The sequence below is a fragment of the Pinus tabuliformis genome, chromosome 7, assembly GCF_031772625.1.
Source record: "Pinus tabuliformis cultivar Carrire ecotype Pingquan chromosome 7, CPIR1, whole genome shotgun sequence".
NCBI lineage: Eukaryota > Viridiplantae > Streptophyta > Pinopsida > Pinales > Pinaceae > Pinus > Pinus tabuliformis.
Window position 1 is genome coordinate 2,000,021,600 of NC_142293.1, and position 72,089 is coordinate 2,000,093,688.

Below are 72,089 nucleotides of genomic sequence, written 5' to 3' on the forward strand. Positions count from 1 at the left end.
TTTCAATCCATATGCTCAGATGCTTCTGCCAAAACATCCAGCCTTCTTCTCTTTCTTCTTGCTGCCAAAATTGTCCTTGGTTTTCTGACTAAACACCTGAATTTCAAATTGATCAAGGCCCTGCTCAGCTTCTTACATTTTCTCTTCAATTTTCTGTTCTTCTTCTGCCAGAGTCCTAAGTGAAGCATGGTATTGTCATGGACAATTTTGTCCACCTTGCTTTGTTCTTTCAATGCTTTGTTTTCTTGTTTAATATGCCGGTTCAGGACTTCTAGCTCAAACACCTCCTGTTTTAAAGATTTGACCTGTTCATCAAGGGGCAATATAGTGCTTGGACCTGCAACTGATTGCTCCAAGGTCTCTAAGTAGTTATAGGCTTCTTGCTGGGTGGAATCAACCTCAGGTGTTTTTCTCGGCCTGAACTCAAATTCTGATAAAGGAGGACTGTTTTCTCTTTCCTGTTGAAAAGGACTCTCCTCACGTGGAGGACTTGCCTCTATAACTTGCTGAGCTGGACCTTTTTCAGGTGTTCCTAAGTCAATGAAATGTGATTGTTTAGTCACACTCGTTTTTCCTTTAAGTCTACTGCTTCTTCTCACTTGTGCACTAGTGCTCTTTTGCTGGGCACTTTGTTTTTCTTTTTGTTTCTTCTTTGAGAGGGCAGCAGCTTGAAGTTGTGCTAGTCTATCAGCCAAGGTTTGAGAGTCTTCTTCTACTGAAGGTTCAGGTGATGGATGTGATTCTTGAACAATTGTTTTCCCTTTATCCTTTTTCTGCTTCTTAGTTCTGGCTCCCTCCTCTTCTTCTTGAGAAATTTCTTGGGTTTCTACTATAGGAGGATCTTGGGCTGCAACATCTCTTTCTCTTCTCCTACTTCTTTTTGGGATTCTAGGGGAGCTGCTAGAGGCTTCAGTTACCTCTTGAAAATGGCTTCTGATTAGAAACTTTTCCCATGTATCCTTGTTATTTTTCAACTGCTCTTCAATCAAAATTCTAAGGAGCCCGTGATAATACAAGTGGGGTTCAATATGTCCTACATGCTTTTGGACAGTGGAACTCATTTTCTTTAGGCTTGCTAACAGAAAGTAGGGTAAGTTGAGGGCATGGCCTTCCATGAAATTCATCATAATTCTTGCATGGTACATATACATAGTGCCAAAGCGGCCCTCACATGTGATAAAATTTTGAACAAGCAATAACAATGCAGTCCATTCTTCCTTAATTACATGCACAGGAATCCCTTTAGTGAATATTGAAGTGTCCATACCTGGGTTCTTAAGCATGTTTTTCCATTCCTGATCTTCCACTCCTCTGTTCTTGAACCATCGTTCTCCTTGCTGAGGTAAATCAGTTGCTGTGGCTATGGTGGTCTCTGTTATTGTGAACTTCAGGTCCCCTACTTCCACGGTATTTCCATTGAAGGACCGGGCAAATGCCTTCGTTACCTCTTTATTATACCCTTTGAATTTTTGAATAAACTTTAACCATTTTGCTTTCTGTAGTGCCTCCTTCGTCTGTGGATACCCTTCTAAATATTTCGGACCCTCAGGTTCTGCTCTAAGCAGCTTCCCCATCTTTGGCTCTCAACTTCGGCTGAAGCTTTGACAGTGTATGGATGCTCAAGGAGGATGCTCTCGGGAAAAATGGGTGGATTACGGCTGTAAGTGGAGTAGCCGTAACGCAATGCAAGGTGTAGTGCAGAACTGTAATCGGGGTTTGAACAGAGATGTGGAGTTTGCAGCGGAAACGAGAGTGGAAATGGTGTGAGTACGAGAGAGTAGAAGACAAACACGGGAAATGAGTTCATGCATGCGGTAAATGGAGTGATAAGTAGATGGAATAACGGCCGAATCCTTAAGAGTCGGGTGGCTTGCACACGTCTTCAACGTTGGCTGCGGAAATGATGGTAAGTAGAGCCGTAGTACATTGGGATACGTCACAGAGGTACGGCCAGTAATGGAGGAGCAGCCTCGTCTCAAGTTTTGAATAAATGATGATTAGGGGACCGTTAGAGAGGTATGAGGTGGATTAAGCATTACCGTGGAAGAGGAGTGGGGTGATCTTGCCAAATCATTGCATTTAGTGGCTCTTACCACGATTCAATAACTATGCATAAAACGACATTAAATTGTTGTTTGGAAAAGATTTTGATCATACCTTCATGAGTTTGCCATGTGTTGATTAAGGTTGCTGACCCATTATTGCTTTCTGATCTTGCAGATGCCTCATATCCTTGCTGCCCTTGATGATGATGATACCTCTGACTGTGATTTTTGAAAACAGAGTAATCCTGGTTGTAGAGACAGAGTGTGCTGGCTGTGGAAATCGTTTCGAGCTGCGGAAACTGGTGTTAGCTGCGGAAACGGTTCCCAGCTGCAGAAACTGAGACAACACTCCGTTCACTTCACAAAATAGTTAGAAAAAGAACTAACTGAATGAAATAGTCCTGAGAGGGACTTTTATTGATGGAATGGAGTGAGATGAATGAAATGGAATGAAAATGAAGTGGAATGGAGATGATGGGATGGATGAACTGAAATGGAGAATGAGATGGAAAGAGAGAGAGAGAGATTTTTTTTTTTGGAAAATACAAAGTGTCAGGTGCCCCTGATTTTCACCTTATATTTTCTGCATATGATTGCCAATTCAAGATTGGTTTTCAGGCTTATACGAGAGACTTTTTTCTTCTTCTTTTTTTTTTTTTTCAACTGAAAGAAACAAAGACTAGGCTGATGGAGGAGAAGAATTCTTCTCCACCAGCCTCATTGCAGAATCTTCTTGGAACATTTTAACAAATTCCTCCTTTGAGAGTGGCTTGTGGTAGACTTTCAATCGGTGGCCATTCACAATGAGAGGAGTCTGAAACTCATCAATGGTCTTTACTCGAACTGCTCCATTGCTAAAGACTTCATCAATCTCATATGGTCCAAGCCAATGAGTTTGAAATTTTCCTTTGAAGTCCTTAAACTTGGAATCAAACAATAGTGCCCAATCTCCCTTCTGAAACTTTTTCTCTTTGATGTATCGATCATGCCACTTAGTTCTTTGGTGCTGAACTAGATCAGTCCTTAAAATTGCATCTTGTCTTATCTCATCTAGCTCATTTAGCTGCTCCATTCTGTGTTTTTGGGCTTCTGATAGATTCATCCCCAACTGAACTGCCATCTTGAAGGTCTTGATTTGAAACTCAATGGGGAGCAAGACTTCTTTCCCATAAACAAGTTCATAGGGAGAATGTCCTGTTGTGTTCCTCCATGTAGTTCTATAGGCCCATAAGGCTTCAGGAAGCCTTTCTGCCCAATCTCTTCTATGGAGATGAACAGTTTTGGTGATGATGCTCTCAAGAACTTTATTTGTGGATTCCACTTGACCATTTGCTTGCGGATGGTATGGAGTAGATTTTCTATGCTTAATTTTGTATTCTTCCATCAGCTTCTCCATCAAGTTAGATGTAAATTGGCTTCCCTGATCTGTTACAATTTCTCTTGGGACACCAAAACGAGTAAAAATATCCTCAAAAAGAAATTGAACAACTGAATTTTCAGTGGCAGAAGGCAATGCCTTGGCTTCTACCCATTTAGTAACATAATTAGTGCAAACCAATATATACTTCTTTTGTCTAGATGGTGGATTGATAGGTCCAATGAAATCTAAAGCCCATTTTTCAAAGGGTTCGATGAGTACCTGTGGTTGTAATGGCATTTCATTTGAAAGAGTTGGTCTTCCACCTCTTTGGCAGCTGTCACACCTTCTAACATATTGTTTTGCATCTTTGAAGAGAGAAGGCCAATAATATCCCAAAGAAAGGATTTTATAGGCAGTCCTCTTGTCAGCAAAGTTTCCACCGCACGGTTCATCATGACATGCCTTAAGGATGTCAGGCATTTCATCTTCCCGAACACATCTTCTGATCACACAATCTAGCCCTGTTTTGAACAATTCATTAGAAATCCATGAATACTTTGAACTTTCCTGAATGATTTTCCTTTTCTCATTAGGAAATAAGTGTGGAGGTAGCTTCCCTGTAACCAAATAGTTAGCAATGTCTGCATACCAAGGGGTTTTAGTAGTTATTGCAAACAAATATTCATCTGGAAACTTATCCTCTACAGGAGAATCTTCATTAGTATTTTGGATTCTAGACAAGAAATCAGCTACTGTATTTTGTTTCCCTGGTCTATCTAACACAGTAATATTGAATTCTTGTAAAAGTAAAAGCCATCTTGTAACTCTGCCATTAGTAATAGATTTATTCATGAGATATCTAATTGCAGAATGATCAGTATGGACAAAAGTTTCATAGCCAGTTATATAATGTCTAAACTTGTTGATTGCATGAACAACGGCTAAGAACTCTTTTTCAGTCACAGTATAATTTAACTCAGTGGGAGTCAAATTTTTACTGGTGTAGTAAATGGCATAAGGAATTAAATCCTTTTGACCCAACACAGCTCCTAGAGCTGTATCTGAAGCATCTGTGGAAATATGGAAAGGAAGTTTCCAATTTGGTCCTCTCAAAATGGGTGCTTCAGATATTCTTGTTTTTAAAGTTTCAAATGCAGATTGACAGTCAGGATCCCAATTGAATTCACAGTCTTTTGTAAGCAATTTGAAAAGCGGAGATGCTATCTTAGTGAAGTTTTCAATAAATCTTCTATAATATCTAGTAAATCCAAGAAAACTTCTAACATCTTTCTGACAATTTGGAATAGGTAACTTGGAGATGACTTCAACTTTTGATCTATCAACTTTAATTCCATCTCCTGAAATATGATGTCCTAAAATAATCCCTTCAGTAAACATCATGAAGCATTTTTCATGACTTAATATGAAAGATTTGTTTCTTTACATCTTATAAGGACTTTTTCCAAATTTTCTAATGCTTCTTCAAATGAGTTACCATAAACTGTAAAATCATCCATATAGACCTCTACACAATCATGAATTAGATCAGAAAAGATTCCTAATACTGCCCTTTGAAATGTTGCGGGTGCATTACATAATCCAAAAGGAAGTACTCGGTAAGCAAAAGTCCCCCATGGACAGGTAAATGTGGTTTTGTCCTGATCTTCAGGTGCTACCTGAATCTGATTGTAACCACTAAAACCATCCAGAAATGAGAAATACTTTTTACCTGCTAAAGTATCTAATACTTGATCAATAAAGGGTAAAGGAAAGTGATCCTTCAAAGTTGCTTTGTTTAATTCCCTATAATCAATGCAAACCCTCCATTTACCATTCTTTTTAGGTACTATAACCAAAGGAGAAACCCACCGGCTATCTGAAATGGGGTAAATGAAGTTTACATTAAGTAACTTTTGGAGCTCTTCTTTCACTATTTCCCTAAGGTTTGGATTCATCCTTCTTTGAGGTTGTCTGATTGGTCTACTATTTTCCTCAATATAGATGTGATGAATGCAAGTCTTCGGGTCAATACCTTTCATATCTGTATATTCCCATGCAAATGCAGTAGAATGCTTTTGCAAGACTTTGGTTAGCTCTTCCTGTTGTGATTTTCCCAAGTTTTTGTTGATATTCAGTGTTTTTCCTGGAAAAATCTCAATGGCAGAACTACCAAACTCTTCCATAGAGAAAAGAGACATCTGTCTAGATGATAGACACTCAATGTCAGAATCCAACTGAAATTGTGTGTGGTCATATTCTGAAGATGGTTCAAAATTTTCTAATGTGTTCAGAATTTGACTATCTTCACTAATCTCAGAAATGGTAAAGACAGGTTGTATAGTATCTTCATCATCAACCCACTCATTATCCCCTATTTCTGTAATTGCTTTTGCTGGAGGATACAGATTGAACTTCTTTGTCGAATTACCATTAGAAATATACATATCCCCAGACCTACAACTTATGAAAGCATTAGCTGTGGCTAGCCAAGGTCTTCCTAAAATAAGAGGATGTCCTCCTAGATTACTCTTGGGGGTTAAAATCATGAAATCCACTGGATATTCCCAAGAGTCTAGGGAGACTGGAATTTCTTCTAATACACCATCTGGTTTAATAACTGATCGATCTGCAAGTTGCAATAAAGTAGGTGTAAAAAGAAGATTAGGAAGTTTTAGCTGGTCCATAGTCTGTCTACTCATGATGTTGATAGCAGCCCCTAAATCAATCAAAGTATTTGTTATTTCTACCCCATTGATATGTGTTGTGACAATTGGACTACTGGGATCTACATATTTCTGCATAGTAATTTTCCCATCATGATATCTACAATTTTTCCTACCAGGTGGATCCTTCTTGTATCTCTTGGTTTCCTTCCTGGTCTTTTAAGACTCAACTCCTTTATTGTTTTTTCTAGAATAGGAATCTCTTTAATGGCTTGTAACAAGGGAATCTTGATACAGACATTCTTCAATTCATCTAGAAAATTATAGTCAGGCAACCAAATTTGTTTTTCCACTCCTTTATCAATTTGTAATCTTTCAGGGAAAGGAGGTGTGGATAAGAATGCAGGTTGCTCAACTATGGGAGTTGTGGGGGTTAATTCTTTTTCTTTTTCTTTTTGAGTGTTTGGGTTTTGAAGAGATGCTTCAGAACCCTTATTGGCTTCAAGAGACTCTTCCTAAAAAATGCTTTGCTTTTGATCATTTATAGAAGGTTTATCTAAGACTCTACCTGATCTGAGTTGTACTTCATTGAGAGGAACAATCATATAGGTAGGAAATTCCTGAACTTCCATCATGTAGGCATTTTGAGGGTTTTTATTATTGGGGTTTGGCAATGGCTGAGAAGGAAGTTGATTTGACTTCTGTTGGAATGGAAGCAAGAGTTGAGAATTTGGATTCTGTTGGGAAGGTTGTTGTTGTGGAAATGGCAATGATAGTTGTGGATTTTGATTTGGAAGTTGTGGAGCTTGTTGGCTTTGAAAAGATGGAGGATATTGGTAAAATTGAGAAAATCTCCCATAAGGATTTTGCATACCTTGTACCCATGATTGAAAAGAATTTTGAGGTTGGGACCAAGGTTGTTGCCAAGGATTCCAATCTGGTTGGGGTTGAAAATTCATAGAGTTGTTAAACCCTTGATTTTGTTGCCCCTGCCAAGGTCTCCTTGCAACAAAACAGAGAGATTCGATTGTATTTGGATCTTCTTGAAAGACAGCTTTGAGCTCAGGAATTGAAGGACAATCCTTGGTCTCATGGTTCTCTGAACAGATTACACATGTTTCTACAACTTTTGCATCCAAGGGACATTCCCTTAGAGCATGTTTCTTCCTACACTTTGGGCAAAAGATGGCCAAAGCCTCAGCTTCTGCTTTCTGCTTATTGTGAATCTTAAGGGTGTCTAGTTGCTCACTAAGACTCCCTAAGATATCAGTTTTGAATTCATCAAGCATGTTGCCAATCTCAGCCCTACTTACCGATCCAGTTGCAGATTTATTTGCTCTGATGAGAGAAGGATCTCTAGACCCTTTTTGAGTTTTGGATTTCCCCCTTGAGAGATGGACACATAATTCTGCTATATCAGAAAGTGGAAGTTGAGATACATCTCCTTTTCCCATCATATTCAAAAGATCTATCCATTCATCTCTAATGGCTTTTAGTAAAAGGGCTTTCAAGGTCTCCTCATCCAAGTTACTCATTTTTGCTCTTTTCAGATTATATTGAAATCTTTCAATTAATTCCTCCAAGTTTTCATCTTCTTTTTGCATCATTTTGAATACCTCATCCTTGTGATTGGTGGGCATACAATAGTCCAGGTACCTATCCAAAAATGTCTGTTTCATATCATTCCAAGACCTAATGGATTGAGTGAGTAATCCCATGAACCATTTCAAGGCTGCTCCTTTCAATGTTGAAGGAAACAGTTTGAGTTTTTGAGAGTCATCCAGATAATCATAAGTTCGACACACTACCTCAAACTCAAATAGAAATGTTTCAGGGTCCTCATTCCTAAACCCATGGAAGTTTGGGAGGACAGATGGTGAGATGTTTTTCATTGTGGCTCGGGAGTCCTCATCAACTATAGGAAACCCGAATGAGTTATCCCCATCCCTATTTCCTCCAATGTTACCTCTACCTCCTCCATTGTTTCCTCCTCCTCCTCTACCTCTACCTCTACCAAATCCAGTTGCTCCTTCCTCTGTCATGGTAGTTTCCCTGGAGACTTCAGAGTCTTTTGGTTCTTCTACTAAGGGTGTATGAGAAGGAATTTCTCCCTCTTCTTCAGGTGATTCTACTTCTTCAATTATAATTTGTCTCTCTGGAGAAAGAAGGAAAGGATCTTTCTCTAATTCAGATTCGATGGAAGGTATGGGAGAGTCGACTCCTGCCTCTTGAATTCCAGGAATCCTAGGGCTAGGAGTGTAAGTTGGAGATGATGGAGGTGTCTCTTGTCTATTCCTTGAAGTAGATGGAGTTGTAAAAATCGAACTTTTGGCTCTAGCTAAAAACCTTCCCCTAGAATCTCTTGCCCTATGCATGTCATTTTTTTTTTTTTTCTTCAAGTCGGCCTAATAATTCTCTTTCTGATCTTCCAGGTCACTCTAGGTGCAAGAAGAGAGCATACTCAAGAAACTATTAAGCCAATAACTCTCTCTTTTCTGATCCTCCAGATCACATTAAGTGCAAGAGGAGAGCATACTTTGAGATGTTATCAATTTCCTTCCTTGAAATTTTCTTATTGTTTTTTTTTTAAGAATCTGGCTACCTAATTTCACTTCCCCGGCAACGGCGCCAAAATGTTTGGTCAATTTAGTGATGTCTAAATTGCAACTTTTAAATGTCAACCCGGGGCTCGTAAGCTGATGAAGTGAGGTGTACTATATGTACTTAGATAACCTTTTCTTAATCTTTTGTCGTTTTTATCTTTTTAGTTTGTTTTTGATTTATCTTTCCTAATGTGATGTGATGGAGATGTAATCAAGCGAGTGAATGTGTGTGTTTGTGGCGACTTCTAAATGATTTCTTGAAACTTAAAGAGTATTCTAAAGAAAGCTTGAACAATAACTAAAATGAAATCAAAGCTTTAAAGGAAAGTAAAGGCATCAAATAAAAGACCAATGGCATCGGCCCAGTACCTCTACTGCTGATGAAAATGACATCTACATTAACTCAATTAAAAACAAGAACAACTACTTTAACTCTTCAATTAAATCTTAAGCAATGTAAAATCTAGGTGACAAATCACACCACTTAATTTTCCCTTAATCTTTCTGCCTTCAGCTGGATTGATCATGTAAGAAAGAGTTATGAGCAAGTTAGCAATGTGAGTCTTAAAACAAAATAAACCAAGCTGCACTAAGTGATATTTTGGCTCCACTTAAGTTAGTTGATTATGACAAAAAGAGCCATCAAAAGATGAACAACTTGATAAGCTATGAGCAGAAAATAAAGTGCAAACTAAAGCAATGATACTAATGAAAATAAAAAATAAAGATCAGCAGTCTAGATAAGACGATCATAAATGCCACTAGTTGTAAAAAGAGAAGAAAGAAAACTGTCCCGGGCTCCTAAGAAATCTGCAAAAACACACTGATCAGTCATGAACAAAAGTGCAGAAATGTAAATCAGCATAATTCAAAGTTTATGTACAATAATATACATGTTAAAAGAAAATAAAATGCAGCAATTCAAACTGTACATTAATATACATGAAAATCAAAAAAAGAAATGCAAGAAAATAAAGTAAAGACTACTGTACAGTGGCTGTAGCAGACAGGGGCCCTCCGCCTACTTCAACCAATCCAAAAGATCAGTTACACGCTTAGAAACAGAACGGTCTTCTCATGTATTAACAGCACATATAAAAAATACAGTGGGGAGCTTACAAAATGCTTATAAAAATAGGTCTCAACAGAGTTTACAACTGATGAAAAAGACTAAAAGACTAACTATCCAGCGTTTAGAGACGCTTTATTTATAGCAGAGAAAGCAAACTAACTTAACGCAAACTAGGCTATTCTATCAGCTGTGTAAAAACACGTAATCTGGAACTGTCCTCGGATTTAGGCAACGGTCGTTATGGGCTATCAATCTGCTGTTGGATTCTTGTTTCCCACGGTCCTCGTGGCTGAGGAAGAGGCCAGCTGTTCTTTACGTGCTCCAAACCGAACATGCAGAGCCGTGCCACCGCCAATGACTTCAGTTTGACCGTATTTGCCTCCTCGTTGACCATGGGTTTTGATGACCGGTTTGGATGAGCTGGAAGGACACACACCATGTCCTTGATCCCACAAACTTGCCCATGTGGCTCTTCTACCCGGAGGACACCTGGAACATAGCATTTAAGAAAACAGCTGCAGAATCCGGGGTTGGTTGCGGAAACTGGGATCAGCTGCGGAAACGCAGCATTTTGAACCAAAAATCTAAACCAACAACAGTCATTAGCATAATTAGCAAATCATGTAAAAAGTCCTATAATACAATGATTTGAGCAATTTGATGAAGGAAATGAGTGGACAAAGAAGGAAATGAGTAGGAAAAGGAGGCTGAGAGGATGTGTAAAGAAGTGCAGGCTTGAGGCTCAACAGTCACCTTACTTCATTTTTCCAGACCTCGATAATTTCCTCGCCTTAGTCAGGGACAATCTCATGGTATTTGAGGGTTGCTTCCTTTTCGCCTCCTCTAGTCTTGTTCTCTTACCAACCAAGGAGCCTTGAACTTCTGCTCTCGACCTTCGCCTTGGCCTTCCACTCTCATTTCTTGCCATAGCTCTTATGGGTGCCGTGTCTCTATGATAACCAGACCTTATTTTCTTATTGCTCCCCTTTGTTTCTTCCAAAACCATCACTATTCCTCCCATGTAGCGCCCCTCCTTATCATATAAAGGAAACATCCATAACATCGTATTCCTCCCCATACTTTGGGCACCTTTGTTGATCATTTTTGGCAATTTCCATTTACCAATACTATTGTAGTGCAATTGTGCGAGGATGGGACAATCCTCCCTCTCATTCGCCTCTGCATACAGCCTGTACATGCATATTATAGCCATGGTACTATACCATTACTGCTTCCCACTAAGTTCTGTCCTTCCCCACTTCCGCTACCGTCCATTCTCATAAATGCCACCTCTTGACAGACGATTATGTGATCATGGCTTCCACTTTTTCTCATCAACTACTGTCATGTGCTTCAACCCTTGTTGACACATATATCCTTGATCTTCCCCATTTCCTGCTACTTGTCCACTCATTTTTATCATAAAACATTCCTTTCACCAGGTGGGTTGTTGTCGTCCTCTTGGCCCACCCCGTGTCCTCCATGCTACTCCTCTAACATGGGTAGATCTCTTACCTCCAGCTTCCGGAAATCCGTCTTGAGCTGTCCTTCCACCATCCCATGTCATTTCCATTAAAACTCTAGTGCTCTCGACCTGTTCATTGGCCACTCTGTTTGCCAACGCATTTGTTGAGCATCTGACTAGAATGAATTCTATTATTTTTAGCTTTTCTAGGTGATCCTTAATCCTATGAATAATTTGGCTAAGCCACAATTCCACTCGACTTTGTTCATCGGGGTACCACATTGAAGTTTTCATGCTACCTGAATGGCTAGAGCTGAGTCACCTTCTACTATTACATTTATATTCCTTTCCTGTCGCAACGTTTCCAGTCCTTGTTCTAGAGCCTGGAACTCCGCTTCATTGTTTGTGGCTTGTCTGATGTTAATTAAGTATAACCTTTGTATTTTACTCATCCAATCTCTGAGCACCAGCCTTTCCTGGGTTGCCTTTGGCCACCCTATCGAAGTTCAATTTACAGAAACCTTCAAAGGCACTTGCCACACTATAGTGCCTGTACTAATACAATTTTATTTTGGTTTGAGGATCTTGTCAGCCAGGTAATCGAGGTCAAAAACTCTAAGATTATTTCTTCTTGAAGGGATGGTTGTTCTTCCATCATTTGAAATCGTTTGCTACTAATGGTTTCCTTCATCTGACGTTGAATTTATTCCATCAGTTTTGTTACAGGGATCTTTTTATCTTTGAAGATTTTGCAATTACGCTCCTTCCAGAGTGACCAAAGGATGAACCCGGGATCAAGTTCCAGGTTGAGTTAACCACTTCATTCTTGGTATATTACACATGCCATTTTTAAATTGTGTCTTGAATATTTTCTTTGTTTCTATCAATTTGTTTGTATATAACAACCAACCAGTCCCATAGGGATTCCAAATATATACAAGTTTTCAGTAAAGGCTTAATATTTTCTTCTTCCTACTCACACAAACAACACCGTGATGGACCTACCGTGCCTCTCTTTGTGATATTCTCCCAAGTTAGCACCCTCTTATGCAAAATTAGCCATAAGGTTTTTATTTTTATTTTCGAACAATGTGAATCCTTCCAAAGTTTGCTCCATGATGGGTCATGGATCTCGATATTTTTAGCCTAGAGATAAAACTTGGCTTCCTTGAGGTTGAAATCTCCTCCCTCTTGTTGCTGTAGGAATTTACAGGGTAAGTTCCTCAGAAAGAACACCAAAAGGACACCGCTCACAACCAGATCACAGATCAATACACCAGTATTTTTGACGTGGTTAAAACCATCAAAGAGGGAAACAGTCCACGGCCTGCGCCAACGTGGCTAATACAGGCAATTTATTAATCAAAGAATGAAAATTTACATAAGCTTCTCTCATGCACGGATTACCCGAACAATGACCCTCCATGCGCTTTAAATAGAACTCATGGACCAATCGGGTGTCAAGCCACAGATCAAGTGTCGGTAATACCGAGGAGAGAATGAACCGTCGGATCACTACATATCGTGACCATCGGATTGTAAGTTACAAAATGTACAACGGTAAAGAAACACACTTTACCTAACTCTATACCTAACTCTATACTAGACCAAGTTGAACTTAACTATTTCCTATGTGTCGGAATATCCTAACATCCTCCCTTAAGAACAACTTGGGATAGGATTGAAGGATTTACAAATATGACACAATAGGAGAAGGAAGGAGGCACTAGAGCCTATCCCCCCTTAGTGACAACTTCCTGAACTCCAAGCATATATTGAAGTTTAGTGAACTTCGCCTCTGTGAGAGCCTTTGTGAAGATGTCTGCAACCTGATCATCTGTTGAACAATATTGCACTTCAAGAACATGGTCATGAATGAGCTTTCTGATGAAGTGCATGTGTAGTTCAATGTGTTTACTGCGCTGATGCTGGACTGGATCTTTGCATAGCTGAATGGCACTTTGATTATCACACCAAAGTGTGGTTGGATGCTGCTGCTCAAAGCCAAACTCTGATAGGATCTGACGAAGCCACAAGGCTTCCTTACTAGCTTCCACAGCACCACGATACTCTGCTTCTGCTGACGAAAGAGAAATGGCAGCCTGTTTCTTACAAGCCCATGTAATAGGTCCTGAACCAAGAGTGAAGACATAACCGGCAGTAGACTTCCGATCATCAGGGTCACCAGCCCAATCAGAATCAGTGAAACCAACTAATAGAGGAGCTGCTTTGGCACTGTAATGAATCCCAAACTGTACTGTACCTCGAACATAACGAAGTATTCTTTTGGCTGCTTTCCAATGACTTTCACGGGGGTTTTGCATAAAACGAGCAACAAGGCCAACAGCAAAGGAAAGATCAGGACGAGTATGGGTTAAATACAAGAGTTTTCCTACAAGTTGACGGTATAAGGTAGCATCAACTTCAGGAGAAGTACAAGAGACTGAAAGTTTGACTCCAGACTGAAAGGGAGAAGGGGCTGGCTTACAGTCTTCCATGTGAAAATGACGAAGAATATCACAAGCATACTTGGACTGGGAAAGGGAAATACCCTCCTTTGATTACAAGACTTGAAGACCAAGAAAATAGTGTAAGTGTCCTAAGTCTGTCATTTCAAATTTCTTTTTAAGGCTGGACTTCACATGGTTGATAAGGTTGGGATCACTACCAGTAAGAATAAGATCATCAACATAAAGAACAAGGATGATAAGAGAGTTGCCCACTTTCTTGGTATAGACAGTATTGTCAGAATGACACCTAGAAAAGCCAGATTCTAAAAGAAAGCTATCCATTTTGGCATACCAAGCCCGAGGAGCTTGCTTGAGACCATAAAGGGATTTCTTAAGTCGACAAATAAGGCTGGAGTCTGTTTGTATGAAGCCAATGGGTTGTTCCATATAGATTTCTTCCTACAAGTCCCCATGCAAGAAGGCAGATTTAACATCCATCTGATGGACTTCCCATTTTAAAGAGGCAGCAAGGGAAAGAACAAGGCGGATAGAGTTCATTTTGGCAACAGGGGAGAAGGTTTCAGTGTAGTCAATGCCTTCAACCTGTGAAAATCCCTTAGCAACAAGACGAGCTTTATGTTTATCAACTTTCCCATCTGGTCCATACTTGGTTCTGTAAACCCATTTACATCTAACAAGTTTGCATCCCTTTGGTAGAGGAACAAGATCCCATGTATCATTTGTCAACAATGAATGATATTCTTCATTCATGGCTGCTTCCCAATGTGGATGGCCTGAAGCTTCTGCAAAAGTGTCAGGATCATGATTTACTGGAGCTTGAGCCAGTAAAGAAGAGGCTCTTTCAAACTGAGAACGTGTACGTCGCTGATCTGTAGGATCACCGGCAAGATCACCTGCTGCATCCCGAGTAGCACGGACCCATCTTAGTAAGGATGGAATAAATAAGGTTACCATCTTCTTTCTTAACCTTAACACCTTCCAAGAGATATCTAAGGGTCTTGAATTTGGACAAGAAATCTTCAATGCAAGAAAAATTATTAGGATCCAAAGTAAGCAACTCATTTTCAAGTTGATGGGCTCTAATTTCATTTTTAATCCCAAAAACTTTAGCGATTTTTTCCAATGCTTCATGAAGAGTCTCAAGTTCTGCAATATGGAATCTAAGATCAGGAGAAATAGACATCCCTATCAAACCACGTGCTTGATCTTGTCTATTTTCCCATTTTGCAGCCTTGTCTTCATCTTTTGGTTTCTTCTCTTGGTCTGTGGCTATTCTGTAGAGCCCTTTACTTCTAAGTAAATCTTCCATGTAGGCTACCCATTGGAAGTAGTTAGTGCTGTCAAGAATGACTTGGCATGGGCTTTCCATTAAAAAAAAAAACTGAAGCTGAAGATGCTGAAAGTAAGTGTGCCAATGGATAGATTTCGAAAAATTAGGCTGTTTTAAAAAAAATGGCTCTTAAAAAGGCTTCCGGATGAAGAAGTTATGGCTTTTTGAAAAAAAAATTGTTGAAGTTGCCGGCAAAGTGCGCGAATGTGCGGGAATGAAAAAATCCGCCCCCACAAAATGGAGACTTGAACCCAAGACCTCTACTCTCTTAAAATAGCTTTGAACCAATTGATCTATACAAAAAATTTGAGAGAGAGAGAGAGAGAGAGAGAGAGAGAGAGAGAGGGGGGGGGGCCTTGGTTTGCGTGCTTGCCTTGAGAAAGCTCTTTTTCCCTACAAAACACAAAACACAAAACCCAACACGAATATGCAAAGAAAAACGAACCTTGCGGCTCGAAGTTAGCTTTAGCCAAAAAACTAGATATTTTAAAAAAATGAACCTTGCGGCTCAAAGTTAGCTTTACCCGAAAAACTAAATATTTTTCTCAATGTTTCTGATTTTCCGAGATCACACTAAGGTGCAGGGAAAAGAGCATACGCATGAGAAAAATCCTTCCTTTCTGTTTCTGATTTGCCCAGATTGCACAGAGTCGCAGGGTAAAGAGCATACACAGAAATGAAAGGTATAGATCCGGTTAAAAAAAAGGGCTAAATAAACCGAAACCGAAATAAGCAGAGAGAAAATAACAGTAAACTGCAAAAACACTGTATACCTCCCGATCTGAAAAATGACGCAGCTAGGGCTACCGGAAACCTTTTCGCGTGAAACGAAAGGGGTTCCTCACTGGAACAGATGCTCCAAACGCAACAGAGCAGTCCTCTCGGCCAGAAAGTAGTCAGAAACAACAGATCTAGGAAACGACAGCCGCATGCAGTTCTACCGGCTTCAGATTTGGATCACCAATGGATGCGGCCCTCAAATAGCTCCGATACCATGTAGGAATTTACAGGGTAAGTTCCTCAGAAAGAACACCAAAAGGACACCGCTCACAACCAGATCACAGATCAATACACCAGTATTTTTGACGTGGTTAAAACCCTCAAAGAGGGAAACAGTCCACGGCCTGCGCCAACGTGGCTACTACAGGCAATTTATTAATCAAAGAATGAAAATTTACATAAGCTTCTCTCATGCACGGATTACCTGAACAATGACCCTCCATGCGCTTTAAATAGAACTCATGGACCAATCGGGTGTCAAGCCACGGATCAAGTGTCGGTAATACCGAGGAGAGAATGAACCGTCGGATCACTACATATCGTGACCGTCAGATTGTAAGTTACAAAATGTACAACGTTAAAGAAACACACTTTACCTAACTCTATACTAGACCAAGTTGAACTTAACTATTTCCTATGTGTCGGAATATCCTAACAGTTGCCCCCATATGAGCTGGTCTCTGTCTCCATTTTACATGATTTGTATTTTGATAAGATCTTCTGTGATATCTTACATTTCTGAGTTGCTTAGATTAGTTTGCCGGAGGATGTTTAAGTTCCATGCTCTCCATTTGTCATTTAATAGCTACATAGATGAAAAATGGTGGACCTTTTTAAGTCCTAGTCTCTCTGTGGCTTCCTGTAGACTTCTCCATTCTGGTTTATTTAATTTTGGTAGTTGTTTCCAGGCATCATCCTAGAATAGGGCATTCTTTCCATCTCTTACTTCCCATAAGTTGTGATTTTGTATAATATCCTTGTTGGATTGTGCTAGGGACCAAATGGCTGACCCTAGGATTGAACCTGTGAGCATGATCAAGTTTTTTGTTTGAAAATTTGGGGCATATTTCGCTTTCCATAATTTTTCCCAAGGCGTCTCCCCTCTCGTTAACCATTTCCACCACAACTTTGCTCCATTTTCTTTGTTGATTATCTCAGGGTCCTGAAGCCCCAGGCCTCCTTCCTGCTTGGATTTATAAATCGTGTTCCAAGTGATCAGTGCCCATTTTCTTTTCTTCCTCTGCTCCTCTCCATAGGAAATTTCTTTGTATCCCCTTTAATTTTTGGAGTACCCATTTGTGTGCTGGAAGAATAGATAACATGTATCCCAGGATGGTTTGAAGCACCACCTTTACTAACACCAACCTGCTTGACAAGTTCAATACTCTCACTGTCCATCTCTTGACCATGTCTTCTAGGTTGGATATGATTTTTTCCCAATTAAACTTTTTCTAGGCTTGTGTCGTTAAGGGTACCCCAAGATATCTGGAAGGGAGGGACTTTATATGGAAACCCAAGATAGTTGTTAGATTTCTTTGGATAGTAATGTGAGTGTTGAAAAAGAGAATAACAGATATAAAAAAGTTTAACTCCATACTTGACGCCTTCATGAAGGTATTCAAAATGTTTTTGTAACTATGGGCCTCCTTAACTGTAGGCACACCATGCAACATGGTGTCATCTACAAATTATTGGTGAGTGGTTGCTTGAGTGTTGTCATGCAAATTTCGCCTTGTGATATTCCCTTCATTGTTACCTGTTGTTATAGCTCTACCCAGCCCTTCCATCATTAGGATAAAAAAGAAGGGAGACACTGTGTCTCCTTGCCGAATTCCTCTAGTTGGGAAGAAAGGTTTTGAAGGGGCTCCATTAAGAAGAAGCAAAAATCTGGGTGAGGAGACCATTGCCATGATCCAACTAATCCAATGGTTATTAAAGACAAATTCTTGTAACAATGCTACCATATGTTCCTAGCTGGTCTTATCATAGGCCTTGGATAAGTCCAACTGCATTATCATTCCAACTTTTTTCTATGTCTTCAACGAGTGCACCACTTCATGTGCCAGTATTATATTGTCTAGGATCTGCCTTCCCTCCACATAGCCCGATTTTTATTTTGAGATAAGATGTGGAAGAATTGTTTTTAACCTATTAGGAACTAATTTGGATATGATTTTATAGATCATGTTGCACAGTTCTATAAGTTTGAATTTTTCAGGGGTACTTGCTAGTTCTTCCTTAGGGATTAGGGCTATAAATGTTGAATTTAGAGCTTTGAGAACTGTTGCTGATTCTTGAGAGTCAACGAACACCTTGTAGATGTCTTCTTTGACCATTTCCCAACAAGCTTTAAAAAAGGCTATGGTGAATCCATCAGGCCTAGGGGATTTCCCATTTTCCATTTCATTAACTTCCAAAGCCACTTCCTCCATAGAGACTGGCTTATTTAGGTTTTTATTGTGTTCCTCAGTGAGTATCTTTGGTATGTGTCTCACTATCCTTTGAATATCTTCCCCTCTCTGCACCTGGGGCTCTTCATATATCTTTTGAAAGTGTTGAACCAAGACCTCCTCTATGTCCTGGTGAGCCTTAAAGATCTTCCCTTTGTTGTCCTTTATTATGAGGATTATATTGGAGCTTTTGTGCTCTATTGTTGATCATTGAAATGATTTGTTGTTTTTCTCTCCCTCCCTGAGCCATAACACTCAGGATTTCTTCCTCCAAAGGATTTCCTCTTCTATGCATCTCTCATTCCATTTCATTAGTAGCTCCATTTCCTCTTGTTTTCTTTCCTCTGAGTATCCGTTTGAAATCAACTGTTGTTGTTGAACTTCTATTTTCTTTTCCAATTACTTTTTCTCCTAAAATATGTTTCCAAACTTCATTTTTTTCTACTGTTTTAGTTTCATCTTGATGTATTTTAATCTGGCGTGTGGGGTAAACATCTTTGATCCTTTTTCAAGGATACTTTCCTTCCACCATGTGTTGATATTGTCTCTGAAGTTAGGATGATCCAACCAAAATACTTCAAATTTGAAGGGTCTATTTTTGGGAGTTCTTGTGAGTTGCATGATTAATAGCATTGGCCAGTGGTCAGATCCCCCACAGGGAAGAATGTTTGCTTCTGCATCTACCCCTCTCATCAGTAAATCCTCTGAAATTAAGAATATGTCAAGCTTGAATGCCACTTGATGTTTCCCTTTCCGCTTATTGCTCCATGTGAATCATCCATTTGCTGTTTCCATGTTTATGAGTCTGGTTTCATCTATGAATTCATTGAATGCTTCTGAATCTCTGTCTGTTCTTCTTCCCTCCCCTCCCCCCCCCTTTTTTTTTCCAAAAGAGAGGTTATCATATTAAAATCTCCCCCCACCACCCAGGGGAGGTGTCCTTTCCTACTTTTTATTCTTCTTAGATTTTGCAACAACTTGATCTTTTCCTTGAGCCTTTGAGGCCCATACACATTAGTGAAAACCATTGTGCCAGGGGTTCCTATAACTTGCATTTCTACCAACAGATATGCTCTGTTGGATTCAATCCAAAAGAATCAGGGATTGGGGGTTCTAGCAAATTTCCAAACCCCTAGCCAAGCCCTACACTTCCACTTCTACTGAGTCATACCATCTTCCTAGTTTCTTACATAATTCATTTATTTTTCCTACTAAACATTTCAGTTCCTGAATAAAAAGGATATCAGGTTGTTCCATTTGAATCTTTTTTTTTAACAACCTTTGTTTTCTAAGGCTACTAATGCCTCTTATATTCCAAGATAAAACTTTCATGATTCAAATATGGGTGGAGGAGGGCGAGCCTAGAGCTCTCATCTTACCTGAATTAATTAACATAGCTCCTAGATCCTTTAGGGTGACACTGTTCAACTTTCTTCCTCGTTTCTGTTGGCTTTGCTTTGGCAACAACACTGTATGAGAATCCATTTCTTTAACTCCTAGCTCAGATCCCTTGGTAGAGCCTCTTGTTTTTCTGAATGTGGTCTTTTCTGCCCTATTAATATGATCTCTTATCTCATCAAGTATAAATAATGGATTATGTTTATTTGATCCTGATTGATTGATTTTATGCCTTGTTTCTTTACCCATTTCACCAAATCTTGGAGGTCGATTCCTTCCCTCTCAATTAACACCTGTAATTCCAGATCCTCTGTTCCTACTTGACTAGGGGTCATCTCCGCGTCTCCCTTAAAATATTTTGATAGATTTGGAATATCCCCCTGCTGGTCATAGTCCTTAGTCTGCAACCCCATTTCCTCCTCTCTATTCTCTTCTTTGTTCTCTGATTCTTTGTATCCCCTCCCTTGCTCCTCTGGGTTTTCCTCAACTAGAATTTCAAAGCTATTTTTCTGAGTTTCATTTCCCTAATTACTTTTCTGTTGTCTTCTATTAGGTATTCCCCTTGGATTAGGTCTGATAAAACACTCTGCATCTTTTCTATCTATCTATTTGGTATTTTCTTCCACTTTTCTTAGTGGTAATTCCCTTATCAGGCAGCCATTCTCATGGAATATACGACACCTAAAAGGGATTTGTTCATAGTCCACTAGTTGTAGCCAAAAATCATCCCTCAACTCTAGCTTGACTGCTTCCGGAAGGGCTCCAAAGACATCCATTTCTACACATATTTTGGCATATGTTGTGTACCTTCCTTGTTGCTTTTGAAATTTTAATGAATTTACCCAAAGAATCTCCTATAAATTTTAAGGCTGTATGAAGCTAATAGTCTAGGGGAAGGGAGTACAACCTGACCCAGACCAGGGCACATGTGAAGGTTTCCTTTTCCTGGGTAAATTTTTCCATCCACAACCGCATATACAGACTAGTTGATGCAAAGAAGAATGGGCCACCATTAAAGATCCGGTCCTTGTGTTCCATATTAGAAAATACCACTGTGAAGAATAATTTTGACCCTAACTGAAATTATATTTCTCCCCTTGGTTTCCAGTGATGTTTGATCCAATCGTATAAGGTGTTTTCTATGGGCTAGAGCCCCATGAATTTACATATGACAACATATGATCTCATTCGTGCTCTGAAGGCTTGGGTTTCAGGATCGATGATTAATGTCATTGGGATCATCATCATTTATGGCTTACATGGTCCTATAGATCCCATTGATTTCTATTGTTGCTATGGGTTAGTTGGCTTCCCTGTTGGGCCCATGTATTCATTCATTCTCTGTCCTTTCCCACCTTCCTCTGTTGAGCCTAGATTTTTTCTAATGTACCATCTGTATGGCCATGTGCTCCAAAACCCATTCTAATCCCTTTACCTCTGCCTGTGAACAAATTCCTATAGGAGGGAGCCCCACTCCCTCCTCCTCTGGTAGACATTTGATACAAACCCTAGCTTCTACTATGTTAATCACCAGTAAATTGCTTCGTCGTCTCCCAAAACCCAGATATCAATAGTAGTTTACATCTATCTTAACTTTATAAGTGTTAAGAGGAAATAATGCATCATGTTTTCTATTAAAAAAGAGAGAGTTAATCTTATATAAGCTTGTTATTACTAAAATAAAGTCATAGTTAAGATGGATCTAAAATCGTAATGGATGTGAATATTTTCTACGTTATAGAATGATATAAAAAAATTGTTCAAAAATACTTCAAATATATTTAGTTAATGTATTTTAAATTAATTTAATTAGTAATTTATCTTTAGTATTCTAAATGTAGCTTATTTTTTATATTAGCTTATATATATATATATATATATATATATATATATATATCTAGATATATATAAACCTGAAAAATGTTTCCAAACTTTGTTTTGTTCCACTACTTTAGTTTCATCTTGATGTATTTTAATCTGGCTCGTAGGGTAAACATCTTTGATCCTATGTTAGGGATTCTTTCCTTCCACCATGTGTTGATATTCTCTCTGAAGTTAGGATGCTCCAACCAAAATGCTTCAAATTTGAAGGGTCTATTTTTTGGAGTTCCTGCCAGTTGCATGATTAATATCACTGGCTAGTGGTCAAATCCCCCAGAAGGCAGAATGTTTTCTTCCACATCTACCTCTCTCATCAGTAAATCCTCTGAAATTAAGAATATGTCAAGCCTGAATGCCACTTGATGTTTCCCTTTCCACTTATTGCTCCATGTGAAGCATCCATTTGTTGTTTCCATGTCTATGAGTCTGGTTTCCTCTATGAATTCTTTGAATGCTTCTGAATCTATGCCTGTTCTTCTTTGTTCCTTTTTTTTCTTTGAAAGAGAGGTTATCATATTAAAATCTCCCCCCACCACCTAGGAGAGGTGTCCTTTCCTTCTTTTTATTCTTCTTAGATTTTGCAACAACTTGATTTTTTCCTCAAGCCCTTGACGCCCATACACATTAGTGAAACCATTGTTCCAAGGGTTCCTATAACTTTCATTTCTATAGATAGCTATGCTATATTGGTTTCAAAATCCAGAAGAATCAGGGATTAGGCGTTCCAACAAATTTCCAAACCCCTAGTCAAACCGTTCTCTTCTACTTCTAATGAGTCATACCATCTTCCTAGTTTCTTACATAATTCATTTATTTTTCCTACTGAACATTTCAATTCTTGAATAATCTTACATGAATTAATTAACATAGCCCTTAGCACCTTTAGGGAGACACTGTTTGACTTTATTCCTCGTTTCTTTTAGCTTTTCTTTGGCACAAACAATATATGAGAATTCATTGCCTTAACTCCTAGCTGAAATCCCTGTGGAGAGCCTCCTGTTTTTTCTGGATGTGGTCTTTTTTGCCCTCTTAATCTCGTCTTTTATCTCATCAAGTATAAATAATGAATTCTGTTTATTTGATCCTTGTTTATTAATTTTATGCCTTGTTTCTTTGCCTGTTCCACAAAATCTTGGAGGTCGATTCCTTCCCTATCAATTAACTCATGAAATTATGGATCCTCTGTTCCTACCTCACTAGGGGTCATATCCGCGTCTCCCTCAAAATGTTTTGATAGATTTGGGATATCCCCCTGCTTCTCATAGTCCTCAGGCTACAACCCCATTTCCTCCTCTTTATTCTCTTCTTTGTTCTCTATTTCTTCGTATTCCCTCCCTTGCTCCTCTAGTTTTCCTCAACTAGAATTTCAAAGATATTTTTCTAAGTTCTCTTTCCCTGATTACTTTGCTGTTGTCTTCTATTAGGTATTCCCCTTGGCTTAGGTCTGATAAAACCCTCTGCATCTTTTCGATCTGTCTCTTTGGTCTTTTCTTCCACTTTTCTTAGTGGGCATTCCCTTATCAGGTGGCCATGCTCATGGCATCTACGACATCTGAAAGGGATTTGTTCGTAGTCCACTGTTTGTAGCCAAAATTCATCCCTGAACTCTAGCTTGACTGCTTCCGGTAGGGCTCCAGAGACATCCATTTCTACACATATTTTGGCATATGCTATGTACCTTCCTTGTAGCGTTGCTTCTGAAATTTTAATGAATTTACCCAAAGAATCTCCTATCAACTTTAAGGTTGTAGGAAGCCAATAGTCTAGGGGAAGGGAGTACAACCTGACCCAGACTGGGATGCATGTGAAGGTTTCCTTTTCTGGGGTAAAGTTTTCCATCCACGGTCGCATATACAAACCAACTGATGCAAAGAAATATGGGCCACTGTCAAAGATCTGGTCTCTGTCTTCCATATTAGCAAATACCACTGTGAAGAATCCTTTTGACCCTAAGTGCAGTTCTATTTCTCCCCTTGGTTTCCAGTGATGTTTGATCCAATCACACAAGGCTTTTTCTGTGGGCCAGAGCCCCATGAATTTACATATGACCGCATATGATCTCATTCGTTCTCTGAAGGCTTGGGTTTCAGGATCGATGATTAATGCCGTTGGGATCATCTTTGTTTTTGGCTTACATGGTCGTGTAGATCCCATTGACTTTTGTTGTTGCTATGGGTTAGTTTGCTTTCTTGTTGGGCCCATGTCTTTATTCATTCTCTGTCCTTTCCCACCCGCCTATGTTGAGCCCTGGATTTTTTTGACGTACCATCTGCATGGCCATGTGATCCAAAACCCATTTAGATCCATTTACCTCTATCCTTGATCACATTCTTATAGGAGGGAACCCCACTACCTCCTCGTCTAGTAGCCATTTGATACAAACCATAACTTCTGCTCTGTGAATCACTAGTAAATCGCTTCATTGTCTCCGAAAACCCGTATATCAATAGTAGTTTACATCCATCTTAACTTTATAAGTGTTAAGAGGAATTAGTGCATCATGTTTTCTATTAAAATGGATCTAAAATTAATTAATATGGATCTAAAATCGTAATGGATGTGAATATTTTATGCTTTATAAAATGATATAAATCTTTTTTCAAAAATACTTCAAATATATTTAGTATCATAGGATCATTCAAATATATTTAATTAATGTATTTTAAATTAATTTAATTAATATATTTTAAATTAATTTAATTAGTACTTTATTTTTAGTATACATCATAGGATCATTCAAATATATTTAATTAATTAATTTTAAATTAATTTAATTATACTTTATTTTTAGTATTCTAAATGTAGCTTATTTGTTATATTGGCATATATATATATAATTTTCTATTTTAGTATGGTAAGTGTAGATAGCTATGTGATTGGTTTACATCCATATAATTTCATTTTCTCTTCTATATGGTCCTTTTTATGCTAATTCTCTAATAGCATATGCATGGTGCACATGTTTTTCAGATTTCCAAATTTTTAATTATGTTTCATACCATAAGGGTACCAAATCGTCTTTTGAGTTGCAAACTCCATTTGGTGTCATCAATGAATATGTACATCATAAATTCACATAAAATGTAACATACCTATTTATCCCTACCTCATAGGGTTCGGGATTTGTACTTTAACTTCTAGTTTTCACTTATGAAGGTTTATTGTCGATAACTTGGAGCATAATGATAGTGGTAATTAAACTTGGTTGGGTAGCAATGTTTTGGCATTATCTAGTCTATTTTGTAACTTACCTAAGTCTCCAGAGAAATTTCTCTCTCCCTAAATATGATTCTAATACATCTGGATTTCATAAATACTGTTACCAACTTATTGAGAATTGTAACCTCAAAATGAGAACTCCACTAAAAAAGAACTATATTTTTGCACAAAAAACATGAAAAATACTCCGAAATCGTAAACTGATGATGTTGCAGATCATCCCTTTCTTTTAGGGTTGAAATTCCAACAATTTTCAACCATGGCATTAAAAACCAAAATCATAATCATGGAAAACCTTAAAATTCCAACAATTTTCAACCATGGCGTTAAAGATCAAATAGCATGATTTTCAATAACCTTAAAATTATAACATTTTTCAACCATAGAATTAAAACCAAATATAAATAGTACTAAAAAAAATAATTCAACATTTTCCATCCAGACATTATAAACCATTCATACAAACAAATCTTTAAAATTTCAACATTTTCCAACCAAAGCATTATAAACCAAATATCATGACTAAAAAGCCTTAAATTCAACACCAAAAATCAAAAGATAACTATGATAAAATAAATTATTTTTTTAAAGGATAAAGTTATTGCTCTTTTGAGATTTTAACTTTAATACAACTTCACTTATTTTCAAAAGTACATTTTTTTTTAACTCACAAAATAATTATTAATGTACACAAAATCATGAAAAACACCGTTAAAACAAAACGAAACAAAAAATGTAACATTCTTTTTTTATTGAATTTTTATTTATTTATTTAATAAATTAAATAGTTAAAAAGATATTTTAAAAAGATAAAAAATCAATAAGAAATAATTAAAATGAAAAATTTAAAGCAATTTAAAAAATAATTTTAAACAAAATTTATGTTAAAGAAGAAAATAAATTTCAAAAATTATTTAAAAACCAAAAATTTAAAATTATCCAAGTTATGATTATCAAATTCAAGAAGGACACTTATGCTAATTTTATGTATGACAATAATAACTTGGAGGAAGTGTATTCTTACAAGTACCTAGGAATTGATATTCAACACAAGCTCAACTAGAACCATAGCATTGAGAAAAGGATTAATGGGGAGTGGAAAGCTTATTTTGGTCTTGAAAATAATTGTAAAACAACAAACCTCGTAATGTGGGATAAAAAGAAGTTCCTCTTTGAAACTTTAGTCACTTTTGTTATCTTATATTGCTGTGAGGTTTGGGGTTGTAGCGTCTCCAGAGAATCATGGAGAAAGATTGAGCAAATCCAGAAGCGTTTTATAACTTATAACCTGAAAATTAAAAGCAATACACCCTATCCTATTCTCCTTATAGAAGCAGGCATTTCCCCTATTGAGAGCCTAGCTATGATTAGGTTTCTGCTGTACAAGCACAAACTCAATAACATAGACGATCATAGACTTCCTAAGCTAGCTTTAAAGTCCAGCCAAAACCACCTAAGGCTCAATCGGGGGTCGCATAAAGACACAAGGGCCTGGTTAAACTATTGGGAGATCAACGAGAATGATGCATTGCAAAACATTAATAACATTAAAGATATTGTTACTTCTAAGTTCAAAGAAAAAATGTGGTGTGAGAAAGATTTAGCAACTAAACGAAAATTAAGTTATTATAAGAAGGTCATCAACCCCACCCTAGAAGATCAAAAGTATCTCTCTATTTTAACTAGCTCAAAGAAGAAAATTAATATAGCAAAGATTAGAATGAATTCTCATGAGCTCCATAGTGAAACAGGTCGTTGGGCAGTTCCTAAAACACCATGGATAGAAAGGATCTACCATATATGTGAGAATAGGAACATCAAGGATGAAAACCAGTTCCTCTTAGAGTGCCCCGCGTACAACCACATTAGATCTCAGTTTCACAATCTTTGTTACAATATTGACCTTCCTAGCCTTTTACAATGTCAAAATTATAGTGAGCTCGAGAGGCTTCTCTACAAACTTTTTGAGCATAGGAATAAAATCTTAAATCAAAATAAATAATTCGTTTCTTTAAGTCCGATAGACCAATGTTTGGTCTCAGCGGACGTTAACCACCACCACCACCATCATCATTATTATCAAAATAATAATAAAACAAATAAAATTAAAAAATCTATGTACATTATTAAAAAAACCAAGTGTCTTTTTTTATATTATAAATTGGAAATTAGTAAAAATATATATTAAAAAAGATTCAGGGAAAAAGGAAAATAAATAAAAAATAAAAACAAAAAATTAAATGAATGGAAAAAATTGAAAACTAAAAAATAAAAAAAATATTAACTATAAACCATATTTAATTAAAAAATTTAAAAATTATAAAAGGAAAATTAAAAAATTTAATTAAGAAATAAAAAAATTGAATTAAAAAAATGGCAAAACAATTTTTTTAATAATTTTTGTAATTTTTATATTTAAGTTTTTAGTTTTAGTTTTTAAAATGGTATTTTTAAACCAATTTTATTTATTTATAAATTTTAAATTTATTTTAAAATTATATTTTTATATTTCATATTTTTTAAAAAGATTTACAATTTTTAAAAGTTATTTTATTTTTTTACATATTTATTTTATTTTTAAAATCGTTTCTCAATTTTTTTTTTTTTTTTTAAAGTTTTAAATATTTGTTTGTTTGTTTTGTGTTGTTGTTGTTTTTTTTTATTTTAATTATGATGAATTTTTATTGTTTTTTTATTATTATTATTTTTTTTTTTTTCCCCTGGGAAAATCAGTAACTTTCATTAATATTTGAAAATTACATAAGCAGATGCCGCAGCATTACTGTCATAGTTCAATACAATATTCACCTTTTCAGGTCGTTTTCTGAGTCATAACAAAAAGTTCTAGTTACATCCATGATCTGTGCTTTACAGCCTATTTGCTATTACAAAAAATTTCTGTTCATATATATCAGCAGTTCATATTGTTCTCTGTTCACTATTTAGCTGTTGGGACTGTTGTCCCGCTGCATCCTCTGATCTATATATGGCCGGTGGTAAAACTGATGTTCCTCCGACCCATTCTGCTCCACTATTTGTCCATTGCCTCGGGGAAGTGACGAGGCCTCTTTGGATAGTTTGTCAGCCTCGCTATTGTGTTCTCTGTAAATATGCACACATGTAAAATGTTCAAAAGCTGCTTTGAGAGTAAGTGTATTTTGAAATAAATTGCTGAGCATGTGTACATGGCAATTTGTCACATTATTAATCCAATTTACAACCACCATTGAGTCCCCGAATATGTTGAGCTGTGTAAAATGATGAGATAAAGCAAAATGAAGTAGATTATATAAGGCAGAGAGCTCGGCAAAATTGTTCGATCCAATACCAAAACCTAATTTTGCTAGATATCTATGATTTCCGTTAATGTGCAAGACAAAACCACCGCCACACCCTGTTTGATTTGATGCACCATCGAAAAAAGCCCAAGGGATTGTTCTGTCAATCTCAGGCATTGGCTGAATAACACGGGTTCTGGTTGGGGTCGGTTCTGGGAGTTCCTGGTATGCAGCTATGACTGCTATTTCAATGAGGCTTCCCGAGAAAGGTTTATCATCGAAGATGGCTCTGTTTCGAGCAAGCCATGCATACCATATGGCCACAGGGGGGAGGTTTAATAGTTTGGAATCCGGGTGGCTACGGGCCCATGAGCACCAAGCCTCCAGTAGGTCAGCGCCGCTCCAATCGCCCGTAATTCCCAACTGTTGACAGATAATCCTCCAAATGCTTTGAAAAGACGGGCAAAACAAGAATATGTGGTCTGAACTTTCAGATGCATTTTTGCAGAATATGCACCATGAGGGTCCCTGGATGGCTCTGCGGGTTAACTGTTCACCGGTAGGAACTATACCATGAAGCGCACACCAGAAAAAGAGCTTAGATCGAGGAGTGGCCCTTAACTTCCAAATGGAGTGCCACCAAGGGTGGACCTGTTCCGGAGATCTGTGAGCAATGAGGGTACAGTATCCTTGTTTAGGGACATATGTACCATGGTCGGCCGGGCACCAGATCAATTCATCAGGGCCTTGCTTAATACGAATATGGGATTCAGATAGTGCCATGATGTATTGGTCCCATTCCTGGTGCCATTGGATAGGTAGATCCAAAGAGTGGGCGGTTCTCCATGCCTGTGAAAAAATATCAGTATGTAGTGGATCAGCAATCTGTGCAAAATGTAGTATCCCCCGGCCATATAAATAATCTATAATCTCCTGGTTTAAAATATGTCTGCCTCCACTGTTGCTCCAAGGGTCCAGACCAATCCTGCTTGTCATGCCATCATTGATTCGCCATGCCAAGTTATCCCTAATGAGAGGGAGGGAGTCAATCAAGGCCTTCCAAACAGATGAGCCCCCCTTCGAAGACCAGGAAGGAAGGCGTGCCCAGTCCATCATATTTTGAGGCCAGATGTATTTGTGGTATGTGACATGAGTCCATAGGTTTTGACTAGTGAGCAAGGTCCAACCCATCTTGGCAGCAAGTGCTTTAGCGAATACAGGGAGCTCCTTGAGGCCCCATCCACCCCATTTCTTAGGTAATGATAGTTTCTTCCAGCTGATCCAAGCAAATGTACGTTTCTCCTGATTCCCATTCCAAAGAAAACGGTTACATAGCTGCTGTATCCTCCCCAGGATAGTCCTAGGAATCCATGCTAGTGCCATCCAGAAGACTGGGGTAGCTTCTAGCACTGATTTAATGAGCACCAGTCTGCCAGCTCTAGATAGATATCTGTGGCTCCAACCCAGTAGCCTCTTTTCAAGTTTGGCAATCAACCAGGCCCAATCAGCAATCCTTTGGCATGTGGGTTTCAGATTGAAACCGAGGTATTTTAGGCCTCTATCCAAAGAGTATACCAAGAAGGGAAAGGCCTGAAGTGCAATCCTGGTCTCTTGGACCGTGGTGCGAGCACAAGTGATGGAGGATTTCAATTGGTTAGGCATCATACCTGTGGCCGCAGTAAATCTTTGCAAGATTTTCAAGAAGTTCCGGGAGTCTCTGACACTTCCATCAAGCAGAATAAGAACATCATCTACAAATAGTAGATGAGTAAGATAGCACAAATCTGATATCCCAAGCCCACCAATATCCCCATTCCTCTTTGCAGCTTCCATGAGACGACTGAGTCCTTCCATAACTAAGAGAAATAGTAGAGGTGATAGAGGGCATCCCTGTCGCAGTCCTCTCTCAGAGTGAAAAAAAGAGGATGCCGAGCCATTGATGAGAACACTGAACGTGGGAGAAGTGATACAAGCCATTATCCATGTAATATAGGAGTGTGGAAACCCCAAATGGATCAGGATCATCTTAAGATAGAGCCAACTGACCCGATCGAAAGCTTTGGAGAGGTCAATTTTGAGAAGGATGGCTTTCAGATTTTTGGACCAAATGGAATGAAGTGCCTCTTGGGCGAGACCAATGGCCTCATGTATCTGACGAGAGTCCAAGAACGCAAATTGCTGGGGAGCAATAGCCCTGGAGAGGATAGGTCTGAGTCGATTTGCAATGGTCTTGGAGATGATTTTATACAAGCAGTTGCAAAGCGATATGGGTCGGTAATCATCAAAGGATGCAGGGGAATCAGATTTGGGGATGAGGGCGATGAATGTGGAATTAATAGCATGATAAATAGATCCAGATGTACGACTCTCCTCCACCACCCTTAGCAGATCCTGTCCCAGCACCTCAAAGAAAGCAAGATAGAATTCAATAGTCCATCCATCTGGCCCAGGGCTTTTGTCTTTCTTGAACCACTTCATAACCCCTTCAAGTTCATCAGCTGTTACCGGCCCAGTGAGATCCGCCACATCATCATCCTCCACAAATCTAGGGAAGTGGTTAGCTACATGTATGATGTCCAGGAGTCCGACATCCCTTGGACTCTTGTATAAATTCCTGAAGTGGGTGGTGCCGAGGTGTGCAAGCTTATGAAAGTTGTCTGCAGACTCACCATTAGGGAAGGGAAGTTTCCATATAGTATTAGACACCTTCCTGCTCTTGGCATAGCTATGGAAAAACTTTGTGTTATCATCCCCCGCTTGAATCCATAGAGCTCTGCTTCTCAGCCGGATAGACTCCTCCCTCTCTTTGAGTATCCTGGCTTTTTGTCCTTCCAGGTTAATAAGTCTACTCTTTTCAGCCAATGAGGTGAAACCCAAACCCCGATCATCTGTAAGGTTACAGATCTCGGCTTCTATTTGGGTAAGCTGCAAATTTTCCCTTTCGAGCTTTTCCTTGGCCCACAGGATGGAGAGATGCTTTAGCTCTGTAAGATTTCTGCAGAAACTCCTAGCAAAAGATTCATTATCATTGATGGGGTGGGCTGTCCAGTAATCCTGCACCAGCTTGATATACGAGGGATCCTTCAGCCAGGTATGATTGAATTTGAAAGGAGCTTTGGGCTTCTTAGAAGGCCCCTGAATCTCAAGATAAATGGGGTTATGGTCCGATTGCCCCCCCGATCCAACCCATTGACGATACAAATGGACACGCTGGATGAGAGACCCTTTAAGAAGGAATCTGTCAAGTCTACGAGCCAGAGCAGCTTCCCCTATTCTTCTATTCCTCCAGGTGGGGAGGGGACGCTGCATAGGGACATCTATATAGTTAGACTGCTCAAGTAGGTTGAACATGAAATCAGTGATGGGGTCGATATGGCCATCCGAACCCCATGATTCCCTGAAGCCTAACGAGAAATTTAGGTCACCTCCCAATATGATATGATCTTCGCTCAACATGGGGAGATGAAGAAGGTTCTGCCAGAAAGCTTCTCGCTGGGAACACGGAGCATATATATTGACAATTCTAAGGTCCAAGCCAAGGTCGGCCGAGAAGATGTCCAGTCCAATAAAGCCAACCCCCCCCCAGCTAGCAGATACATTAATGGTACGGGGGTTTATGCCAATGGCTATGCCCCCAGATCGACCAATGGCATCATTAGCAGAGATAATCCATCCAGGGATCAGAGACGACAGAATAAGAGAACATTGATCAGCTGAACAGAGCGTTTCTTGAAGCATGATAATGTCACAGGGCTCTGATTCGATGAGCCTCTTCAAGGCTAGTTTCTTGGAGGAACTAGCCAATCCTCTACAATTAAATGAGAGGCACTTCATGGGGGAACACCTCTCGGGGTGTGCCCTGCTCTAAGGACCCCATCGATGGTCGATTGTCTGCCAGAGACTACCTCGGCCCCAGCAATCTTAATGGCTTTAGATAGGTGAGATTTCCTCCCCCTGGTACACGTCCCCCCCCCTTCAGAATCAACAATGCCCAACCCGGATAACTTAATAGGGGGATCCTTAGCAGATTGCCGAGGACGAAGGAAGTATGGGTGCGGAGGGGAGGAAGGAGACGGGGTAGGGCAATCCGAGAGGGGATGAGTGGTGGTGATAGGATCCACAGAGGTAGAGGGAGCAGAACTGAGGGGGCATTGAATCATTGATACAGGAGATGAGGGTTCAATCACATCAATCGATGAAAGAACATGAGAAGCAGGGATCTCGGATGACATACCCGCTTCAGCCGCCGAACGAGCACGAGTGATAGGAGGCGATGTACGCTCGATGCCGGAAGCTTCCATGGAAGCTGAAGCCACGGGGGAGGGGCCAGCAGAAGGAGGCCTCGAAGGATTTGGTGAAGCCATCCTGGAAGAGGTCGGGGTGTGCCTCGGAGTATCATCCGCTTTCTTGTTGAGGGGGCAGTCTTTGGCAAGATGTCCAACCTTATGACATCTTCTGCAGCGAAAGGGGACTCCTTCGTAGTCCAAGAGCTGTACCCTGATGCATCTGCCCCATTGCAGCGTAACTTGCTCCTCAAGGCCTTCTCGGGTATCCAGGTGAACCAAAATCCGAGCCAGTGATCGGCTTCCAGATTCCACAAATGTGCGATCATAGTCTAAATAAGTCCCGAGAGCATTGCCGACCTGGATAAACACTTCTTCAGCCCAGAAGGGAAGGGGGAGACCCGGAAGTCGAACCCAAATCGGCCCCGCACCAAGCTGTTCCTTTTCTGGTTCGAATAGAGGGTTCCAGCGCTTAAGAAGAACAGGGGCCATTTCAATATGCCAATACCGCCCCAGAACCAAATCAGTCTGACTTTCCTTGGAAAATTTGAGAGAAAACCAGCCTCTGGGAAGGACGTGGACCTCAGGAAGATCAAACAATACACCGCCCCAAATCTCCTTGACCCATGATATGAGCCTCTGACGCGAATACGTTCTGCCCCTGACGTGTCCAACCAGGACCGTGTTCGCGATGTCCATATATTCCCCCAACGGCTTCGATTCGTCAAATTTAATTGAAATAGCCCTAGATGTCGCACGCACACAGTGAACTTTCCTCTTACCAGTTCGAGGGGCCGATGGATGATCAACCAGAGGGTTAGTGATACCCTCTCTCGCAGGGGGCGGAGCAGGTCGCGAAGAGACCGCGGGGGTTTCAAAACATCCTGAACGGCGCGACCCAGATGCAGCTGGGAGAGATGAAGGGGCAACAGACGGCAGGGATGTAGGAACCGAGAGTAGAGGCGGAGCGGATGGTTCGAAAGAGGGGGATGGAGGAGTGTTAGAGGCCAAAAATTGTAAGGACCCAGGCGAGAGTGGCGGAACCTCGAAAGGCAGCGGCGCAGACGGATAAACTCCGGCAGAGGTAGGGCAGTTCCGGAATACAAAGGGCACTTCAGATGAGAGATGATAACCAGGACCAGCTGACGAGGAAGATGGAAAAAACTGTGAACGGGGACCAAAATAGGGCTGACCAAAGATAACCTTATCCGGCGATGGGTCCGCCGAATAATCCACCGCATCCAGCTCAGGGGCATCCATAACTGACACGAAACCGCACCGACAGAGACAGGCAAGGTAGCTACGGGATTGCTGCAGCAGGTTCCAGATGAGTGACCGCGACGGGGAGTAGGCTAACCAGGCAGGTATCGTGCCCTAGGTCGATTGTACGCCGGTTAACCTAGCCCAAACCCTTGCGCGAACGGTCCATCCTTCAGAGCTCCCCCCTATTTTCTTTGTTGTTTGTGTGGTGGTATTCTCCTTTATATATTATTTTTTTATTATTTTGAATGTATTTTTTATTTTCTATTTTTTTTCAACTTTTCACAAGTGATTTATTTTATTTTTTAAATTGTATTTCTCGTGAAAAAGGGTTTTTAATATCTTTTCAAATAAAAAGGTGATTTTATTTTTATTTTTCAGTTTTTTACATTAATTTTTGCCCCACCTCTTCTCTCTCTCTCTCTCTCTCTCTATATATATATATATATATATATATATATATAAACACACATAATTTCTTTTTCAAGTTTTTTAAATGTAAATAATAATAAAAAATAATTAATAATTAAATAAAAAAAATTATGTTATGTTACTTTCATATTAATGGTTGAGATTTTTTTCGAAGGTACTAGTCGTCAAGGTTGTAATGTCACCCCAAAAATAAAATAAAATGAAAGTTATCTAAATTTGAAAAACTATTAAAAAATAAGCATTAAAAAAAAAAATAAAAATACAAAGGCAGAGAAATTTGAAGTGCCGAGTCTTAGGCTCTTTCATAGTCATGATATTTGGCATTTAATGTCATGATTAAAAAATGTTTGAATTTTAATCCTAAAAAAAGGGCGATGCTGCATCACCATGTTTGCCTTTCAACATGTTTCGTCTTTAATGCCATGATTGAAAAATGTTTGAATCCTAAAAAAATATGATGTTGCATCATCACTTTTGCATTTCAACATCTTTGTTCATGTCTTTTGTAGTCATCTTTAATGCCATGATTGAAAAATGCATGAATTTTAACCTTGAAAAAAGAAAGAAGGCGACGATGTCACATCACAAATTTTACATTTCAATGTGGTTTTTCCTGATTTTCGTAATCATCATATTGGTTTTTAATGCCGGGGTTAAAAAATGTTGGAATTTTAACCTTCAAGTGTAAAAAGGATGATGTTGCATCACCACTTTTTAAAATCAGCATGAAAATCATGATTTGAAGCAACTTCCAAGAAAACGAGAACTCAATAAAGTTCCCATTGTAGAAATTTTGAATAATATAACACTTATTCATAGAGATTATCCTGATTATACACTATTGCGGAATGCATGCATAATACATAACCTCCTCTACGTTGATCATCAATTTTGCGGAATTAAAAACAATGAAACATCAATCGCATGCGCACATTAACACAGTGTGTAATCGGGGAAAGCATACAGCTGAAAACCCCCAACTATCTGTATATTATAATGATATAGAACATGTAACAATACATAGTATAATACTCCTCACAAGTACTCAGTACTATCTCCACCTGCTACACACAAACTAGCTCAGATTTGAATCAAGTCACAGATTCAAATCTCCTCCGCTGTCTGCCTACCTCTACTGCACAATCCAATGTGAGAATAGGAATAATCCAAGTTCGAATTCCGTTTTTTTGTACTACTCAATCCTCATTGGCAATCTCAATCATTGATTGTGCAAATCTCATGCACAGCTATAGTCACAACTGATAGCAGTCTCACTCTTTCACCCACCTCTAACACTTGTCTCCACTGAACTGTCCATGCACTGAGTTAAATGATGTATTCTTTAGTTGATTTATGAGTTAATAATTAGTGAATTGATTAATAATTAATTCACATCACTAATCACTAGTGTATTCTGCAGTTAGACTAAATACAACTAGTTCAACTAAGTCAAACTGAACACAACTCCATCAACTCCTCAATCAACTCCACCAAACTCAACCACTTGAGCTCTAACTGAAGTCCATCATGCAATAGCTCAACTGACCCATAAGAAAAGCATATTTCCTTCTGGCAGTTGCATGTGCCACATCCGTAGCTCGAACTGAAGTGCTCCAAGAGGATAAGATAATGTTTGTAGTCCAAATATTATTAAGAGCTAATAATATTCGACTGTTCTATTTTTAGCATGGCAGTCTAAAAATAGACTCCGCCCATATGTCTAAAAATAAAAGTCCATATATTTTTACCAACATGACCAATCATCCACAAATAACATCCTGCAACTCATAGACCATGATCCATATGTCTAAAAATAGACATAGTCTAAAAATAGACTTTGCGCCAAAAATAGCCTGCGGGTCCACTTAGTGAAGGCGACTTCTTTTCACTAAGCTCCATCATCTTGTTGCATTTTCAACACCATTAAGTTGATAACATTGTTCCTAATGGGCACATACAAAAAGCTATCTTATCCAAAAACTTATGAATCTCCAACATAGAGATGTACTCAATTGTTTGGTCCCATACACTTTTGAGAATTTTGCTTCTACATGTTACTTTAATTTTCCTATTAGATCCATCACCAACTGGATTGAATTCTAAAATTCCATTTTATATAAGTTTTGGGAGGATCCCTGGATCCAGGTGACCAGGGGGCAACTGCCCTCTCCAGTTGACGGTATGCGACACGTGGAGGGCGTTGGATTTCACTTGGCTCCCACTAAATCCATTTACTCCACACATCCCATCACCTCAATTTGCGAGGATCACTACGCACCTTCTCTTGGTTCTTTACTCTGTCGTGATCCGAACTCCCAACTATTCCCCTATGGTTTCTTTCCATTCCGCTTTGCACCTCCCCTCCCAGTCTTGTTACTATGCCCACTTGCATCTGCATTCCCATCATGAGTAGTGACAGAGAGCATGGCCGTCGCCTTGGGTGGGGACGAGGTCGAGGGAGACCCCCCACCACTCTGGATAATCATTCCATTGCCATCTTGTTTAACCATCACATTCTAGAGAACATATCCAGGAAGCTAGTGGCCATGGAGGAAGAAAAAATGTGCCATGGGCACTCGTCCATCTAGGCTTTGCGTAAGATTCTGGCTCAACAATTGAAGGAAAGGGAGGACATCAAGGACAAATCCACCCATTTCATTTCCAAACTCTCTGCATTCATGTGCCACTCTTCTACCTCCTTGATGTGGTTAGCCTGCAGGGACTTGGGTATTGATTATGATCCCAATGTTCCCTCCCCAGAGATGGTAAAAACACTCTTGCTACATATTTTGAAGAAGATAAAAAGGTAGAATTTGAAATGAATTGTTGCAAAGAAAAATAAATACCTTGGGAAATAAAGAAGTAACACAACCAGAACAAGGCCTTATGCTATCAAAACATTAATCTAAATACCCCCTACAAAACAGTGAAATAGATGCAATTGGTATGGAAAGTTTACAAAGAATGTTCAAGAAACTATGTAACAAAATAATTAACAAGAAGAGATGTACGGGGGAGAGAATTTCTAATCAAAGACCCTTTTGACCTTTCTTTAACAGACCTCTCCCCCAAAGGTAATTAAACCCCCTTCCACAAACATGAATACTGCTTTTTGGGGTGTATCCATAGAGAAATTTTGCAACTACCACTACGATAATCACTCAAATAAAAATTTCCCACAACGAATAAATGTTATGAATCTCATGGAAAACAAATTTCTAGATCAGGTGCTTAGCTTGACCAAACCAAAGGCCAAGTTTAAGATACCACAAGCAAAGAATCATCTATGTAATCAATGAAAATAACCATGGTCCTATGGGAAATGATACTTGGAGTAAATGCAATAGAAGAGGATGATGTTGTAGATGAAACACTTTTATACAAACTAGGAGAAAGGTTCATGTTCCTTGGCCTCAGTTTATCAAACCTGAAACTCTAAGAGGCCATGGGTAATTTCCCCTGTTGTTAAGCCCACTCTTACATTCACATCCTGGCCAAAGTATTTAGGTCTAGAATTTGAACTTTTAGAATATGATGTAGTTGAAGACTTAAAGAAATTAAGGTAGTAAATTTCAACCATGGATGATCTATGTAGAATACACTAGTAGAAAATTAGAAATTAATGACTAAAAAGACTACTAAAAATCACATATAATTAAATATGTTTAGTCACATGGCCATTAGTGGCTAATTTACAGTATCACTATCTATGTGACCAATTTAGTTGTATTTAACTTAGTCGTTAATTCGTTGTCTAATTTTTATTGTCTAGTAGTATATTTAGTCGTGAATTTGGTCACTGAATTAGTCATTAATTGCCACATTTAATGACCAAACGCACAACCAAATATACTACTACGGATCACCTATTGGAGGATCTAGTCGACACCTATTAGAGGGGTTAGCTGACTTAGTCGACTAGCTTGGTTAAGTTGGAAAATCATAATGCAAGTCGATCTTAAGTCGATGACTAAGTTGGGTTAAGTTAAGTCAAGTTGGACAATTAAACTGTTGTAACTATACCATATATATATATATATATCAGTTCCATTCAACGTTAAGAGATATATAATGAAAGTGTGCTTCTGTTGGTTCTTGACTACTTGTATCTCTTCTCTTCTCTATTTACTTGTGTGGTTTTCTATGTAATTTCTTGATGTACTTACTACTTGTAACTATGTGTACATTTCCCTAGATTACAACATTGGTTCCATTGTCGGTAGTGTTGGACTCAAGTCTCAGAGAATATGCAAGCATAAATGTTTATGTTGAAAGATATACAATAATGGTGGGAGATAAAAGTTAATAATTACCTAAATAACTATGCGAGAAGAAACATATTTTCATTAGCAGAAGCAAGGGCTAACTTTTTTTATAGAAACACAAACATTTTATTGAAATAACTCTGTCAGAGATCAAAATTTCTTGACCAAATTGCACATGAAAAAACTAGAAAATGATGCTCGACTATTACTGAAATCATCGATTGATGGTTGAACAAATTTAATGAGTTGTACGAGATGGTTTCAGATGACTTATGTGAAGAATGAGCAATCAAAGAAAGAAACTCCATTGAGCATATTAAATCAAGGTTCTTTGATGAACTTCATGGAATTTTTTCTATATGATCCCTACCCTATTGCATAAGTTCCTCTTCAGCAAGGGTGCCAAACATATCGTCAAATACTATCCACCCTTACAAAATCCAATAAACATCGACCGCCAACAAATGCAAACTAACTAGAAAAACTTTCTCGATGTACAGACTAAGGACACAAAACAAGTGTGGGACTACTTTCTAAGTAAATAAACATGACTGCTGGGAATTCCTTACTCGATAGTAGGTTGGGAAGACATGGGGGGTAACTATTCGTGAGAAATAAAGAAGAAAAATAAAAAGAGAAGTAAAATTGGGGAAGCATGAAATGAATTATAAATAATGAATTTAGAAGGGAGAAGGTAGATTGTAAAGAAACAACAAGAAGAAAGTAGTCGACGAAAGAATTTAGAATTTATTAGAAAATATAAGTAGTTGATCGATATACAGAAAATAACATGGGACATAAGACAAAAATGATGTGAAGAGATAAGAGAAAAATACCATAGCAAGAAAATTCAATCTTGGGAGTGTGAGAACGAAGATGCATGAGACTCCTCGGATGAGTTGAGAGGCATAACACCGTCCATTCCGATAGAGAGTAATGGTATACAAATAAGTTCTAGAAGGTAAGTATATGATATGGAAATTGATGATTCTGGTCTTGCAATACCATAAGTCCTAGTTGTATCAATATCGAGTTCCATCATTAAAGAATTTATTCAACAATGATCACATATTCATTTAGGAACACCTACTATTTAATTGAAGGAGGTTGAGCGAAGTAATCAACCAGAAATTGTAAGTTCTGTTGTGAACCAAACAAACAATGAAAATAAAGAAAATGAAGAAATAATTCTCCATCTTAGAAATATCATGATCACTCCTCCTTTCTGCAATTAGTATAAGTCAAGGAAGTCAAAAATACAAATCAAGTTGATGAAGAGTCGCGACCTAAAGTTAGTTGGCTTACTGAATATATAGACAGGGCATGCCAAACCAATAAGTCATTTCATGAAGATAATGTTGACAAACAAGGAAGCAACACACCTTTGAGTAATCGACCATTTGTCGATCCTACTGAAACCAACCAGTTAAGTAATCTTGGAATATATGGAAAAGCCGAGACTCCGAAAAATAAAATTGGATTAAACCACATACCCCTCTATGAGGGAGATGAATACCCTAAGAAGCATTGGTTTGTCTACGAGAATTTTTGGTCTGCAAATGATATCATCGATGAAGACAAACAAATGGTATATTTTGCAACAACTTTGAGGGAATGTTCACTCACTTGGTTTATGAATCTTACTGAAAATCAAGCAAAATCAAAAGATGAAATCAAAACTAGTTTTCTTACTTTCTTCAAGGCACAAGATGTAAAACGTCTGGTAGCCCAAAAGTTAAAAGAAATCAAGCAGCGACTCAATGAAACACTACATGAATATGATAAAATATTTAAAGATTTATTTAGTCAAATCCTATATATTATTGACGAAAATTTACTAGTCCAATGGTATGTGTTTGAACTGCTACAAAAGATCCATGGACATTTGAGGATGCATGAAGTTAAGACCTGTGAAGAAACCCTCAAATTGGCCCAACGAATTGAAACCACTGACAAAAGACAATTGACTAGCTCATCAACTAATAATAAGCTTGAAGACAAAATTGAGAAATTACAAAATTCTTTAATGGCGTTAACATTTTAGTGGAATAATCTATAGTCTACTAATTGTTGAACTATGGTAAACACCAAGGAAAATTGGAAAATTTTTGATTATTTTGATCAAGATGTTCGATGAGTACAATCTGATATATACCATGACATATGCCAAATAACATCGAACCACACTACCAAGGATTTCCAGTATAATCTTCATAACTCCAAACCAAAATGGTGTGCCATTTACGAAGATAATAACCATTCAACACAAGAATTCATGGGAAAAATAAACTGAATTATCACGCTGTCTATCATATGTAAGAAATAGATCAATACAATGAGCCACCAATGCACGAACAAAAAAGAAATGGCCAAGGAGGATGTGGTGGCCGATGAGGAGGATATACAGACAAAGGTTGAGGATGAAGTCGGGGTTGAGGAAGGTTTTACTACTTCACTTATTTGCAGGAGGGTCACACAACCCCTAATTTCCCTTTCAATGATAAAAACCACCTGTTAGTTTGTAATATGCGTGGATTGGGGATCACTCTTTAGAGGATTTTCCCAAAATCATTGAAAAAGTCTTAAACAAAAGAACTGTAAACTTACTTCAAATTGTGCACAAGCAAAATATTCTAAATTCAAAAAAGCTTCATGTTGTCACAAGGTCGGGGGAAAGATGAGATAATAATGTTCATAATCAGAAAATCATTCGACCAACAAGGAACACAAATAGATACCTAGATATGCAGGTGAAAAATGATCCAATGACAAGAGTAATGGAATTCTTTACAAAAGAAGCCGATAAAGAAAGACTGTCGAAGGATATTATTCTAAAATAATTTTTGGAGTTGTTAAAAGAAGAACATTCGGTTGGTCGTCTAGTAGAGCTTTTAAACATGTTAAAAGACTATAATGAGACTAAGGAGAAATATGAAAATGTGCAGTAGTTTTCACAAGGAAAACAGACAAAAGACCACAATCCACAAGTTGATATAGAAATAAACAAGTATATTGTAATACATGTTTTGGGTGTGTGTTATATTCTTTTCATGACTAGACGCACACATTGTACGTTGCGTCGGGTGCAGCGGGGGGGGGGGGGGGGGGGGGTGGTGGATCACAAACGGGGTGGTAGTCCCCTTTTAGGGGGTTTGGGGCAATGCCTCGAGATTTTTATTTATTTATGTGGAACCAATAATAGTTGGGTAGACCCAAGGATGGGGGGTGGACCCAAAGACAGTGGGAAAACCTACCCATGGTTTTGTGCATGGGGTTTGCACATAGTTTTGGGCACGATGGTTTTTTGCCCATGGTATTTTGTAGATCCGGTCAAGGGAACTACAAGCATGTTCTAATTTGAGGTTACTGGATTGGGGTTTATGAATGCTTCAACATGTATATATATGTATTGCAACATTGAAACGAATATAATAATGAAAAATCAATCTGGTAGTCCCAGTTTTGGGATCCATGGGAAAATATCTATGTATATTTGTTTTATGTTCTTGCCATTGTATATTTTTCTATTTTGATAATTTGTTTGTAGGTAAATTATGTACAGGGTTAAAACCTACAACAAGTCATGGTTGATTTTGGGTTGCAATTTAATACTCTCCCTTTTGAAACATGGATTAGTATGGGAAGGTCGAATCTACACAGAATGGCCAACTATATCAAGCTTTACGATCAAATATTTATTGATCCCATTGGCACATTAAGACAAGTAAAAAAATCACATGGGAATTCTGAAGACAATCGATTTTGAGGTCATCAACTTAGTCGATGGTATACCAGCATATCCAACATTAGTCGACAAACCATGGGGTTGATGAATGAAATCAACTATATCATTAGAAAAAGATCGAATGAAATTGAAGGGTAATGAAAATAATATCATCATTCCTTTAGACCCCTAGAAGGAAAACCATGGGTTGAACCATGTGAAGAAGAGTAAAAAACAAGAATGTTGTATCAATTATTACATGAAGATAGGGACAATGTGGAACCTAATGCCTTTGGAGAAATTTTAATAGGTTCTCCTCTTTCCATTGCTTAGAATTATAATACAAAGATCTATGAATGACAAGTAAAAAATTATGAATCAAAAGCAAAGGAGTGTTGTACAATTGAAGCAATACCAACAACAAAAGTTCTACCTTACTATTCTATTAAAGCAGTGCCTATACTTAGAGAAAGAAATAGTAAAGAAACGCGATCACTACTACCGAATGAATTAAAACAATATTATAGTAGTATGATTAGAGTCAAGGAACATGCTTCCTTTGTTAACCATGTTGATGAAGTAACCAAAGCCATTGGAGAACAGAGGAGGATGCAAAGTATGGTACAAACTTTTACAAGACAAGCAACAAGATGATGGGATATCGACTCATCTCAACTCCAAACTTAGACAACAACAATGATGTACTTTATTGAACGATTTAGAGGTCGCAAAATTTTAGTGCAAGAAAAATTACCAATTTTTAGTCTTGAACAAGACCCAATCCTTTACATACACAATTGTGAGCCAGAATGATGCAAATTTGGATACAAAGATGAAAGAGTCTAGCCCCACATGTTTCCAAATACTTATGAATTTCCTAATAAATGGTACAAATTAGAAGAAGCTTAGGGAAAATATCTACAATGAAAAGAGTTAAAAGAAAATTTTGTTAAGGATATTGAGTTCTTACAAGAGGAACAAGAACTGCTTGATGTTGTTCAACAAATAAAAGATTTCATAAATAAAAAATCACCTGATAATATCAATCAAGAAATAATAGTCGACTTCTTATCAACTTGCAATTATGTGTTATGCACATTATAACATAAAGTGGCTAGTTGATTATAAATGGAAGAAGCACATATTCCTGGCCAAATTTTTTGTTGGGGGAAGGATCATCCAAAAAACCACAAAAGATTAAATCATTCTACAAACTCGAAAAACAAGAAACTGAGAAACCTGGAAGAGTAGAATTTCCACTTGCATATAAAGAGATAAACGTAGGAGATCAATGAATCGACGAGTCAAAGGCCCTAACTAAATGGATGCAAAAATTAAAATAAGAGGACTCGACATATCAAATGATGATTAACCAAATATTTCCTGACTCAGTGACTATTGGTTGGTTAAGAAAATAACATAATTTTTCAACTTGCTTAAGGAATATCAATATTTGTTCACCCATGATTATAAATATTTGAAAATATTTGTAAACAAAATGGGGGAGATGAAGATCAACCTCATTTCAGGAGCTAAGCTGATAAAAAATAGACCTTATAAGCTTTCTCACAAATATAAACTCATTGTCTCGTCTAAAAATGAATAGAGGGGATACTTCTCGCTGACATCATCTACCCAATTGAAAGATCATAATGGGAAAGTCCTATGGTTGTGCGACCCAAAAAGAACAACCTGACTAGGTTGCACATATGTGTAGATTATCGTGGATTGAATAAATTAACAATAACTAATCCATTTACCACTCTATTTGCAGATGAAATTATAAGCAAAGTTTCAGGTCATGAATGCTATTATTGTTGGAAGTAATGCTTCCATGTCATGTGTAGTTGTCATTGTCAGTTCCAAGGTATCATTATAGAAGCTATTGATTCCTATGTTATGAGTTGGAGCCATGATCTAGATGTGTAGAAGTTAATGTGTTACATCCTATATATTTGTAATTGTTGTGATCAATAAGATATCAAGTGATTTGGTGTTGTGTGCTCAATCTCTCTCTTCTCTCTTCTAGTTTTTTAACATGGTATCAAAGCCATAAAGCTTAGACACATCCATATGTGATTTACACATATATTTCCTTTTTGGCCTATGGTGCACATATATGTATCTAAGATCCTATTATGCAATTTGATTCGTACAATAAGTCGTTTATGCATGAGTGTTTATGCTAGTGATCGTGTAGAGACAGAGGCACTGTATGCAGTGAAATTCTTAGCTGATGTCGTTTCAAGGGTCACTCTCCGATCACATGTTTCATGTTGCAGGTATCCTCTTTGTTATATACACAACGTAAAGCTCTGTAGCATGAAATCAAGGCCTCAGTTCAAGACTCTGGAGTAGCTTAAATATGCAGCGGATTTATCCACAAGATTTTCCATAGCAGATTCATTGAGAGCTGAGAACAGGAACGTATCACACATGAAGTTGGTTTCATGAGTAAGAGTTGTCATGGCTCTGCTCGAAAGTAATGTGATGGATGGTGACTGATAGCAGATCTATGAAACGATAGAATTAATCAATTTTTTGTGAAAGACATTCTTCGCCAACGAAAGCCTCCCTGAAAAAGTGAAACAAAAATTCGTTGAAAAAGTGCCTGATCTTGAGCCCTCTTCCACTTTGGATCCAATTTTTAATGATCATCGAGTATGATACAATTCATTTGGATCAGAGATCGGGTTGATCTGCCTAGCCGAGTAGTGTTAGAAGTGTCACTATTTGTGGAGACATCAACGACAACGATTGCACCTGCAAACGATGTGATGCACCTGCAAACGATGTGATTGGGTAAACTGCGCCGGTCAACTACTTCTGGATCCGCGTGCGAAATATGTTGATAATTTGTCTAGAATAAAATTCAAAGTAGATCCAAGGTAGTTTTCTTTTTTCCCAGATTCTTGTCAAAGATGGAATTTTTTCCACTGGAAAAGTTTAATGGGCATAACTTCCATACGTGGAAGGTTAAAATTCAACTTTAAATGATGAATACAAACTTATGGGGGCTTGTTAATGGCACTGAAAAAGCACCCATGGATTCAGATCAATTTCATCTTTGGAGAAAAAGGGAAGAAAAAGAAAAATATATTATTGTTTTCTCTTTCAGATTCTCAGCTTCACCTAATAGATTTAGAGAAGTCTCATGCCAAAATTTGGGAAGAATTAAGTCAAATATTTAGAGAGAAAGTTGTGAATGCAAAATTGGCTTTAAAATTACAACTATTCAAACTGAAAATGTATGATGACACATATTTGGCTACTCATATAAATGAGCTAAAATATCTTATAAGGTAGTTGGCAGAAATTGGCTCTAAAGAAGATGATGAAGATGCAAGGGCTATATTGTTGAATATCTTATCTTCAAAATATGACAATATCATTTTTACTTTAAGCCAATTATCTTTTATATCTCTGGATGAGATGATCACAACACTCCTAGCAGAAGAAAAGAGAATAAAATTAGGAGATGTCGAAGGAAATTTACAAAATGGAATTGCACTCTTTTCAAGAGGGAAAAAAAATATAGAAGCTCAGTTGAATGTTTCTCAGTCGAAGACATGGACATACAACGCTAAAATGCAAGATATGTGCCAAAGATATTCTGAAAGGAAAACTGAAAGAGTCAGCGAATTTGGATAACATAGAAGATATATCAAATTCTATGTCTGAAAATTATGTAGAACCTAAGAGTGAGCAAGAATACACTCCTAAGCCTCTCAAACTCTTCTAAGATTCATGCATCTATATGCAGTCTTATTGTGTGGTGTGTGTTGCAGTTTTATTATATTATAGTGTGTTATTTTCCAAGTGTAATGTGTGAAAAATCAAATGAAGAACAAATTATAGAACAAATTAACATATTTTCAAATTGGTGGTTCTTGATGCATACTGTGACATAAGAAATTATCACTAATTTGATTATGTATAATCTGTTATAAGTTGATGGTATCGTGTGGTGCTAGGAACATCATCTTACAAGTTAATTTGATTATGTGTTTAAGAGGTCACCTATACCTCAAGTACCGAGACAACCTTCCTAGATAACTGGGGAATACAACAGAAGCCCATGTGTTCAACATATGAAGGTATGTCCATAGGATGGTTTAGTATTGATATTTGGATTCGTCGTGCTCCTGGAGGTCGAGAAGCGCCAATTCTGCAAAGTTCATCAACAATGGTCAGAGGTGGTTATGTTTTAAATGGAGGTCAAGTGACGATGTTTGCGAGATTCCAGAGTGGATGTGAGAATTGATGAAGACTAATCAAACATAGATTATTCTTCTTGTTGTAATATGTGTTTTCAATGTTTTCTATGTAAGCATTAAGAGAGGGTGTTGGAAGTAATTCTTCCATGTCATGTGTAGTTGTCATTCTGAGTCCGAAGGCGTCATTCTAGAAGCTATTGATTCCTATAGTATGAGTTGGATTCATGATCTAGATGTGTCAAAGTCAGTGTGTTGTGTCCTATATATTTATAACTGTTGTGATCAATAAAATATCAAGTGATTTGGCGTTGTGTGCTCAATCTTTCTCTGCTATCTTATAGTTTTCTAGAAATTATTTTACAGACGACTTCTCATGATACAATCAAATACCAATTGCAAAAGAAGATCGACAGAAAACTACATTTGTCACTGAATTTGGATTTTTTGCATATCAAGTAATGCCTTTTGGATTAAAAAATGCACCAACAATTTTCTTAAGGATTATCGTAATTTTTTTTATGGAATACATCTACAAAATAATGGTAGTCTACTTTGATGATTGGAAAGTCTATACGCTACTTAAGGATCATATAAATTGGCTCAAGATGATGTTGGAGAGACGCAAACAAATTCATTTATCGTTGAATATTTAAAAATGTATATTTTCAACACCTATAGAAATACTGATGGGACATGCCATATCAAAAGAAGGAATACAAGTTGACATGGTAAAGATAAAAGTAATTTTGGATTTGAAACCTCCAGTGAAGTAGAAGCAGATTAAAATATTTTTGGGGCATACATGATACTATAGAAGGTTCATAAGGCATTACTCTGATATAACATTTCCTATAGATGAAATTTTGAAAAAGGATGTTCCATTCAATTGGTCGAAGGAGTGTGATGAATCGTTCCAGCTATTAAAAAAGAAACTAGTCGAGACACCTATATTTAAATTCCCCAACTAGTTAAAGCAGTTTCATGCGCATGATGACACATAAAATGTGGCAATTGGCGTAATATTGACATAACCATATGATGAGTTTATATATCATACCAATTTGTATGCCAATCAAAAAATTAACAAAGTTTAAAGAAATTGTTTGAAAATTCAGACAAAAGATTTAAGCATGAAATTTGCATTGTAGAAATTCTGAAACTACCTCATATATCCATTCATATTTTATACTAATCATCAACTATTGAAGTATCTTGTTAATAAATTAGTACATGATGGACACATTTATCAATGGTTGCTTCTATTCCAGGAGTTCGAATTTGAAGTGATTGTTTGACTTGGTAAAAAGAATGTTGGACCTAACCACTTATTTCGATTGGAAACATGAGAAGAATTGACAGAGGTTGAAAACGACCTCCCAGATGCACATTTGTTTAAATTTGAAGCAATACCTACAAAACTTGTTGATATTATAGAGTTATTACACACAGGAAAGGCATCTGAAGGATTCTATAAAAAAGAAAAGAAAAATACTCTTACTATTAAAGCATCACCCTTTACATTGATAAATGGTCAATTATATAAGCTTGAAATTGATGAGCTACTTCAACGATCTGTTTTGGAGCATGCAAGGGAAGATATTATTAATGAAGCACATAAAGGAGGAGCTAGAGTTATTACACACAGGAAAGGCATATGAAGGATTCTATAAAAAAGAAAAGAAAAATACTCTTGCTATTAAAGCATCACCCTTTACATTGATAAATGGTCAATTATATAAGCTTGAAATTGATGAGGTACTTCAACGATCTGTTTTGGAGCATGCAAGGGAAGATATTATTAATGAAGCACATAAAGGAGGAGCTAGAGTACGTTATTAAGGTGAAATGAATTTAAGGAAGATTGTGCAAGCTGGATTATGGTGGCTGACATTATTTTGAGAATTTCAAACACAAGTACAAAAGTGTGATATATATCAAAGGTCTGGTCAACCATTAACCAAAACCATATTCCACTACATTCGATTGTTTCGTCATTATCTTTTGAGATTTAGGAAATTGACTTTGTCGGTCCCTTTTCCAAAAGAGATAGACATTCAAGAGTTAAGTATATCATAACAGTAGTGGAATATTTAACAAAGTGAGCAAAAACATAACTAGTCTAATATTGCATATAGGAAGTCGAAGCAAAATTTATTTATGAAAATATAGTAACTCGATTTGGTTGTCCCTTGGTCATAATCATCGATAGGGGAACACATTTTGTAAATGCTACAATTCAAACATTGATGAAGAAATTTATGATTGAGCACAAGAAGACCACTGCTTACCATCCACAAGAAAATGGTGCCATGGAATCATTCAATAAAACATTGCACAAAGGGTTAACAAAAATCTGCAATCTAGACAAAGATGAATGGGATGACAAAGTACCATCCATTCTCTAGGCATATTGTACAACCTGCAAACAATCAACTAGATCCACTCCTTTTAAGTTGGTCTACGGTTAAGAATCAGTGGTTCCACTTCAATGTTCATCAAATGCAGTAAATGTGTCGACTGTATTGAAATATAACACAAAAATGAAAAAGGAATGACTTCAACAACTGGAACATTTAGAAGAACACTGACTTCACGCACTGCATCATCAATAAGACAACAAATATCAACAAAAGGATTGGTAATATTATATGACAGTCGAGTGAAGGGAAAACAAAAAAAATAGAGATTACATGGCTTGGACCCTTCACTATCAAAGATATACGTGCTTCAGGAGATGTACAACTAAAGACATTAAAAGGGTTAAGAGTGGCCAACATAAGAAGTACATATCGTAATATCATTGGCATGTCCTTGGTGAAAAACTCTCTGAGGCACCAGGGACATGGGTTAGCTTGAAAACCACTTTGTGGAAGGCTAACTGACTAGATTGCTTGTAAATTAGTATTTACCCATTTAATCAAATATGTTGGGTTGTGTTATATTCTTTCCACGTAGTTAATAGGGGATTTGAGGGGCACCTGTAACCCCACTTTATGGGGTCTGGGGCAGCGCCTCGGAAAATCTTGGTTTTGGACCCTATGTTAGGTTGGGCAGACCCACCTATGGTTTTGTGCATGATTTTCACACATGTTTTTGGGACGTGATGGTTTTCGGTCCATGGTATTGGATGCTTCGGCTTGTATAAATATGTATTATAACATTGAAAGGAACATAATGAAAAATCAAGCTAGTAGTCCCGGTTTTGGGATCCAGGGGAAAATATTTGTGTATATGTGTTTTATGTGTTCTGCTCTCACATTATTTATTTTCTGTGTTTTAGAATTCGTATGCAGGTAATTTCTGTACGGGGTTAAAACCTACAAAATATAGTAAATTTATTATAAAAAGCAGAGATAAATTAGAGACGAAGTAACTTGAATAACAATTGGAAAACCATTAAAAAGAGGAATCACTGATCAATTAGGCATATATGTCAGAAACATGGAGAAATAAACAAATATGTGCAATCTATTTAATCAAATATCTCAAAATAATATTGATCGATACCAATATCATGATGAAAGAAGACGAGAACGATGAGAAAAATTTAGAGATCATTATAATAAAATAATTGACTCAAAATGTAAATTCAAAGAACGAGGCAAAATTCAATCTAGAGAAAGAAAAACCCGCTCGACAATACATGGCCATAATGAAAACTTTGACATGACAAGTGATCGAGAGAAGATAATCAACCATGTGACATAAAGTAGTATCATAAAAGAAGTCCAAAATTAATAGAAATGGGTAGGCCAAAAGGAAAACTGGAAGCCAAAATGTGGTGTAGAAAATTTTGGATGTAAGCGCTATGAAATGATTTCGTAGTACTCTTTTAAAAACCTGTAGGCGCTACAAAATGATTTTGTAGTGCTCCAAAAACTTTGTTTTCAACCTTTAGGTAAGGTGAAGTGACTCACCCTCTACAAACTCGATTCTCCATGGTCCAACTTGTCTCCCAACTCAAGGAAAATTCTCCTCCTGCCTCTCCTTGTCAACGATTACACTCTCGCTCAACTAATGGTCTACATTCCCCGATTACACTCTCGCTCAACTAATGGTCTACATTCCAATCAAAAGGGTACACCATTGCCTGTAAAAACATAGAGGTGCTGCGGAATAGTTTGAAGGCTCACCTTAAGTGGAATACATACAATTAATCACAATTTCAAGTCCAGTTTGACAACATAAGACATTTCACAAATGGTTACAACGATTTCTTTTGAAACTTAATTAAATGCACACACACTTCGATTGGAAACTAGAGAATAACAAGACAAATTTTATGAAGACACACAGATGCAAAAATTCCTTGTCATCACTTCAAATTACAAAATTGGAGGCAAGAGAAGAGTCACTCCTCCTCCCATTCGATGCCTCTTTTATTTACTAACTTCATCAAATGGTTCGTTTCCCCTTCCCTCCCAAATGAGGGAAGTCGAATAGACAACTAGGTGAGCTAGAAAATAACTCCTAAACTACAATTCTTTGACTTACTCTAGTCCTATATTTACATTAAATATTTATAATTTTGACAAAACAACAAATTCAATTTGCTAGCATTAAGGCTAGTCTACCACATTATTAAGCTCTTCTCCATTTATTCATCTTGAGATTGGTTTATTGTTCCTGCATTAGACTCCCCAGGAAGGAAAAATTCATGAGATCCTACTCATAAGGTCCTCTACAGAGCAACCTTCCTTCTATAGAGTTGCAACACTCATCCATGTAGAATCCTCCATCGGATGGTCCTTCCACTTCACCAAAAACTCTAGATACTCTTTTCCCCTGGTGTGCTTTGCAACTATGGTGTCCAAGATTCTCTCAGCCTCTGGACCCTCTATCATAGGCATCTTCTTCATCCAACTTTGTTCACTAAATTCTCCACTGCTCTAATTCGCTGTAGTGGTACCTTCATCACCAGCTTGATAAGGACACAAATCAGCTACATTGAAAATAGGCAACATACCTATGCCCATAGGTAACTCCAATTCATAAGCATTTGCTGAAAATTTCATATGTATCCTGCAAGGTCCTATTTTCTTCATCTTGAATTTGTTATTTTCTTCTCCTAGTAATCTCTCCTTCCTCAGGTGGGCTAAGATCATGTCCCATACCTCAAAGTTTACCTCTCTTCTTCTTAATTTTTCTCTTTGTTTGCACTTGTGGCTGTTGTCTTGTAGCTTCTGTTTTATCTCTTCATGCAAGTCACTCATTGCTGCTGCAAAATCTTCCCCATTAGCACTCCTCTGCTCAAGTTTCCCAAAATATCCCGGTTCACAAACTCCTCTAGGGTGCATTCCATATAAGATTTGAAACATACTCTTTCTTGTTATCCTATTTGGCGAATCATTGTATGCAAACTCAACTTGAGCTAACACACAATCCCACTACTTAAGATGCTCACCTATAAGGCTCCTCAATATGTTTTCGATACTCATGTTCACAAATTCAATTTTCCCATCAAACTGTGGATGATAGGCCAAAATGTAGTTCAATTTTTTTCCAAGCTTCTTCCACAAGGTCCTCCAAAAATTCCCTATGAACTTGGTGTCCCTATTAGAGATTATGCTCTTTGGAAAGCCATGCAATCAGACAATATCATTGAAAAACAAATGAGCCACATGTATAACATCACTAGTCTTGCAACATGGGATAAAATTATCCATCTCTATAAATCTGTCCACAACTACAAGTATAAAGTCCTTACCTTGCTGCATCCTTGGTAAACCCAAAATAAAGTCCATACTCATCGAGTTCCATGGCCTACTGGGAATGGGAAAAGGAGTATATAGTCCAGCATTTTGACTCCTCCCTTTCACATGTTGAAACACTCTACATTTCTTACATATTTTTACACATCTTCCCTCATATTTGGACAAAAATAAAAATTTTCTAGCTGCCCAAGTGTCTTGTCCACACCAAAATTTCCTGCCAATCCTCCATTGTGCTTTTCTTGCATTAGATTCTCTCTCTATGAGCAATGATGAATACATAATTGAATTTTATTAAACAACAAACCATCTTGTAACATAAAATGCTTCCATGGGTTTCTATCTCTACTCATGGGGTTCTTGCATGCTTCAAAGGTCTCTTGAAAAGCAGCATCATCCTCATACATGTCCTTCAAATAATAAACACCAAAAATATGTTCATGACACTCCTACATGATTAAAATCCTCCTACTCAAAGCATCGACTACCTTTTTTTCTTTTCCTCTCACATGTTTCAGAACAAAGGTGAAACTTTGTAGGAATTCTACCCACTTGGAATGCTTATGGTTCAAATTGTGTTGCTGCATTATATACTGTAATGAAAAATTACCAGAGAATAAAACAAACTGCCTAGGCATCAAATAATGTCTCCCATGTTTCAAAGCTTGAAATATCACATAAAATTCCTTGTCATAAGAGGAATATTTTTGTTTTGAATCATTCAACTCCTCGCTGAAATATGCAACATGTTTAGCTTCTTGAATTAATACTGCTCCAATGACGGTTTCAATGGAATCACATTTGACATGAAAAATCTGATTGAAGTCAAGTAGTTTCAACACCATTTTCTCAGTGATCTTCCTCTTCAAGAGCTGGAAATTTTTCTCTACTATTGCTGTCCAACAAAATGGCTATCTATCTTTCTTGATTGTTTCAACGATGGGTGCACAAATACCACTGAAGTTCTTGATGAACTTCCGATAGAAGCTAGATAGATACGAAAGCTCCTAACTTCGAAATTGTTCTTGGGTGAAGGCCAACTTACAATCACCTCTATTTTCTTTGGATCCATTTTCAGTCCATCCTTTGAAATGACAAAGCCTTAATATACCAACTCAGACCTCCTGAAAGTACATTTCTTTAGGTTAACCAACAATTTCTCCTACTGCAACCTTTCTAGAACATACCTTACATGCCTAATATGTTCTTCCTTTGTTTGGCTAAAAATCAAAATATCATCCAAATAAACAATAAAAAACTTGCCGACGAACTCCTTCAAGACCTCATTCATCAACCACATGAAAGTACTTGGTACATTTTCCAATCCAAATGGCATAACCATGCATTCATATAGTCCACTATTAGTCTTAAAAGTTGTCTTCCACTCGTCCCCCTCTCCGATCCAGATTTGACGGTAACCACTCTTCAGATCAACCTTTGAAAAGTAGGCTTCCCCACTCAAACAATCCATCATGTCGTCAATCCGTGGCAATGGAAATCTGTACCTAATTATGATTTTTTTGATTTCTCTAGAATCTATGCACATCCCTCATTCTCCACCTTTCTTTGGACTAAGTACTACAGGGACAACGCATGGACTCAAGCTCTCCCTTATCAACCCTTTATCCAACAATCCTTGAACCTGTTTCCTTATTTCCTCATTCTCCTTGGGTGTCATTCGGTAAGCAACTTTATTCAGAAGGCTTGCTCCTAGTATTAGGTCTACATGATCAATGATACTTCTCTTAGGTGGAAAATCTCTTGGAAAATCATCCACGACAATATCAATAAACTCATGCAACATCTCTTGAATCTCAATAGGTAAATCTGCAATTTCATTGTGTAGAAGTACTACCTTTGGTTTGCAGACCACCACATAGATGACCTCTTCTTTCTCCATTTGTTGCAGAAATTCTTTTCCTCCTAACAACAGTGATTTTGAGCTACTCATCCCAACTGTACTCTCCTCCTTTAATGGTACAAGAGTATGCTTGATACCATCCTTTTCAAACTTATAAGTGTTGTCCTCTTCATCATGCACCACTTTTCTATCAAACTTCCAAGGTTGAACCAAAAGAAGGCGGCAGACATCCATTGTCATGATGTCACAAACTATCTTATCCTTATAGCTACCTATCTAGAACTCCACTTCACTCTGCTCACTCACCAACAACTAGTGACCTTTTTTCAACCATGACACTTTATATGATGTTGGGTGCTTCAAGCTTTTCAATCCGAGTTTCTACACTATTTCCATGGAAACTAGATTTTCAGTGCTTCCACTTTCAATCACCACTTTGCAGCACTTCCCTCTGACTTTGCAGATAGTCCTAAACAAGGCTCTTCTTTGTGTTAGTTCAACAGTCTCCTTGGCTGGTTTCAACAAGAGTATGTTCATCATTAAAGCTTCTCCTGTCTCTGGTGCATTTTCTGCCACAGGTGCTTGTGCTTCCACTGCTTCTAGCTGAGCTACATATGCATCTCTCTACCCTGCTTTCTCATTCTCAGGATAAAAGATATGCAACCCAATTGCCCACATTTGTAACAGTGATAGACAATCTCTTTGCCTCTTCCTCAACATCTACCTCTCTAATAAGGTCTTCCTCCTCTGGAGTCACCTTATTTCTCTTGCTACCCTTGCTACCTTGGGTTACTTGCATCATTCTTTTGAGTTGAATTCCCCCCCTTCTAGTTGTCTATCCATTTCCTCAAGCAAAACCATGACCTCTGCCTGGATTTTATGTTGGGTCCCTATAATACTAGTGATTACCCCATTACTATTGTAGTTGTATCCCTTATTAATATTGTTGTGCCCCTATTGTCCCCATATTGTTATTACTGTGCCCCATAGAATCCCTCTATTGTTATTTTTGTGGCTTTATATTATTATTGTTAGGTCAGCTGGGTTATATTGTGACTCCTTAGACTCCTATACATAGAAAGGAGGTTTTTTCATTTGAATCATCCAAGAATTGTTCATTTGTGTAATGTAAAGGAGGTTGCCCCCTCGAAGAGGCTGAATTCTAAGGCGTTGATCTCTCTTTTCTATCTTTTTGTGAGCTGGTTTCATAACATTTGGTATCAGAGCTTTGTATTCTAGGGTTTCGCTTCTCCAAACAGGTCATCGTGGAATTTTCGCTATAACATTTTTCTGCGATTTTTCCGAAGCTAAAAAAAAAACCCATTTGAGAAGAAATCGCGCTAAATCTTGGGTCCAAATTTCAGATCCTTTTGCACTATATTTGCGGAGATATGATCTGAGGAAGTTGGTATTTTTTCAGACTCCTGAATTGCATTCCAAACAGGTGACCTGGGGAAAATCATCATAACTTTCTCTCTGAGCATTGGATTGAAATTTCGTAAGAAGGTACAAAAAGAGGACGGACTGTAGTTTCTTGTATATCTTTTTCAGATCCAAAGGTCGAAACAGTGACTCGTGGCACGTCATACAAGTTCGCTCTACTGAACTAGTCTATAATCAGGTCATCTTGGGAGATTGTGCATAACTCTTCCTTGGAGAATCCAATTTGGATCAGACTAGTGGCATTGGAAAGAGGACACAGAGGGCTACTAGAGATCACAATTTCAGAATTGGATGATACGAAATTGCAGAGATACATAAGATTTAATATCAAGATTTTACAAAGTGAAAAAAGGTGTGTAGTTTTTTTTAAATTTTTGCATAAGCTTGGTTTGAAAAATAAGTTTGAATCGGTAATTGATGCCCCGAGGAAAGAAAATGAAAACACCTAGTAAGCAACCTGAAAGATCTAGCATGACTCATGAAGAAGAGGAAGAAATGCAACATGATATATCAAAATTACGAGACCAAGTGCAACAAGTGTCACTTGCACAAAAAGCAACAGAATCTAAGATGGATGGTTTAAGGAAAGATGTAGAAGCTAAGATGGATGGTTTAAAGAAAGGTGTAGAAGCTAAGATGGATTGTTTAAAGAAAGGTGTAGAAGCTAAGATGGATGGCATGGAAGCTAAAATGAATGGCATGGACGCTAAAATTGATCGCATGGATGATAAGATGGAAGAATTGAAGATAAATATGAATAAGTTGCTACAAGAAATGGTCACTAATGGTGAAAGGGTAGTAAAGGAAACTCATGATGAGAACAAAAGAAATGTTAATCATGATTCCATAGAATTTAATGTTGGATCGAAGACCCACCATATTCCAAAAATTGATATGAGGAAGTTTGATGGCAAGGATCCCGCAACATGGATATTACAGATGGAGCAATTTTTTGATCTCAATAATGTGCAAAACACACAAAAGGTACGTATTGCAACTTTATATTTGGAACCAAATCAGTTTGTATGGTATCAATGGCTTTGCTCTCGTAAACAAATTATCACTTGGGCAATTTTTACGGAAGAATTGACAGCACATTATGAGGATACAAAAAGCAACACTTTTTTTAGCCAATTGATAAGTCTCAAACAAAAGGGTTCAATAATGGAGCACATTGAGGAGTTCCAAAAATTGAACATAAGGGTAAAAAATATTCCAGAGGAGCATAGGATTGATGTGTTCATAGGGACTTTAAAGGATAATATCCAACATGATGTTCGCCTTTGGGAACCTGATTCATTAGAGAAGGCATTCAGGTTAGCAAGAAAAATGGAAAGCAAAATTATGGCAACCAGGAAGCATACCACTCACAACTATAAAGATGGAAGTGTTGTTGCCCCTAGTCTTCCACAACCTATAAGGTTGACACCACAACAATTGGAAGAAAAAAGAGCAAAAGGGCTTTGTTACAGTTGTGATAGCAAATACACTAAAGGTCATAAGTGTGCTGAGAAGAAATTATTCTACATAGATTGTGAAGAGGAAGAAGAAAAGGAGCAAAAAGGTCAAAAGAAGAGGATATACTCCAGGAACAAAGCCTAGATAAAGAAGAAATGAATTCGACCATATCTTGTAATGCATTGGCGGGAATTACCACTCCTCAAACCATCAAGATAGAAGGACAAATCAAGAAGAAAAAGGTAATAGTGTTGATTGATTCAGAAAGTACCCACAATTTTATTCATTGTAAGGTAGCAAAAATATTGAATTGTTTCTTATATCCAGCACTAGAGTGTCAAGTGATTGTTGCAAATGGAGGAACAATAAATTGCTCTGGAAAGTGCCATAATATCAAGCTATCCATGGGAGAATATGTATTGACTAGCCCAATGCTTTCCATTCCAATGGGAGGTGCTGATGTTGTACTAGGAGTCCAATGGCTACAATCCTTGGGTACAATAGCTTTTAATTTTCAAGAACTTTTCATGAAATTTTCTGTGGAAGGAAAGGAAGTTGAATTAAGGGGTATTGCAGGGAAACTGGGAAAGATAATCAGCTCTAACGGTATGACAAAGCTTCTAAAAAAGGAACAAAGAGGTGTAATTGCACAATTATGTTCGCTAGATGTTTCCACATTGGAATCATCTATTTCTCCAGATCTCCAAAAAGTCTTGGACAATCATTCCAAGGTATTTGAGACTCCCAAAGGTCTCCCACCTATTCGTGATCATGATCATGCTATTCATCTGATTCCAGGAAGTGTTCCTCCAAACATCAGGCCGTACAGATATCCCTATGCCCAAAAGAGTGAAATTGAACGTATGGTTGCAGAAATGCTAGAGGCTGGTATAATTCAACCGAGTCAAAGTTCTTTCTCTGCTCCAGTAGTATTGGTGCACAAGAAGGATGGATCATGGCGCATGTGTCCGGATTATAGGGAGCTCAACAAGCTCACTATTAAAGATAAGTTTCCCATTCCTGTCATTGATGAATTACTGGATGAATTGCATGGATCAATTTACTTCACCAAGTTGGATCTTCGTTCAGGATATCATCAAATCAAAATGAAGACTGAAGACATTCCGAAAATAGCATTTAGAACTCATGAGGGTCATTATGAATTTTTGGTCATGCCTTTTGGCCTTACCAATGCACCTTCAACATTTCAAGGTTTGATGAATTCCATTTTCAAACCATTCCTTAGAAAATTTGTGTTAGTATTTTTTGATGATATACTAATCTACAACAAGTCTTGGAAGGATCATGTTGAACATGTTGACAGGGTGCTACAACTATTGGAGGAGAAACAATTATATGCAAAAAGATCCAAATGTTTCTTTGGAGTACAAGAGGTGGAATATTTGGGTCATATTGTATCTCATGAAGGAGTTAAGGTAGACCCTAGCAAAATTAAAGCCATTAAGGAATGGAAAATCCCCACATCCATAAAGCATCTGCGAGGATTTCTCGGGTTGACAGGGTATTATCGCAAGTTTGTTAAGAATTATGGGAGAATAGCAGCACCTCTAACAACATTATTGAAGAAAGATGCATTTTCATGGACTCCAGAAGCAACAAAGGCCTTTGAACATCTTAAAGAGGCAATGTGCCAAGCACCGGTCTTAGCTACACCAGACTTCACAAAAACCTTTATTGTGGAATGTGATGCTTCAGGAAATGGAATTGGTGCTGTTTTAATGCAAGATGAAAGACCCATTGCTTTTGAAAGTCGTCCAATCAAGGGAAAGTTTTTACACAAAGCTATTTATGAGAAGGAAATGTTGGCAATACTCCATGCACTTAAGAAATGGCGACCCTACCTAATGGGAAGACACTTCAAGGTAAAAACGGATCATGATAGCCTTAAATACTTTTTAGAACAAAGATTATCCTCTGAAGAGCAACAAAAGTGGGTCACAAAGATGTTGGGTTATGACTTTGAAATCATCTACAAAAAAGGGAAGCAAAATGTGGTGGCAGATGCACTCTCAAGAAAGGATGAGGATGTGGAAGCATTGTTGTGCACCATTTCTATTATCCAACCAGATTGGATAAACGAAGCAAGGGAGGAATGGAAGAATGACGAAGAAGTGTGGGCACTTATTCGAAAGTTACAACAAGATTCCAGTACGTCTGATACATTTAGCTGGCAAAATGATTCGTTATGGTACAAAGATCGCTTATACCTCTGTAAGAATTCCCAGATAAAACAAAAGATTCTTATGGAATTGCACACTTCTCCCTTAGGAGGGCACTCAGGATTTTTAAAAACTTACCACAAGGTTAAGAAGGAATTTTTTTGGGAGGGCCTTAAATCAGATATTCAAAAGTTTGTGGCGGAATGTTTGTTTTGCCAACAAAATAAAGTTGAAACAATTAAGACACCGGGTCTATTACAACCTTTATCCATTCCAAGCCAACATTGGGAGGAGGTTTCAATGGATTTTATCACAGGTTTACCCAAGTCTGAGGGAAAGAGTGTCATCATGGTGGTAGTTGACAGACTTACCAAGTATGCACACTTTTGTGCATTATCACATCCATTTAAAGCCAGTACAGTTTCTACTACATTTATGGAAACAATTCAAAAGCTACATGGAAACCCAAAGATTATTGTAAGTGACAGAGATCCCATTTTCACTGGAAATTTTTGGACAGAATTATTTTCTTGTCTTGGTACTCAGTTAGCTCATAGCTCATCTTATCATCCTCAATCTGATGGGCAAACTGAGATAGTAAACAAATGTTTTCAAGGATATCTTCGTTGCTTTGTATCTGATAAACAAACACAATGGGTCAAATGGTTGCCTCTGGCTGAATGGTGGTATAACACTTCCTTCCATACAACAACAAAAATGACCCCATTTATGGCAATTTATGGATATCAGCCACCATCCATCACATCATATTTAAGAGAAATTTATAAGGTTCAAGCAGTGGAACATCACATCGAACATCAACAACATGTCCTCCAACTCTTAAAGGATAACCTCGTGTTGGCACAGAATAGAATGAAACAACAGGCAGATCAACATCGCAGCGAAATAAGTTTTGATGTAGGTGATTGGGTATTCCTACGGCTACAACCATATAAGCAAATGTCCCTCAAGCAAGCTAAGAAGGATATGTTAGCCTCCTGTTGCAACAGGTTTCATATTTCATGATTGACATTTTTACATGCCAAATATGTCATCTTTCTTGCAGTAAGGTTCCATATTTCCCGAGAAGAAAACCAGAGAAGAAGTAATAAAGTGTACCAATTCAAAAGTCACTGCTGTGATTCCATTTTTGAGGAGTTGTCCCAGTTTTGAAGAGTTCTTCCTTTTGGGAGGTCCAGATAGTCTAATCCTGGCCTCCCTAGGTTTCAATTTTCTATTTTAGAATATAGAGAATGACATCTGTCCAAACAGTTTAATCTTGGCAGATTTATAGATAGGTAGAGAATCAAAGGGACCCAACTGTTTAATCTGGGCCCTGGCAGAAATAAGTACAGATCTAGATAGGAAAATTCAAAAGAAAAATTGTGAATTTGGGTCTGCAAGTCTAAGTGCACCCAAAACAAAAAGAAGAAAAAATGTTAGGGCAGTAGGCTGGGTAGGTAGCTTTGATGTGGCAGAATCATGATTAGTGATCAATTTTGTACCTCACAATGTCTTTTCTTTTCAGATCACAGTTATCAAGCAGTTTTGTATTCATGAGGAAGTACCCAAGCTGGAGATTCGCTAACCTCCCCTTTCTTCTCATCACCCCGAAGACACTTACTAACATCCCCCAAGAGGTCAAGATCTGCTTGAGCCTCTCAGTTTCATCATTTCCATGACATGTGCCTTGGTGAACATCTCCTTCACTTAAGGATCGCTCACTCAGTGTTTGTGAGTCTTCTTTTCCCCAAAATGGCCTAAGGTCTCATACCTTAGCGCCCTCTTTTCATCTCTATATTAACTCCTAACTTTATTATATAGCTCCCTAACAATTTTCCCATTCCCCTACTAAAAATCATGTATATAAACTCCCCTATGTAAATATCCCTCCCTGGCAATATAGCCATATTCTTTATAAGTCCGGGAAATCTTAGTCTATCTGGGACTGTTTTTAGCCCATCCGAGTCATTAAGGAGCTAGTTTGACATCTGGTCAGCTAGTAACCTCTTCCTTAGCCCAAAAACCCATGTTTTCACCTTCCTCCCAACATTTTCCTTGTAAATTTTCACCCTAACATTGTAAAAAAACCCACATCCCGCCCCCAAACCAAAGTCTTGTGCATAAATATTAACCTGCGCATTTTTAAAACCCCATAACCCACTTTCCCGAAGTCTAAACCCCGCGCGCATTATTAAAAAAGGCATATTCCGCGCATATACCCTGCACTTAACCCGCCGTCCCTTTGCGTCCGCCGCCAACCGTTGGATCGCCCGCCCCACAGATCAACGGCTGGCGGGCCGCCCCATCCCCGAACCGCCCGGCCTTTAGCGTCCGGGAGATGGGCGGTATTACCGCCGTACTCCCGCCACGCGTCAGGCGCTGGGCTGTGGCGGAGCCCCTCCCTCCGAAACCGCCATCCCCGAAAAGCGGTGCGCCACATACCGCTTACCGCCCTGCCCAGTGACGTCATACCCCACGTCACCCCCTGCGCAGTCACATGCCCACGTCACTGCCCTGCCCAGTCACCCGATGAGTCACCTGCCTGCGTGGCCTCCTGCCACGTCACTGCCACGTGTCCCCTCCACCGTACCTGCCACGTCATAGTCCGTACATGATGACGTCATGCTGATGTCATCCCGCCATGTCGCCTTGCTGACGTCACCCGCCGTACAATGCTGATGTCATGTTGACGTCATCAGCACTTTTTTGGGCGCAGAGGCGCAAAAGTCGCACTTCGGAGCCCCAGAATCGAATTCTGAGGCAGTTTTTGATGAGCGATTTGCGCCAAATCGCTCATCGCAGGATTTTTTGGGCCAAAATGGAGAATCTTCAGGGAATCTTTAGGGAATCTTCTCACCATGCGGCCCTAGGAAGCCCGAAAAGGCGCAAAAATGATCCGTTTTCTTCACAGAGCACACCAAAAGGAGCAGAAGATCATTTCAGAAGATACAGAGGCCGAACAGCGGCCATTCATTAGTGATTAGACCCGCAGGACGCCAGATCAGCAGTCCAGATTTTGTCAAAGAGTATCAGAAAATGAGAAAAACGCCAAAGAGTATCAGCCGAAGATATTTTAGTGGCTCGAAGCAGCTAAGAATTAATGAGCCCCCCGGAAAGTCAAATCAAGCAGCTGAAGCCCATTCCTGCACTCAAATCACAGCTTAAACTTTAAATGCAGGCAGACATCGAGGAGCAGGAACCCATGCATATTTACCTCAGAGGACATTACATCAAGCCATCAAGGACCACATCATTTATTTATTTCTGATACAGCGACCCTCAGCGCCGCTCAAGAGATTTTTTGCATTTAATTCCAGATAGAGTTAGGTCAATAAATTATTCTTATGACCTGATTAGGTCAAGATGTAATAAAAGCAGTAGATAGAAAGTTTTTGCCCTATATATACCACCCTCTGTATAGTTTTAAGGGTTGGTCAATTGAGAAGTTCACTAGAGACTCGCATTGTATATCTGAGTTTTTCCATAATCAAAGATTGCTGAAAGCTTGGAGAGCAAACTGTCTGTTGACAATCAATGTTTTGAAGATATGAAGATGGAATTCCCGTGCTGCAGCTTGAAACAATAAGTGCATCTTACCTTTGTTTGTTGTTTATCGCCATCTAAATAGCAGAAAGATAGAATAGCCTAGAATTAGTTTAAATACTCTCTATGCTCAATTTCTGCTGTTTCTCTGTGTTTTCATCTCGATAAATTGGTTATGGATATGAATTCCTCCTGGCTCATGTTTACCCCAATTTACCTGTGTTTGCCAATTATCTAGGGATTCTTAACTGCCCCTAGGTAGCGCTGTGTTACCTCCTCTGTTAAGTCGACTGAGAGATTCTTAACTGCCTCTCATTACTTAGCATCTCTTTCCGTCCATAAAACCTGAGAAATTGTTTCAAATGCAGCTATCTTGCTCCATTTTCCCTCACTGTTATTAAGAAAACTTAACAGCGTTCCTCCTCGACTCCACGCCCAATGGTTCGAGATACTTAGACTATGCACTGCCTCTCTACCTGAAAAATCAATTTTCCCACCAAAACAAAACAAAGAACCCCCTGAACCCAAGACCTAGCCTAAAATCCTTTCAAACAAAGTTAAATCTAAAAGAGAGAGCCCTCTCTGATTGCAGGTTGGCTAGAACCTGCAGTCCAAAGTTGGTTTGTGGTTACCTCGGCCGTATCCCTTTCTTAACCTTCAGGGACAACCTGAGTGATAACATAATGGCGACTCCACTGGGGAACATCCTCAGTTAATTTTTCAGAGTTTCACGAAGAAGGTTAAAAATCCCTTGTAGAAATTGATTTTCTAATTGCTGTATATTTCCTAAAACTACAGATGAAGCCTGAATGTCAGCCAGGAAGCCTTTGAAACCGTTTTTGTCTTACATTAACAGGTTTAGATAAAAGCTGCTTCAGTCAATCTTCATGCTAGTTTTAAGATATACACAGCCATTCCAAAATCTTATCTGGCCCTTGTGAATACAAAAATATTCCAAAAAATATACCCAAAAAACAAGTTCGGAAGCTGGCTCCCAAGAAAAATCCGCGATATACAAGGTCAAACCCAGGCCCAGATCCTCCAGCTGTTTTTGAAAACCCTAACATAATCCCTAAAGTCCTTAGGAAGCAACAAAGACAGGAAAATTTTGCTGATTTCAGTCCTGAAACAACTTACCCTAGCTTTGTTCCAACTCCTGTCAAGGTTTTATTCCGGTCTACCCCCGCTTCCCCTAGTTCATCATCTACATCTCAAAGCTCTCCCGTCATACCTTCATTCACAGCACATATCCCCATTACCACTACTGTTGTTTCTACTATTCCAGTTACTCCTGTTGTCCCTGTAATCCCTGTTGTTCCTCTTATCCCCACCAATATGGCTAATAGATATGCACCCCTGCAATTACCTGCTAACGCTCCGGCTTTACCTCCAGATTACCAATCGAAAATTTCATATTTTGATTCCACTGGTCCCTTCACAGCTATTCAGCATGCCAAAAAGATGCAAGACTATTTTGAAAACTATGAAATAGATGATGATAGCGTGAGAATGAGAATTTTTGTCCAGAGCCTGACAGGTGATGTAAGAACTTGGTTCAAATCACTTGCTGCAAATTCCATAACCACTCCTGATGAGCTTTACCTATCCTTTACTAACAGATGGGAGAAAAAGAAAGATCCCTTGCACATATTAGCTGAATATGATACAATCAAACGAGGTCCTCAAGAGACCGTTTTAGAATACCGTGCAAGATTCAATAATGTATATAACGCGATACCACAGAATTTAAGGCCTCCACCCGATCTGGCCTTGTACAAATTTCCTGACGGTTTTGACCCAGATATGGCATATCAGTTAAAAGAAAGAGCTCCTGCAACCCTTGAAGATGCGCAAAAGGTTGCTGTTACCGTAGAAGCTAACTTAATTGCCAAAAGAAACAGAGCGAGAATGGAAAAGAGAACCACCTTTAAGGAAGAACCCTCAGCCTTTGACCAGAAGCTTGATGCTATCATTAATGGCCTGCAAAGACTAGGGGAAAGAGTAGAACATGTTGAGAGAAAGGCGTCGTGGGAAGGACAACAGTCCAACACCATAAGAAACCCAAATTTCAGGAAAACACAGAACATAAATGCTGGTAGGTCTAACCAAGACCAGGATATCAGACCCCCTTTTCAAGATAACTATGTAGAAGGATCCACATCCAGTCAGCCTATAGAAGACGATCACATAAATGTAATGGACCTAAAGGGTGAGCATCAAACTTTCCTGACACAAGAAGACCAAAACGAACATGATTGCAGTCAATTTCAAACTAAAACTGGTGAGTCTTTTGATTTCAAGCAGGGTTATGATACTACTGTGTATGAAGTACACAAACAATATAAACTGAGAACTAGGACAATTGATATTTCTGAGCCTAGCAAGACAAAGGAAAGCAAACAGCCCAACAAGATTAAAAACAGAGCTGTCATAACCCAACCAGCTGATACGACTGCCTCAAACTCAAGTCAAGTGACTGTAGAGGACATAACAGACACGCAGCCTGCTGTTGAGCAGCCTTTGCCACCTCCTTTCTCAAAACAAAACTCAAACAGCATCTCGAAAAGTACTCCTGAAGTTGCAAAACCACAAGCGAATACTTCCCATAGCATTGATAAACAAGAAAAAGCCACTGATAGTTCAGGTGAAAAGGAAAAAACTGCTGTTATCAACACCAAGACTCCACAGGATAAGCCATTTAATTTGGAGACAGAAATAGGAAAACTCAAGATAGCTATTCCTCTCTCAGAACTCGCTAAACACGATGTGTATAGGCAGCAAATTAAAAGATCATTGCAAATGCCGGAAAACAAAGATGATGTAAATGTTTTGGATGATTCCCTTGAGCTGCTGTTTGGACCAGAAGTCAATGGAAAATCTACCTATGGACCTGTCCCACCCTTTTATATCAGTCTTCATATACATGACAAAGTTTTACACAATGCTATGTTTGACTCAAGGGCATCACACAATCTTATGCCCAAAGCAGTGATGGAAAAACTGAACCTTGATGTTACAAGACCATACAAAGATCTGTACTCATTTGACTCAAGTCAAGTGAAATGTTTAGGCCTCATCAAAGACCTCTGTGTCTCCTTAGTCCAATATCCTAACAAGACCATCCTCATGGATGTAGTGGTCGCTGACATTCCACCCAAGTATGGTATGCTGCTGTCGAGATCATGGGGAGCGAAGCTTCAAGGATCCCTTCAACTAGACCTTTCCTATGCTACCATTTCAGTCTTTGGGCAACCAAAGAGACTGTACAGAGAAACGCTCATGAAATATGTAGTGAGTAGTGAAAGCAAGCCTGAAAATTTTCCCATTTATTCGATCCATTCCGATATGGATTCTTTCATTTTATTTAATGATGAAATAAATTTACCCACTGAGGGTAAACTGCTGGCTCTAGAACAACAAGTGCACATCAGTGAAGAAACGATTACCCATGATAAAGAAATTGTCAAAACAGTAAATGCAACCAGCATGTTACAAGAACATGCCCAAACAAAAATTTTAAATCTGCCCAACCCCGATTCGGATAACACTCCTAGCTTTGTCAACAAGCAAGAAATCACATGGTTCTTAGAGTTTGATGGTTCTATTAACAAGTTAGGAGCAGGGGCAGGTGTCTAGATTCATAACACACACAATAATCATGCAGAGGGACATGCTTACAGACTGAACTTTAAATGCACAAATAACATGGCAGAGTATGAGGCTCTGCTGTTAGGCCTTAAACTGCTAAAAACTCTAGGTGCTGTAAAAGTGTCTATCTTAGGGGACTCTGATCTAGTCATACAACAGATGAAAGGTAATTTCGTTACCAATGACAACAGGATGAGAGCCTACAGAACTGCTGCTACTGACATACTCCAGTCATTCACCGAATTTAAGCTTGACAAAATTTCCAGAAATCACAACATTCATGCACACAGCCTGGCCACATTTGCAAGTACATGTAAACTCCCTTTTGACCCACACCATCATTTCACAGCCGAAATAAAACATAGGCCCACTGTCCCAAATAACATCAGAGATTGGCAAGTATTCGAGAATGATGCCCAGATCAATAATTTCCTTACCCTTGCGCACGAATTTTCAAATATTCGCATTGACACGGATGCCATGACAGATTCTGAACAACAGAAAAATGAAGGTCAACAAGCTCTAGATACTGCAACAACCAAACTGATTCTGAAGCCAACCGTTTTTGACAATGAAAACATTGAACAGCTGAAACAAACACAGGCAGAAGAAATAGACAAAACAGAGGTTGAGGTCATTGACTTGAAAGATAATTTTTTGCCCGCTGGCCTCACCCCTTTAGAAGACATGTTTGACTCCAATGACGTTCCCAGAAAACCAAAATTGCAACCAATAAACACGGAAATTGAAGAACACAACATTGGGACACCAGAGAATCCAAAAATGATCAAACTGTCCAAAAATCTGCCACCCGATCAAAAGCCCAAGTACATTGACTTATTCAAAGAATTTCAAGATGTATTTGCTTGGAGCTATGAGGATTTGAAGTCCTATGATACATCAGTGATTCATCACACAATCCCATTGAAGCCCAATCAGAAGCCCTTCAAACAGAAATTGAGAAGAATCAACCCCGTGCTGCTTCCCCCGATTGAAAAAGAAGTAAAAAGGATGTGGGAAGCAGGCATAATAGCCCCTATCAGATTCTCTGAGTGGGTGTCCAATCTCGTTCCCACAAGAAAAAAGACAGGTGAAATCAGACTTTGTGTAGACCTCAGAAACTTAAACCAAGTCTCCTTAAAAGACCACTATCCATTGCCTAAAATGGACCACATATTGCAGAGAGTAGTGGGATCATCTAGAATCTCTTTACTAGATGGATTTTCAGGTTTTAACCAGATACTTGTTCACCCAGATGACCAAGACAAAACAGCTTTTACCACACCCTGGGGAACATTTAAATATGTAAAGATGCCATTTGGACTTAAAAACGCTGGTGCTACTTTTCAACGAGCAATGGATATTGCTTTCACCAAAGAAATACATGACTTCCTGGTTGTGTACCTTGATGATTTAACCCCATTTTCCAAATCTGATGAAGAACATCTCAAGCACCTCAGGCAAATTTTCATGACATGCAGAAAATATGGTATTTCCTTGAATCCTAAAAAGTCCCTATTTGGCCTTGAAGAAGGAAAATTACTTGGCCACATCATATCAAAAGATGGGATCAGAATCGACCCTGAGAGAATACAAGCCATCCTCCAAATTCCATACCCCAGAAACATAAAAGAGCTACAAGCATTCCTTGGGAAAATCAACTTTCTGAGGAGATTCATCCCAAATCTAGCTGAATTAATACGACTGTTAAGCAACATGTTAAAGAAAGATGCCAAGGTAAGATGGTCCCTGGAAGCTAAGAAAGCATTTGAGAGTATCAAATCTGCCTTAACTCAAACCCCTGTCCTAACTAGTCCACAGTTCGATAAATATTTTATCATATTTTCGTTTGCATCCGAGCATACGATAGCCACTGTCCTGCTGCAGAAGGATGAACAGGGAGCTGAAAAGCCAATTGCTTTTTTCAGCCGAGCCTTAAGAGACACCCCATTGAAGTACTCGATAATGGAAAAACAGGCCTACGCACTTGTCAAGGCCATCAAGGATTTTAGAGTGTACATACTGTATTCACACGTGATTGCCTACGTCCCACATGCTGCTGTAAAAGACATACTGACTCAAGACGGATTAGAAGGCAAAAGAGGAAAGTGGATCGCAAGTATCCTCGAATACGACATTGAAATAAAACCAACCAAGCTGATAAAGGGACAAGGTTTAGCTAAACTAATGTCCGAAACAAATTTTCAAGCCTTAGATATTAACCAGCTGGACAATGAACCGGAGCTGGCGACTCCACAGATCAGTGAAATATTTCTGCAATGCCCCTGGTACACTGATATTTGCTATGTATTGTTAAACCTGTGTGCTCCCCCAGGATTGTCCAGGACAAAGAAGAGGTTTTTGAAAATGAAGGCTTTGAGATTTTGTGTGATTGATGGTGCATTATTTTGGAGAAATCATGAAGGTATATTGTTAAATTGTTTAACCATGCATGAAACTAACAATGTCATGAAAGAATTCCATGCAGGTGATTGTGGAGGACATCTCTACTGGAAGTCCACAGCAGACAAAATCTTGAGGGCTGGTTTCTACTGGCCCACTCTTTTTGCAGATGTTAAAAAGTTTTCCATGTCGTGCCACAAATGCCAAATTTTTGAAGGCAAGAGAAAATTGTTGCCCATGCCCCTTAAACCCATCTCCACCGAAAAACCTTTCCAACAATGGGGTCTTGACTTCATTGGAGAAATCCATCCCTCTTCCTCAGGCCAGCACAAATGGATCCTAACAGCCACCGATTATTTCACCAAGTGGGTTGAAGCCATTCCCTGTAGACAAGCCAATGATACCATCATTATCCAATTCCTTGAATGCAACATCCTTTCCAGATTTGGCTGCCCTGAGAAAATCATCACTGACAATGCCGCTGCCTTTAAGTCCAAAAAGATGATCACATTCTGTCACAAGTTTCATATCACCCTGGGCCACTCTACAACATATTACCCTCAAGGCAATGGATTGGGCGAATCATCTAACAAGAGCCTCATCAACATCATAAAGAAAATGCTAGAAGAAAACAAGAAAAACTGGCACAAAAAGCTGGTGAATGCCCTATGGGCAGACAGACTTTCAAACAAAAGATCAATTGGAATGAGCTGGTATATGGCATGGAGGCTAGATTCCCTTCATCCCTGGGCATTCCCACCATCAAGCTGTTACAAGAGATTCAGGCTGAACCAAATGACATTCAAAGAAGAATTAATCAGACAATTCATCTTCAGCAAACCAGAGAACAAGTCTATGACAGAGCACAAATTTTACAAGAAAAGCTCAAAAAGATGTTTGATAAGAGGGATAAAGCTGAAAATTTCGGTATTGGTGACAAAGTTTTGAAGTGGGACTCAAGAAGAGAAGACAAGGGCAAGCATGCAAAGTTTGATTTCCTATGGAAAGGCCCATTTATTATTTCTGCTGTTCAGGGAAACAACACCTATTTTTTCAGATCTATGGAAGACAACACTGTTGAAGAAGGTCCTGTGAACGACAGGATGTTGAAACATTATCACGATCCTCGTTGTTAAAACAATGCAAATTCTGTAAATATCTTTGTACAGTTATATTGTGTATATATGAGCACTATTTTTAATTCATTTTGATAAGCAGGCCGATTATTGAAGGAACATCAGTAAATTCATGGAGACACAGCCGGTGCTGATTGTCCAGTTTTTTAAAAGACCTATCTCTGTATCAATCTCAGCAAAGCAGCAAGAGTAACAATATCATAACAACAACTCGGGCCAAAGAGAAGCTGTTTTGCACCTGCAATTTTCAGGCAAGAAAAGGTTAACAGAAGAGGAAAGATTTCAGCAATTTATTTCACACCAAAGCTGAAGGAAGTACATCAATTTGCAATCCATGTTTTCAAAGATATATTCTCAGGCAGCATTGTACATAATAATCCAGCACGCAGAAGAAAGCAGGCGTTGCTGAGCAGTTCACAAAATTCACTTGAGGAGAAGGTTGTCTTGTCACAGAGTTTCATATTTCTAATAGCCAGAGCAAAGAAGTTTTTCAGTTATGGTGACAACAGAGATCAAGGCAGTCTGACCTGCTGTTCTTGACTTTTCACAAGGAAAAGCCATCCCCAAGTGGAGCCACTGTTAGCCTCCTGTTGCAACAGGTTTCATATTTCATGATTGACATTTTTACATGCCAAATATGTCATCTTTCTTGCAACAAGGTTCCATATTTCCCGAGAAGAAAACCAGAGAAGAAGTAATAAAGTGTACCAATTCAAATGTCACTGCTGTGATTCCATTTTTGAGGAGTTGTCCCAGTTTTGAAGAGTTCTTCATTTTATGAGGTCCAGACAGTCTAATCCTGGCCTCCCTAGGTTTCAATTTTCTGTTTTAGAATATAGAGAATGACATCTGTCCAAACAGTTTAATCTTGGCAGATTTATAGATAGGTAGAGAATCAAAGGGACCCAACTGTTTAATCTGGGCCCTGGCAGAAATAAGTACAGATCTAGATAGGAAAATTCAAAAGAAAAATTGTGAATCTGGGTCTGCAAGTCTAAGTGCACCCAAAACAAAAAGAAGAAAAAATGTTAGGGCAGTAGGCTGGGTAGGTAGCTTTGATGTGGCAGAATCATGATTAGTGATCAATTTTGTACCTCACAATGTCTTTTCTTTTCAGATCACAGTTATCAGGCAGTTTTGTATTCATGAGGAAGTACCCAAGCTGGAGATTCGCTAACCTCCCCTTTCTTCTCATCACCCCAAAGTCACTTACTAACATCCCCCAAGAGGTCAAGATCTGCTTGAGCCTCTCAGTTTCATCATTTCCATGACATGTGCCTTGGTGAACATCTCCTTCACTCAAGGATCGCTCACTCAGTGTTTGTGAGTCTTCTTTTCCCCAAAATGGCCTAAGGTCTCATACCTTAGCGCCCTCTTTTCATCTCCATATTAACTTCTAACTTTATTATATAGCTCCCTAACAATTTTCCCATTCCCCTACTAAAAATCATGTATATAAACTCCCCTATGTAAATATCCCTCCCTGGCAATATAGCCATATTCTTTATAAGTCCGGGAAATCTCAGTCTATCTGGGACTGTTTTTAGCCCATCCGAGTCATTAAGGAGCTAGTTTGACATCTGGTCAGCTAGTAACCTCTTCCTTAGCCCAAAAACCCATGTTTTCACCTTCCTCCCAACATTTTCCTTGTAAATTTTCACCCTAACGCTGTAAAAAAACCCACATCCCGCCCCCGAACCAAAGTTTTGTGCATAAATATTAACCCGCGCATTTTTAAAACCCCATAACCCACTTTCCCGAAGTCTAAACCCCGCGCGCATTATTAAAAAAGGCATATTCCGCGCATATACCCTGCACTTAACCCGCCGTCCCTTTGCGTTCGCGGCCAACCGTTGGATCACCCGCCCCACAGATCAATGGCTGGCGGGCCGCCCCATCCCCGAACCGCCCGGCCTTTAGCGTCCGGGAGATGGGCGGTATTACCGTCGTACTCCTGCCATGCGTCAGGCGCTGGGCTGTGGCGGAGCCCCTCCCTCCGAAACCGCCATCCCCGAAAAGCGGTGCGCCACATACCGCTTACCGCCCTGCCCAGTGACGTCATACCCCACGTCACCCCCTGCGCAGTCACATGCCCACGTCACTGCCCTGCCCAGTCACCCGATGAGTCACCTGCCTACGTGGCCTCCTGCCACGTCACTGCCACGTGTCCCCTCCACCGTACCTGCCATGTCATAGTCTGTACATGATGACATCATGCTGACATCATCCCGCCATGTCGCCCTGCTGACGTCATGCTGACGTCACCCGCCGTACAATGCTGATGTCATGCTGATGTCATCAACACTTTTTTGGGCGCAGAGGCGTAAAAGTCGCACTTTGGAGCCCCGGAATCGAATTCTGAGGCAGTTTTTGATGAGCGATTTGTGCCTCATCGCAGGATTTTTTGGGCCAAAATGGAGAATCTTCAGGGAATCTTTAGGGAATCTTCTCACCATGTAGCCCCAAGAAGCCCGAAAAGGCGCAAAAATGATTCGTTTTCTTCACAG

General features: G+C 38.6%; 2 protein-coding genes across 2 annotated transcripts; both read right to left on the reverse strand.

Moving 5' to 3' along the window:
- Positions 1-27,514: 27,514 nt before the first annotated feature.
- LOC149256492 (uncharacterized) lies at positions 27,515-33,704 on the reverse strand. The gene is made up of 2 exons (XM_089460765.1): positions 32,250-33,704; positions 27,515-27,839 (listed from the first exon to the last, which is right to left on the reverse strand). The coding sequence occupies exons 1-2, from the start codon at positions 33,556-33,558 to the stop codon at positions 27,769-27,771; spliced, it is 1,380 nt and encodes a 459-aa protein (XP_089316891.1). The 5' UTR covers positions 33,559-33,704; the 3' UTR covers positions 27,515-27,768.
- A 19,752-nt stretch (positions 33,705-53,456) lies between these two features.
- Positions 53,457-54,002, reverse strand: LOC149256493 (uncharacterized). The gene has a single exon (XM_089455381.1). The coding sequence runs from the start codon at positions 54,000-54,002 to the stop codon at positions 53,457-53,459; it is 546 nt and encodes a 181-aa protein (XP_089311507.1).
- Between the last annotated feature and the right edge of the window lie 18,087 nt (positions 54,003-72,089).

Bases quoted from the DNA above. Each gene is read 5' to 3' on its own strand.
- LOC149256493 (XM_089455381.1), bottom strand. From the start codon at position 54,002: ATGGATGTCTGCCGCCTTCTTTTGGTTCAACCTTGGAAGTTTGATAGA.
- LOC149256492 (XM_089460765.1), bottom strand. From the start codon at position 33,558: ATGGATGCCCCTGAGCTGGATGCGGTGGATTATTCGGCGGACCCATCG. The intron at 27,840-32,249 runs GTATGTCATCCG...GCATATTTACAG, and splicing joins TCGTTCGGCGGCTGAAGCGG to AGAACACAATAGCGAGGCTG.